The sequence below is a fragment of the Canis lupus genome, chromosome 26 (genome assembly GCF_011100685.1).
Source record: "Canis lupus familiaris isolate Mischka breed German Shepherd chromosome 26, alternate assembly UU_Cfam_GSD_1.0, whole genome shotgun sequence".
Lineage (NCBI taxonomy): Eukaryota > Metazoa > Chordata > Mammalia > Carnivora > Canidae > Canis > Canis lupus.
In genome coordinates, this window is record NC_049247.1 from 17,386,476 (window position 1) to 17,458,564 (window position 72,089).

A 72,089-nucleotide genomic window follows, 5' to 3' on the forward strand; every position below is an offset into this window, starting at 1 on the left:
ATTAAAATCTTGAAAAAAATTAGTTTCTCAACCTACTCAAGCAATGTGAAACTAGGCACTATGGTACATTATAGAAATATAGTTTATAAGCCTTTGGGATGATCAGGCTCTCTCTCCTAGAAATGTTGACTATCAGCCACCTTCTCCTAATTTATAAAGTGCTAGTAAGGGGGGAATGAATTCAGATAGTGCTTTAGTCACAAAAATATTTCCATGTATCTTAGAAAACCAACAGTGTTTTTTTTTCCTAGTCTGTAGATTAAGGAGACTGAAGACCAGAATAGGTTTTTAAAATAACAAGACCTGATTCAATGATTTTAACATGAAGACCTTCATTGAATCACATCATCATTATAAATTTGTAAATCTAGAAGTTTTTGTATAGTGTTAATGATTTATATTGTACATATGGGAAACATTCAGAAAGTTTTAGTAACCATTTTTAATTTGTTCATTCCTTATTTATTTATTTATGAGAGACAGAGAGGCAGAGGGAGAAGCAGGCTCCATGCAGGGAGCCCGATGTGGGACTCGTTCCCAGGACCCCGGGGATTACACCCTGAGCCAACGGCAGACACTCCACCACTGAGCCACTCCGGTGTCCCGAATTTGTTCCTTCCTATTTCTTTATAGATCTCTAGGAATATATTATCACAAGTTAAATTCTACCATCAGAAAAGAACATGTTGCCTTATCTTTAATTACGGATCCATCAGTATTCCATTTATCATTATGAGGCCAGTTCTGGTAGTTAAGAAGTTACCTGGATTACATTATGTTTTTAAATGACTTGTTTTTATTTCTCATAAGGCTAGTTCAAATTGCAAACCTAAATTGACTGACTTATCAAAGCAATTATACTGTTTATAAACATACCCTTTTTGGGATCCCTGAAGCTGATCTACTCCCTGCCAGTCACCAAAATACTATTTTATCTGGGAGTGTAAGAAAACAAAGGTTTATATCTTGTTTCCTGAATCTATTTAAAGATAGTTTTAAAAAGAGAGGGGGAAAAAAAAGTATCAGTTTTCAGAAAACATAACAGCTGCATTTTAACAAATTATTCAAGACTCTTCTGATTATGGCACTGCTAACAGTAATGTCACATTTGGAACACACACAAGAGAATGAATGAAACAGAAGTGCTAATAGAACTCTACATTTCCCTTCTTTGTAGAAAAAGTGAAATTTCAGTGTTCCAAGAACTGCCAATTCTTAAACTGCAAGGCTCTCCTTATTACAGCTCCACCGAAGATAACGTTCAAATTTCCACCCTACCCTGAAGAATAATCAATACTACATACATAGGTTATTCCTTTCCTACAAAGTTTTAGGTAGCAAATAAATCATTTCATTTTGCCTTTTAGAGCATCGCTGTCCCTTTAAACATGAAGTTTCATAAAGATGTCATTTTTCAAAAAAAGATGTCATTTTTCCAGTCTACTTGTTCATGAGACTAATGCCCAATCTCAACGATGAGTGGAGTAGCTTGCTCAAAGTGCCACATGTTCAAGTGTTGTCAATCATAGTCATGGTAACACATTTCAAAGGTTGAGTTGAAAGACACAGCCCTCGTGGTCCATTTTCCTGCTTGGAAACTAGAAGGGTTATGTTAAGTCAGTGGTAGTAGTGACAAAAGCACACACCACTCTGAATCTCCATGTGCTATCAAGAATGATTAGAATTTAAAACTATGCATCTTGGGGTACCTGGGTGGCTCAGTCAGTTGAACGTCCAACTCTTGATTTCCGCTCAGGTCATGATCATGGGGTTATAAGATGAAGCCGCATATTGGGCTCCAGGCTAAGAGTGGAGCCTGCTTGGGATTCTATCTGATCCCCCCTCACTCTCTGCCCCTCCCAGTTTGTTCATTCTCTCTCTCTCAAAATTTTATATATACATATATATAACTATGCATCTAGGAAGGCATTTCAGAAGTACAGCTTAAAAAGAAAAAATTTACAAATGCTGGTTTTCAACATGTCATCAGGCTTTCTTCTCTTAGTCACAGGTAAAAGAGACGGCTTGCCAGGGAATGGTGTGGTTCTTGGTGAATACTCTGGCCCACAAGGTAAGCCAGTTTGTGGGCATAGTGACAAGGAGCAGGAACTCGAATGACACCCTTCAGCAGAAAGAAGAACAAAGATTTTTTAAAACTTTCTATCTAAATTTAATGTTTCAGAGATATCAATTCAGAGGGCTCAAAAAGTATAGATTTAATGTTGAACAATCTTTGAGATCTAAAGGGAAATCCATATAAAAATACTTACCGGCAAATTATAATACATGTGGCATAGTCTGTAAGTGAGATACTGTATCCTATCTGGGGTGAAGCAAACCGTGTCGTGGATGACATTATAATGAGTGGGAGTGACAGTACCGTCTTTCACAGACTGACTCACGATAAAGAAATCATACCTGGAATCACAGAACACATGAATATAGACTATAGCTTATTTTCAGAAGAAAAAGAACATCGCAAACCTACTATCTGATGTGACACAAATGGACAGAAATCCATTGTACAGAGTTTCCTTTATACTTAGAAGCCTGCTTAACTGTAGGGGGAGGATTTGGGAAAGCAAGTCCATAAAGGGCAATGCAACCACTGACTCATGTAAAAATGCTCATGAGATTTCTATAGAAGCATCTGCGCTGACGCCTTGATGCAGAAACTTGAAACTGACACATTGGATCTGGCCACAGGGAAACTCAACTCAGAGTTCTAGGGATGGATGCTTTATGCCCCTCCCCGAGGATCAACGGAACCCATTCACACCCCCTAATAGAATTGGCAAGATCCACCAGGTTCTTGTAGATACCGGATTTCTTTTTATTTTTATTTTTATTTATTTATGATAGTCACACACAGAGAGAGGCAGAGAGGCAGAGACACAGGCAGAGGGAGAAGCAGGCTCCATGCACCGGGAGCCCGACTGTGGATTCGATCCCGGGTCTCCAGGATCGCGCCCTGGGCCAAAGGCAGGCGCTAAACCACTGTGCCACCCAGGGATCCCTAGATACCAGATTTCTTATGTGTATTACGCTATGCTTTATGTTAATCCTACTTTCCCACCTGCTTTTTCCTTTATCCCTTTCCTGTCTTCTACTAGATTGATCGATGCTTGTCTTTCCTTCCTTGCTCCCTGTCTGCTGGTATGAAGGTCCTGTTTCATTTCCCATCCACGGTTCTACATTAATTCATTTGCACAATCGACAAATCTCTGCTTGACCAGAAGTTCTACCATTGCTCCTAACAACTGAAGAATCTCAGTATGTTTACAATATAGGCTTAAATTCTAAGAGAAGAAAAAGGAAGATAGAAACCTCTAGATTCCCATGTGTATCTGTTCGTGTAATTTTTAAACCGTCTTTAGGTCAATCTATTCTCCACCAAATCACGCAAACCTTTAAAAAAAAGTTTCTATTTCTATTTGAATAAGAGAGAATCTCTAAATAAATAAAGTGCGGGGGCTTACCATTGCCTCTTGGTCACCTCCACATCAATAACTGTTCCTGGAAGTGGGTTTTGAAGTCTTCCTTGAGACTCCACAAAAAATCTGGTGTTTATTCGTTTCTTCACCACAATGAAAGTTAGTTTGACCCTTAAAAGTAATGACAGGTGTCACCAGATGTACTGTTGTACAGAGGCTTTCAGAGTATTGAAGCACCACACACACACACAGGATTCCTTAAGAAGAATCTGCGGGAGGTATAGTCCTCCCACACACCAACTTTACTGTCCTAGCTCCATGAGCCTGACTTAAGCAGTAAGAGAGGTTTCTATTCACAGCCACTCACATCTTAGGGGGAGGAACTTCCTCACAAGGTTGGGGCTGCTCCTATCTGTGGTGGGAACCAGGCCCCAGTGACAAGCAGAAGAGAGGCATTCCCCAGCCCTAGGACCTACAAAACTCCAGAATAAAGAAGTTGCCTAAACACAAACCATCACCAGGCTGTGTTTATGGATTTTAATAAGTACCTGACCTTAACAAGCCCTCCTACATCAAGGCTTGCAGGGAGATTAGAAAAAAGGAACAGGTTCTTAGGGGTTCCCTGGGGAGGACACAATCAGGGACGTTCTAGTTCTGCTCTGTCCTCTGACTTGGGTGTGGACCAGAAAGTCAAAGAATAAATTCCCCATCCAGCAACTGATGCCCTCTGTGCCATGCTCTCTCTTAATTCACAGATCATAACTGTGATATTCCTTTCAGAGACTGAAATGTAGAGTTTACACAATCTGCACTTTACAATTTATATACCCAGAGTCTTTAGGGTACACAGATCTTAAGGAGGACTCAATCTGTGGGACTTCATGATCCATCAGTGCTTGAAGCTGACCATCCCCAACTCCATCCCGATACACAATGATAGCTTGTGGTAGAAACTGATTATGTTTACACCAGAGCTTCAGGGCAGCTGGAAGGAAACCAGAAACACGGGTGAATAAGCCGTAACTCAGAACCAACTGGCCAATGCTATTTGTAACAACTTCTAGGTTCATGTTCTTTCAATCCTGTAGCCTCCAGGACACATTCACTGCTTTTTGGTCTTCACGTGAGCTCAGCATTTCTCAACAGCACCACTACAGAAATTCTGAGCCAGATAATTCTTTGTGGGGGCAGAATGGGTGTTGCTGTCTTCTGTAGCATGCCTGGTCTCTACCCGCTAGTTGGAGGCCAGTAGCACCTCCATCCCAGCTGTTATAATGGAGCGCATCTCTAGGCATTGCCAGACGTCTCTGGGGGCACAGTGTGTCCACTGGCAGACAACTACCCAGATGGAGTCAGGCACACCAATCTTGATGGGACACTAACCTTCCAAGCAGGTTTTAAGCCCGTTCACAAGCTCTTGACCCGACTCCTGGAAAATGCACTGAGAGAACCACCTGTTTGGAGAAAAATAAGCTGTCAGTTTGAGATATGAGTCTTAAAATTCCATTATTTTTCATCCTGAGTTAATCTAGGACCTCTGGTGGGGGGTGGGGAGTCACTATGGGTAGCTGAAGATCCAATCAGGAATCCATTCTTTGATGCCTCTGCAGAGATCGAAGCATTGGTCTCTTCTAGTACCCTAGGCATTTATTAAAATTGTGAATGCACACAAATAGGAATATGGAAGCATTCACTAACATTGGTACAAATTACACACACTTTCAATGTGCAGGACTACTGCTGTCTCATGGTGGACACCCAAAATAAATCGCCAGTGTTCCTGGAGATTGCCGCTTTCAGGCTGAGGTCTTAAAAAATGGTTCATCCATAATCATGCTTTATGGGAACCATCTGCTTTGGAGCAGTAATTTTTACTTGACCACTTCCCAACAGATCAAGCAATATCAGTCTCAAGTTTCTATCCCCTGTTCTTTTAATTGCTTTCTTAATTGTATTACAATGACCTGATATAATACGTTTGTCTGCTTCTTTTCCAGAATTTACAGTCTACAAGATGAAATCATGGTATGTTCAAATGCTGAGAACAGAGCAGTGGAAATGTTGTGCCAAAAAGCAAGGGTTCACCCTTTCATGAAGATGGCACCGAAGGCGAAGAAGGAAGCCCCTGCCCCTCCTAAAGCTGAAGCCAAAGCAAAGGCTTTGAAAGCTAAGAAAGCGGTGCTGAAAGGCATGCAGTCACAAAAAAAAAAAAAAAAAAAAAAAAAAAGATCCACACGTCACCTACATTCCGATGACCCAAGACCCCGTGTCTCCGAAGGCAGCCCCAATATCCTCGAAAGAGAGCCCCCAGGAGAAACAAGCTTGATCACTATGCCATCAAGTTCCCCTTAACTACTAAGGCAGCCATGAAGAAAATAGAAGACAACAATACACTTGTGCTCATTGTGGATGTCAAGGCCAATAAGCACCAGATAAAACAGGCTCTGAAGAAGCTCTATGACATTGATGTGGCGAAGGTCAACACCTTGATCAGCCCTGATGGAGAGAAGAAAGCATATATATGTTCAACAGGCTCCTGATTATGAGCTTTGGATGTTGCCAACAAAATTGGGATCATCTAAACTGAGTCCAGCCGACTATAAATCTAAATATAAATTTTTTCACCATAAAAAAAAGCAAAGGTTCAAAATTATTTATGAACTGAATGAAATCATTTGGGGAATATAAAAGTTAATGAAGGGAATAAAGGAAAAGGAGAGAAAATGAGTGAAAATCTCAGTGAGGGTGACGAAACATGAGAGACACCTAACTCTGGGAAACAGGGGGTAGTGGAAAGGGAGGTGGGTGGGGGTTGGGGTGACTGGGTGATGGGCACTGAGGGGACACTTGGCGGGATGAGCACTGGGTGTTATATGTTGGCAATTGAACTCCAATTTAAAAGAATTAAAAATTTAAAAATGAACTGAATGAGAGCTTAATTTCTTCCCATGATTGAAACATTATTTTCCACATGCCCTCCCACCAAAAAAGCAAACCAATATTATATTAAACTAGAATATGGCTGGAAAAGTTGAAGCCATTCATGAAAATAAAAATGGACCCCCTTAAAGAATACTCTGTAATTATACCTAGGGGGCCACAATTCTCAGGAAGCATAAAAATGACTGGTGATGGTTATACACGTGCTAATGCTCAAGAAACTAAACTGAAGAATGTGCAAACTCTTTTGAAGGTAGGTTCTACTCTAAGCACAGAAAACAAAAGTATCCCTGGAGCAAGGGAGAAACATGAGATATGAAAGCATATCTTCTTCGGCAGATCCATTACATATAGATCTGTGAAGAGCAGATCCTGTACCTATAGGATTCTGATTGTATTCCTAGGTCTGTCTTCCCCATGTGGGGCCTGAGTCCTTCCCCATGTGTTAATGGGGAGACTCACTGATCATCAGAGCCCTCAGTGAGCAGAAATCTAACGCTTGGAATCTGTGACTATTGTATCGCCCCTGTGATTATGCCCTATGTCACAGTTGGCTTTAGGGGAGATTTTCCAGATGGACCTTATCTAATTTCATAACCCCCTGAAAAAGCAAGATAGCAGAAGGGGGAAGAGAGATTTGAAGCAGAACAAGGAGTGTGTGCTCTGGGGGAGCAGGGCATTTGAGAAGGAATATGGATGAAGTCCCAGGAGCTGAGACAGGCCTATAGCTGGCAGCCAGCAAGGAAATGAGGACCTCTGTCCTTCATCTACCAAAAACAAAAACAAAACAAAAAAGGTTCTGCCACAAGTATGTGCACTTGCAATAGGACCTCAAGCCTCCAGAGAGAATGTGGCTTGGCCAACATGGCCAACCTGATGGCTGCCTGACACACCTACACGCAGACACAGGAGTGTCCTCTTAAGCTGCCATGTTTGTCATCATCTGTTAAGCAGCAACAGAAAAGTGATATAGATCCTTCCACATCAAATGTATTTGGAGCATAACTTTGCCAGAAGAGGGAGAGAATACCCTGCCCATGGCCCTTGTCAACAAACGTTAGTTAGGCCCACCTCTCCTCTTTGGCCTACAGCTAGTTACCATCTACACAATGTCTGCCTACGCCCACTCACTGCGTCAATTCTTGATTGATGCTGGACACGAAGCCTGCAATTGACTTCCGCCGATTTACAATATCATGGAAACAGTCGATACCAATGAACATCGCATTCTGTAACTGAAATTTTTAAAAAAAGGTAAGACATTGAGTTAGAACACAATAGAAGCACAATTAAGCAATTGCGTTTAAGATGGTTGAGTCTTAAATTCCACTGAACACAAGTGAAATAAAGAGAAGGCAATGAAATCCAACGTACTCCTGTCTCCACCTTCCAGAGGGCTCCTCCCATCTTGCAGTTCATCTGCTGGGCAATCTTTGTCGCAATGGTCATCAGCGTCTGGGGTTTGTCTAAGGTCCGTGCCACGACACACTGGCTTGGGGTCGGACAATTGACACACAGGTATTGTTTTATGCCATCATACAGGTCTTTCTTTTCACTGGACAGCACGCAAAGGACCTTGAAAGAAAGCAGCAACAAGACTACCTAGGACATGAAACCACAGTAATGGGAGAAGTGGATGTCACGTCAAGCAAACTACCTAGGTGGAGGAACAGAGTCTGTTCATTCAATCCACAGCTGGCCCAGGAGGGTAAAGGGTCTGGGATCCCATTCCATTCAATAATGGCGAAGGTGAGCATATGGAAGAAGAAAGAGCCTAGGAGCCAGGCACGGGCAATATGCATGAATCACTTGCACTTGCAAAGTCTTTACGTCCTGGCTATTCTGTTTCTAGGAGTTCATCATGAAGTTGACACAGAGGGTTAACAAGCACAGACTGAAACGTACCATCATCAGGAACGTCACCACTTACATGATAGGTGCTGTGAGAGCACTTGCCAAGCATTGTACTTGACTCAGTTAATTCTTCAATAACCTACTGAGATCAAGACTAGTATCCCCATTTTACTAGTGGGGATAAGCAAATAAGCTCAGGAGTTATGGAAACTGTCTGATGTACAGGCAGCAGGGCAAGACTTCTAACACGTGCTCAGACCTCCAACAGGACATGGGATCATAAGAAAGAGCAATTACTGTTTGGTTGCTTTCTAACTATAATGGAAGATCCTCAATGTATTATTTCTAACATGATGATGCTTCTAGGAAGATTTTTTGGGGATAATCCTCAATCAGACTAGGGAAATTCCTTTCTCATTTTACAATTTTCTTTTCACGTGAATGAATGTGGAATTCTATCAAATGCATTTTGTACTTTTTTTTTTTTTACATTTCATCTGCAATTATTTTTCCTATAATTCACCACACTAACTGTTTCTTTTTCTGAAGATTGCATTTCAGGCTTACTGTTACCCTAGGCCCATGGTATTCTACTTTTTCTTTTAAGATTTTTAATTTACTTATCTGATAGAGAGTGAGAATGAGAGCTATCACAGGAGAAGAGAAAGAGGCAGGTTCCCCACTGAGCAGGGAGCCTGAAGTGGAACTCGATCCCAGGACCTGAGGATCATGACCTGAACTGAAGGCAGACACTTAATTGACTGAGCGAGCCATCCAGGTGCCCCATCTCCTAATATTTCTTTAACCTCTAGCAAATCTGTTAATCATGAACTCTCCTTGTTCTTAATGTTGCCAAGCCTCCCTCAGACTGTTTTCTTCAATCTTGACAACACCAAGTTTTAACACTTCTTGCTTTCGATCTGTCATTCTGTTTAGTTTCTGCTTTTTGTTTATTTCATTCTACTTTGTTTTGGTTCACTGCGCTTAGTGCATTAAGGTTCAGATATGCTTTTCTTAAAGCACCTAATCTTTTGCGTACAGATAACACACACACACACACACACACACCCCTCCATTTATTTATATATATACACATATATAAATATACATATATATTTATGTATATAAATTTATGTATATACATATACACATATATGTATATTTCAATAGCTCAATAAGTCAAGCTTTTAAGTACAAGTGCAAAATCTAGATTCTAATTTTTTCTGTGATGATTTCTGAGTAGTATTCAGAGAGTGATCAGCTAACAAATCCTACAATTTCAGCTTCTGGAATAGCATAGGCCAGTCTCCTCCTAAGAAGAGCTGTTCAAACTGATGAAAACACAGGGACTGTGCCTGTTTGGGGCTCAGCCAGTCTAACAAGGTCATAAAGAGTTATTAGGTTAAGACAGGAAAGAAGTAGGGACCCAGAGAGGTGATCTCAGCAATTGAGGCCACTTTCTCCCAAAGTGTCTGCCCACTCTCCAGTGAACATGGTTGAAAGGTCAGAGACCATGAACAGGCTGACAGCCTCAGAGACAGGAAAGGACAGAAATTGAAGACAAGTCCCTGCCAAAGAAAGGGCACTTGAGATAGATTTTGAGCGTCTACCACTCAAAATTAAACAGATGAGATTTATAACACTACAAAGTAAGACAGCAAGCTGCTGTCAATGGGATGCCGGGGTGGCTCAGCGGTTTAGTGCCAGCCTTTGGCCCAGGGTGTGATCCTGGAGTCCCACATTAGGCTCCCTGCATGGAGCCTGCTTCTGTCTCTCCTGTCTCTCCTGTCTTCCCGTCACTTTCATGAATAAATAAAATCTTTTTTTGTTGTTGTTTTTAAAGGAAGTGCTATCAAATAGACACTTACCATCTGTGTTTTGGAGGAAACATGATTTTCTAAGACAGTTGTATAGGACTGGACTGTATCACTTACTTCAAGCCTAGAAAATAAGTATATATCATCTGTATTCAAAAGGCAAATATGTAACAAATGTTTTATGCAGCCCAATGGAGCACCACATAAAAACAAGGTACAATGTTAAAAAAAAAACTACTTTTAACTAATGGTCGTGAAAGATTTACTTATTTGAGGGAGAGCTTGTGCACGTACACACATAAGGGGAGGGGCAGAGTGAACCTTAAGCATACTCTCCACTGAGCACCCAGCACGATCTGAACCAAAACCAAGAGTCAGATGCTTAACTGAGCCACCCAGGTGCCCTGATAGTTTGTTCTTAAAACAAAAACAAGTTCAATTTTTGGCTTCCTCAGCATGTATCCCAATAGCCAAAACTATATATCCCCAAAGCCTATTTTACAGTTAATTGGAATAGATTAGACTTTGTTTACAAACCTCCATGGTTTTAATACAGTGACCAATTCCTATAATTTAATATCGTCTGACTCCACTTTACCTCCGATTTGAAGATCGGTTGTTATAGATCTTAATTTCAGCTCTACTTACATTTTTGCCTCTCTCATAGCTATGCCCATGGTGGGTGTGACTTTCCGTAGACTCTGTACTAAGGACGAGGCCGCTCCATAATTTCTCGTAGGATAGAGTATTAGCCAATGATCTAGTGACTTCACATTGAGTAAGGGTCCACTTCTGGTCTCTCTCGACCAATCTGCAAACTGTGGATGGGAGTCAAACTGGAAGACACAGTATAAGACTTCAGTTTTTAAAGAAATACCATCAAAGAGCCTTTCTATTGCAAATCCTTGCTACTTCCTACCGAAACATTACAATTTTAAACTTTGGTCATAACTGAATTACATATTCTTTCCTTAAGATAGTGGTAAGTAATACTGGGATTCTATCATGGGTTACTCTGGATTGTTTGGATTCTAGCTATTTGACTCTTAAGGATACACTTAGCATATTGTTATGCCATGATAAATGTCCAAAAACTAACCAAGATAAACTATAGAGTTTACTATATGCCAAGGATGTTACATGCATTCTAATTGAACACCTGCTTGCTCTCCCCTAGAGAAAGGACAAACAGCCCAAGAAGAGAGAGCAGAGAGTTACTGACCTGACTTTAGGTCCTCTGCATTATTATTCATTTGGCCCCAAATGACTACATGAGTAACTAGAACATGACCATTTTGAAGCTGTCTTACCGCTCTTCTTCCTTGAAAAATTCTTACTTCTTTCAAGATCCTTCCCGAGAAGGACATGAAGTTGGTATCAAATTTCAAATCCCAGAGTTGAAGTTCCCGTTGTACCTCCCTATTTCTGAAAGTTAAAATATTTCCACAGAATAGAACCAAAGGAAACAAGCAAAAGTGATGATCCATTTGCAAAATTCTCCTTTAACCTAAGATGCCTTGTTGTTTGTCTTCTGTATTGACATGTTGCAGAGAGTGGGTCTCTAGTACTTTGAAATCATGTCCTTACTCTCACATTTGTGCTTAGGGTCTTTCTATTTTGTTCTTCCCCTCCAGACCTCCTCTAACTTTGCATCGATGGAACAAATAGAGTTGTTCCCACAAGAGGTCGTTTTCTTCCAACCTGTTGTTTTTTAGTTGGAGAATCTGAGATATCAAGAGTTCTGCACGGGTCTCAACTTCAGGACATACACACAAACACACAGAAGAATAGGACTTACGTTTGTATAGTATTCATCAGTTTCCGTAATTCGTGCTGCCTTTTTTCTGGATCCAACCTCATATGAAGAGCCAAGTCTCTCATCACCCTGTAGTCTTTTCGCATTTTATCTGATAGACCTTTAAAAAGTAAAGAAGATATAGCTAAACAAGCAAGAATAAACATGTATGTGAAGAAGCCTTGATGGTTTTATCTGGAAGAGGAAGAGCCAACGGAGAGAACACAGCTCTGGGTCATTATGGAGTACTGTGAGAAGCCTGTACTTCTACATCGTAACATCTGGGGCTTGAAAGGGGTGGTCTTCTAATGAGGACTGCATAAATCTGAAGTACCTGTCAGGTAGCATAGCTCAGGAACCAGCATTATAGGCTTATGGGGTGTGTCCTGTTGGCTCTTTTTCCATTTGCCTTTGCTGATCAACAGTGGCTGAGTTAGGTCGGTAACCTCTGTATTATACTGCTGCTCAAAAGAGGTGAGAAAGAACACTGGTGTGACTGTCAGCAAAGGCTAGTCAAGTCACCTAAATAGGTACAAAAAAGTCTGGATCACCAACAGAGGCCCAGGGGTGTGCTAGGAAGACTATTTCCCCAAGTTTAAGAACACGTTAAAGATACTCTTAATAGTCTCTTAATTTAGATGTCCCAGGGATGACCTCTTTTTTCCCTGTAAGCACACATGGCCCAGGAGAACAAGACTCTCATAAACATTGTGTTGGGGTCACTGCACCAGCCTTCTTTAACTTGCTATAGGTAAATGTGGGACCAAGCCTTGAATTATGTATTTCTTCACTATAGTACTGCCTTAAAAAATTAAGGATGTAATTAAGAACTTTGAAGAGGATTCCCACATTAATGGGGGACGACAAACCTGGTCACTCCTTGCAGCTGCAATACTACAGCTATTCCAAACATGCCCTCCTGCATCATCGAAACTTTTCCGGCAGGAAAAGGCATTTGCCAAGACATCTATCCAGAAGCTCCTATCCCTAGGCTGCAATTCCTGTACAATAAAGTGCCTTTCCTCTCCCACATAAAGTGATGGTCTGTCATAGATCCTTCCACGCTGATCAGTGAGATCCTCATCAGTCACCAGTTAGCCACATGAATTCTGGTAGGATTGGTTAAGTATCTTGAGAATGTCAAAGGAGTTCCAGAGACAAGAAGACTTCAAATCCAGTGATATCCCAGACGGATCTCTTACAACACCAACTTCTGCATCTCCACAGGAATTTCCTTGTCCCACTTTGCATTACTATGAACGCTTTTCTGCAAGCCAGGATTGTGCTTTTAAGGGCTCATCTATGGATTTCAGGATTTTTATAGATCTCATGACAACACAACTAGATTGCCATCTGTTATTATACTGAGTTCCCACCAGGACATCCCAAGACTACCCAAGTCATTTCAAAGGTCGTCTCAACCAATGACCTTTGAAGTAAAATCTGGAGAATGAGCAAGCAAATATCAGCCTGATATCCCTGTCTGCAACTCCATCAGAGGCTATGTCATCCCAACAATCCCCAAGCCAGCTCCTCACACACAATCTCCCATTGCAATAAGTGATGCCAGCCTCCACTCACTTCCTCAGATAAAGCCAGAGGCTCCTCTTACCATTACTCACTACATTTGAGCCATCAAAAGTCCTCCCGTCTGCCCCGTCCATTCCCTTTCTAATCCAGGTCACCATTGATCACTGATCTAAATAGACTTAAGCACCTCCCCACTGGTGTCCCTGCCTCCCTTTTTACCCACATACAGTGCATTCCCTGTACATTAGACGCACATCTATAATATAAAGTACCCCATTTCATCTATCTGTATAGTGTCACTTAACGGTAAAATCCAATGCGTGTAGGTGGACAGAACTTTATACAATGTGGCTCCCACGTCCTCCTCTGACGTCATATCCTGCAACCCTGTACACGTCCCACCCGCAACTGGGTTTATTTCTTGACAGGACACTCTAGCCTTGTTTGGGATCTGGATACATCATGCCCATCCTGAAAGTGGTGTCTCTTCTCACCAATCTGCACACAGCTTGCTCCTTTCTGACAGTCACATACCAGCTACTCAGAACTTTCTATGACCAGCAGTCTAAGCCACCAGACATTCTCCATAACACCTCTTGATTATTTGCATAGATTTTCCCCAATACATGCTTTCTTCTTGTCTGCCATCTCTCTTCCTGCTACAAGGATGCAAGTTCCTTAAGAACAGAGGACTCAGTAGTCTTACCAATGTATACCCAAGTTGTATAATGAGCACTCATTACATGCTTTCAGGTTAAACAAGTACTAAGCGTGGAGCACAAGTGGGGATGATGCCATAATAGCACCATACCCTTGAATGGCTGTGTACCCTCAGTGCTTCCAAGTAGCTAGGTTTTGGATTCCTAATATAATTTAGGGGGAAAAAAAACCCAGTTTATACTTTTCTAAGTTCTTTCCATTTGCTATAAATATCTCTAATTCCTTGAATTCTCTTTTATCTGCCAAAGCTAGAAAACCAACCTCACCACCTAGTGCATCTTTGTTCATGAAGTTTACTTGTTTCTTTGTGAACAAAGATTGAGGAATTCATGAGTTATGAGATTTAGCACATAAGTGACATCATTTCTGATAGTAATTGTTCATGTTTTCTTTTTGAACCAAGTCCTAGAGAGCTGAAACTTCTACGTAGGTGAAGTCCTCATATCTGAAATCTTGCCATATTTTCTTTTCAACCCAACAATCCATCAACATGTTTAAAACTATCATAGCCACGTCCAAGACTCATGAAAGAGGTCATATTGGAGCCATTCTAGTTATGTAACATATACACAAGTACCCAAATACATGGACAAATTCATGTAAGTTATAATACCCTCCAAGAGAAACCCTGTAATATATAGATTATGACTTATGATCTAACATATGTGACTATCAGTTATACATAGGAGACATATTTGATTAAATAAGAAAAAAATATTTAGATATACTGAAATAAAAGATTGCATACCTCCCTGTAGTAGTCTACAAAGGTGATCTCAGCACCACCTGATTTCTTAAATTTGGTTCTGGGATTATCCTCCCAATTAATAGCATCCACCCTATAGGTTTTGTTGTTATACCTGTGGAATATTACAATATATGGTATTATTCCTAATGTATTCATAGCATGGGGTCAGGCAAGAATTAATAGGCTTTAAATACTACTGGTAATTGCAGGATAGATCAGCTTTATTATATTTAATATATTCACCGAGTTGTACACCCTTCAACACAACCCAAAGAAACACCACAACCATGAGCAGTCACTCCTCATGTCCACTCAACTTCCCCAGTCCTTAGATAACGGCTAGTTTAAAGTCCATCCTATACGTTTGCCTACCTGTCCTGTTTCATAGGAATTGAGTCATATGATATGTGACCCTTCCTGACTGCCTTCTGCCACTCAGCATAATGTCTTTTGAGATTCTTTCCTGCTATAGCATATACTTGTACTTAATTCCTACTTATTGCCAAATAAAAACATAGCATATCTATAATGGGATATATTATCTGTTTCAGCGGATGAACATTCACATTGTTTACACTCTTAAGCTATTATGAATAATGTCAGGTCTACAAAATTGGTACATGAATGGCCATAAGTTTTCATTTTTCTTGGGTACATAACCAGGAATAGAACTGCTGGATCATATGGCCACACTATATTTAGCATGTTGAGGAAGTGCCATACTGTTTTCCAAGGAGATCATACCATTTCACATTTATACCAGCAACGTTTGAGGGTTGGTTCCGATTTTTCACATCCTTGCTAACATTTAGTATCTGCCTTTTTAATTTTAGCCATCCTAGTGCATTTCCTTCATGGCTAATAACATTGAGTATCTTTTCATGTGATTATGGATCATTTTTATATTTTCTTCAGAGAAATGTCGATTCAGATCCTTTACCCATTTTTTAAAAGTTATCTTTTGACTTGTACCTGTTCTTTACTTAAATAGATACAAGTAATGAGATTGAGAGAAAACATTTGCAAGTCACCTTTCTATCTACTGTTTTTCACTTTTGACTTTGAAGAACAAACGTGTTTAATTTGATGAAGTACAATTTATACTTTTCTTTTGTCATCCCTTCTCTGTTGGTGTCCTATAAGGGTTTTGCTCACCTAAAGATTTACTCCTATAGTTTCTTCAAAGACTTTTATACTTTTAACACTTACACTGAGGTCTATTTTGAGTTTATCTTGGAATGAAATTGGAGTTAATTTTGTATATTGTGTCAGGAAGGGCCAGGTGGATACCCAGTGGTCACAGCAATATCTGTTGAAAGAGTATTCCTTCTCTAATTAAACAGTCTTGACACTCTTGTTGGAAAAAAATAAACTGACTATAAACTGACTTGGGACTCAATTCTATTCCAATCTTTTCATCTGTCCTTTTGCCACTGTCTTGATTACTAGCTTTATATGTTTTGAAATTAGGGAGCAAAAGTCCTCAATTTTACTCTTAAGATGATGTTGCTAAACAACTTTCAATCCACACTCAAAGTGTCTTGTCTAAAGGGAGACGAAAAAACTAACTTCAAGTGGAAATTTGCCCATAGGTTCTATATAATTAAGCCCTGATTTTTTAAAACTAGTTAGACACAAAGCAAAAAATTTGGAAGGAATATATTCTGTTATGTGCAGTACAGGGTTCCACAAGATGACTGGATCAGCATTAGGAATTAAGAACGGCGAAGTCTACAAATGACACGTATCCCTCTCTCATGCAATAGACCTAGATGAGAAAAGCATGGACTGACTCTGGCCATTGCCAGGTCAGGTCAGCTTCTGAACTTTACTGAGTGGTTTGAAAACTATGGGAACATCTTCTCGGGGTGGGGGTGGTGACCAAAGTAATGGGATAGGTTTGTTGTTTTTTTAAAGCAGACTTACAGTGTAAAAACAATTGACCCGATTAATTCTTTAGAAACTTGCTCAACATCTTCCTTTTTGGTTTGTGGATCACGAAGACCTGTTATTAAATCATAAGCTGTTTGCATTCGGAGCAGTTTATGGTTCACATCAGCACAGAGGGTAATGCTGGTTTCATACTCAAGAATAGAAGTAACGTATCCAGGCCAGATGACCAGCCTGCAAATAGAACACGTTAGATAGGATTATCAAACTCCAAGCTCTGAGTATAGAGCAAGTGTCACAGGGCCCTAAAATTGGCACTTAGGAGTCCAGCCGTTTCATCTCTTATTTTTAGTAAGAAAGGGTCTTTTGAAGGACCTTTCCAATAGAGATTTACCTGCTGTGCTAGTTATACCTAATTTTTGTTAAACCACTTTTATTATCAACCACAGGCTTACACATATATACCTACATATGTATGCATGTGAGAATCTATGGGATTTAGATGTATACATTACAAACATTACATGAAACTATTTTATACCAACTTGTGATCGAAGAACTCAGTGGCCTCTTGCTTGTTATAATAGTTGCGACCAACTTGCTTCAAATTCATCTGCTTCAAAATTCTAAAAATTGAAAAATAAGTTTTGTTGAAAATGTATGAATATTAAGCATTCGGTAATACACATGAGGATACATTAGGGGGAAAAATCTGCCAGCAACTTTGTATTACACATAATAAACAGATGTACCTGGTACAAGTAAATTATATTGTGAGGTAGATATTAAGGTCCATTTATCCTCTGTTTTCCCCTCCTTTCCCTTGTATACAACAAACTGTCATGGAAAGACCATTAGGATGTCCTCCATTCCCAGAAATGAACCAAAACATCTTTTGCAGATTATGTGCCTCCAATTTGGGATATTTGTCCACCACTGTTACTACAAAATAAAAAACCAGTGCATTTGCTCTAAGGAGAAATATGCATAGGCATGCATACTCGATGTATGCTCCTCCTTCCAGGCAGGTCCAGGCACAGGATATGGGGGTAGGCAGGGAGAATACTTAGGATAGGCCACAGAACTTAAACATGTCTAGGTGAGGGGTCAAGTCCCATTTCATCCCCAAGATCCTTTGCCCTCTCAGGATGAGGAGGTGTCAAGAACAGGAAATTCTAGGAGCAAATGTCTATGTTCAATGCCACTGACACATGAACACAGTCATATCTCAAGGAAACTAAAGCTTATAAACACACCTTCTAAAGAGAATGTTGTAATAGCGTAAGCAGTCCGGTGAGTTGGGTGAGAGTTCGCTGATGAATTCAATGGTCAGCTTCACAACCTGGTTTTTCAGTAGGCTGACCAATTCCGTTTTCTGAGATAAAGAAAAAACAGGAGGGTCTAGCAGTCCTTCCAAAGACAATAAGCTCATTATTGAGCCACAAATCAATAGGTCACCTGGGTATGAAACACACCAGTGTGACACATGCAGGGACAATACAAGATTTATGAGGCTAAAGTGAGGAGTCAGAATTAAACATTTACAACTACTTTTTTTTAACTTAAACGAGCCCCTGTAGATGATTCATTTGGTAAATAGATGTTTATTGAGAAAATATTAAGTCCTTCTAATGTTTCTGCTGAAAGATGAGAACAAGAGAAAAACTATTCAATACTTCATCAGCACTTGACCCATATTTGCCATTGAAAATGTAAAAACAGGTATATATTTTGCTCAGATTCATTTTAAGCACTGACATGAGGCAGGAGGGAACATCAGTGACAAGCACACATGGCATGTGGGTTTTGTTACAAATCCCATGGGCAAGAGATCTTCAGGTCTCCTCAAATCATTGTACAAAATTGTATTTGCTTTAAAACAGTGAAGATGTGAGAGGAAGAGAACAAAGGTCAAGAAAATGTCTAGGGTACCTGGGTGGCTCAATTGGTTAAGCATCTGCCTTTGGCTCAGGTAGTGATCTCAGGTCCTGGGATTGAGCCCCAAGTTGTGCTCCCTGCTCAGTGGGGAGACTGCTTGTCCCTCTCCCTCTGCCCTCTTGCTGGTTCTCTCTTGCTCTCTCAAATAAATAAAATTTAAAAAGAAAACATCCAATAACAGTACTTAACCGGCAACAGTAGCTTGTGAGGTAATAATAAAGAGCTCCCATCAAATATATGGCACTCTCCGATAAATGCTTTATGCTGCAAAAGCAATTCTGAACGAACTTTTCCATCCTCGATGTCTGGCAGGTAGTCAATGTTGTACTTATATGTGACCTGCTGGGGGCGGGACGTCACTCGGAAATGGTTTGTGAATAGCTTTACAGGTCTACCCAGCGTGCCTGCAAAAATGAATCCACGTGTCAATAATGAAACAAGCAGACCGACTGTACCTAAATAATGTGGATATCCCAATACTGAAAGCCAAAGTTAGGCCAAACAAGGATATTAACCACCAAACACAAACATTTACATACAGCTGATGTCCAGAGTATGTATCATCCATTTAGAGGAGTCCTCACTCAAGCAGACATTTAGAGAGTTAAAATAGAAGATTAAAATATTTAACAAGAGATCAGAAGAAAGATCTCTAACACAAGGCTTCCAACAGGGGGAGTGGGTGGGGAGCCAGAATAATGTTAATGTTGTAATTATGTTCAGGTTTCTTTTTTCTAAAGTCTCAGTGCTTTCAAAGAGCTGGGTCATTCTGTCTTAGTGGCTATAAAAGGAAGAGAAAAATGGAGAGTCCATCTAGGACGCTCTAATTGTCTCTGTTTCTGCAAAATTGGGTGCCATTACAACAACGTAAGCAGATTAGGAGCTTACCTCCACTCACAGTGATGGGATGAAGCTTTACACACACTCTTAAACACAAACATGCACAGGTTTCACGTGAAAAATTCCCTCATGCTGGGTCGTTAACGGCCAGCATACCTGTTGTGGACTCTCTAACATGTTCCAAGTACTGTCGGGTATCCACCACATGGTCTCGAAAAATGCCCCCAAAACGCTTTCTCTCCTTCAGTGAGGTTGCCTGCAGTCTAGTCGCCAGCTGAAGTTCCTCTACATGGAAACGGATGTGAAAGCCATGAGTGTTATACAATAAAAAAAAAAAAAAAAGGGAGGAAACATAAAACCACAAAGGACAATATTAAACACCAGCTATTGAGTAAAACTAAATTGAGGTCGCTGGAGTTAGGAAAGAGGACTGTCCAGCAATCTAACGGGTATTTCAGTCATTGGTCACCAGAAAGGGGGAATGGGACCTGGAAACCCCTCTGAACAAGACCCCACCCCACATCAGTGGCCGGCCTGGCCAGCCCCACATCCATCCCCATGGAATTTACTTTTGCGCCAGACACTTGTTCGGAGTGCAAGCTTCAAAGCAGAAACTTTGTCCTTAGCCAGCGGCTTTATAGGCCAATCACTTGGCACCTCACTGCCCTCTCAAGAGCACTGGAAAATGCTGACTGAATAAGCAGTTTATTTTTAAGAAGTGCATGAAATTGCCTTTGATACAAAATAACTGAGACGTTCTTTTTATTAACAGCTACTGGAAAAGGCTCTATTTTTTAATTACGTTGAAATATGTATACAGATTTTACGAGGCACCATTTGGAGGACAAGACAAAGCAGTCTTTCAAACACCCTGGAAGAGGGGATTTATGAAGATGATGGAGGAGTAGGGTCCTCACCTCACCAGGTCCTCCCGACTTACCTACAGAACTTCCAAATCATCCTGAACACCTACGAATGTGACCTGAAGTTTAAAGAGAGAACAGCCGGAACTCTACAGAGAGAAAAGTTTTGGCTTCTAACAAGACAAGACAGGAAGAGGGAAGGGTGGAAAAAGAAGGGGGGAAAGGGAAAGGAAAGGAAGGAAGAAGCCTGGGGGCAGGTGGGGGGTGGGGAGCTACGGGCCAGAGGAGGTGGCTCCAGCCTGGCGGGAAAGCCTGGGCGCCCCTAGAGCCCAGCCCCGGAGAGGAGGGCGTCGGGCTGAACCCCAGGAGGGGCGGCGGAGCCCCCAGGCTCCCGGGGTCACGAGCAGACGAGGCGCGCCCGGGGCAGAGCGCCCCACAGCCCGCGGGCCGAGCTCGGGACAGCGCTGGAGCCGCAGCCGGCGGGGCCTCGGGGAGAAGCTGGGGGCGCGGGGGGCGCGGGGGCAGGCGGGGGCTCCGGGCGGGCGGGCGCTGCGCCTGCTGCCTTCGGGCACCCGCCGCGGCCCCGGGAGCGCGATGCCGGCAGCACAGGCCCCGGAGCCCAGGGCGGGGGACACGGCCGCGGTCCTGCCTCCCCCCGGGGCGGGCGGAGGCGGCAGGGCCCAGGACAGCGAGGACTCCCCGGCGGCCGGCCCCGAGCTGTGCAGGTCCGCGCCCCCACCCCAGAGCACCCAGGCCCGCAGGGACTGGGGACGGAGGGAGTTACGGGGGAGCAGACTCCAGGACTGGAGAGCTGGCCGCCGCCACTGCTGTGTTCCTCCCTGTGTCACCTTGTGCCTGGGACAGGCGGCGCCGCCAGGGGACAGAGGCGTCACAGGACAAGCAACTCCCCCTAAGCCCGGCACCTGGCGGGGGAGGGAGGGCAGGTCCCCAGGTGCACACACCGGAGAGTCAGCACAGCAGCCCCTCCCCCGAAGACCAGCTGGAAGGACGGGGAAGAGCAAGTTCTGGACCAAGCAGTGCTGGAAAGCCCCAGGGGAAGAAGAGGGACTTAGAGTTAGTAGAACTAGAGATTCCCCTCCTTCCCCGCCCCGCTTTTTCCAGTACAACTCGTTTTTATATCAGACTAAAAATTTCCATTTTTTTCCCCTTTTCCCATCTTAACTACAATATTTTACCACTTCATTTTTAACGTTCTTCCTTTTGACTTTCTTATTTCTACCATTACAGGTCCTAGATATAATTTCTACTTCTAGATTCCACATACTCAGTTTAATAGTGGGAAATTTATGAGCTATGTTTTTTTGTCATTTTTGTTTGTTTGTTTTCTTGGACTCCTTTTGTTCCCCAATGGTGGAAGTTCATACCTTCTAAAACATGACCAGCATGCACCCAGAACCAAGTACTATACCGTGCTGGTTCATTCTATGAGATTATATTCTCTCTTCTTTCCCATTCTGCTCCCCTCTTTTACCTTATGTTTTGGTGGTCAACGTTGGGGCTTTCTACAAGTATTGCTGGTTTATATAAATTTGGGACCGAACATCTTCTAACATACAGAACTTAATACACTCAGAACCAAGAGGATCAGACTCTAGGACCCCTCAAGTAGACTATATTTTCCTTCCACTACAACTTCATCGCCACCATCTCCTATTCCCCTCCTTCCATTTTTTTCTTTTTTTTTTTCCCTTTTCCTCTTCACTTTTGCTTTTTTCTCTTCTCTTTTGCTTTTTCGTTTTTATACTTCTTTGGGATTCTTGGCCTTTTATTTTTTACCACTTTCTTTTAAAGTTTGTTTTTCACTTCAGTGGTCCTTTGGTTTTATTATGTTCTGATTTGGTTTTCATTTTCTAGTCTCTGACCTCGTCAGAGTCATCTAGGGTGAAATTTACTTAGGTCGTGTTTCATATTCTTGCCTTAGCTTGCTAACACCCCCACTCTGCATGGAGCAAAACGACTAGAAGGAAGAACTCACAACAAAAAAGAATCAGAAATAGTACACTCTGCCACAGGACTACAGAATATGGATTACAATTCAATGTCAGGAAGTCAATTCAGAAGCACAATTACAAAGCTACTGGTGGCTCTAGATAAAAGCATAAAAGATTCAAGAGACTTCATGACTGCAGAATTTAGATCACAATGCCAGATTTCAGGTTGTACTACAAAGCCGTGGCCATCAAGACAGTGTGGTACTGGCACAAAAACAGACCCATAGATCAATGGAACAGAAGAGAGTATCCAGAAGTGGACCTTCAACTTTACAGTCCACTAATATGAGACAAAGCAGGAAAGACTACGCACTGGAGAAAAGACAGTCTCTTCAATAAATGGTGCTGGGGAAATTGGACATCCACATGAAGAAGGAAACCAGACCATTCTCTGACACCACACACAAAGATAAACTCAAAAAGGATGAAAGATCTAAATGTGAGACAAGAATCCATCCAATAAATAAAAATTAAAAAAAAAAAAAAGAATCCATCCAAATCCTAGAGGCAAACAGAGGCAACACCCTTTTTGAACTTGGCCACAGCAACTTCTTGCAAGATACACCCATGAAGGCAAGGGAAACAGAAGCAAAAATGAATTATTGGGACTTCATCAAGATAAGAAGCTTCTGCACCACAAAAGAAACAGTCAACAAAGGTTCCTCAAAGAGTTAAAAATAGATCTGCTGGGGATTTACCGCAAAGATACAGATGCAGTGAAACACCAGGACACCTGCACCCCGATGTTTATGGCAGCAATGTCCACAATAGCCAAACTGTGGAAGGAGCCTCGGGGTCCATTGGAAGATGAACGGATAAAGAAGATGTGGTTTATGTATACAATGGAATATTACTCAGTCATTAGAAATTACAAATACCCACCATTTGCTTCAACGTGGATGGAACTGGAGGGTATCATGCTGAGTGAAATAAGTCAGAGAAGGACAGACACTATATGGTCTCATTCATTTGGGGAATATAAAAAATAGTGAAAGGGAATAAAGGGGAAAGGAGAAAAAATGAATGGGAAATATCAGAAAGGGAGACAGAACATGAGAGACTCATAACTCTGGGAAACGAAAAGGGTGGTGGAAAGGGAGGTGGGCGGGGATGGGAGTGACTGGGTGATGGGCACTGAGGTGGGCACTTGATGGGATGAGCACTGGGTATTATGGTATATGTTAGCAAATTGAACTCCAATAAAAAAATAAATAAAAATAAGTAAGAGGATTATACTCTTAAAAAAAAAAAAAGGAACGGAAAATTCAACTTTGCTTTTCCAGTGCTCATATATTGTTGCAGTGTGAAACCACGAGGTTGGTCATAAAAGTCAAATAAAAGGCAATGATGAAAAAAAATAAAAAATAAAAGGCAATGATGATCATAAAAAAAAAAGAAAAAGAAACAGTCCACCTACAGAATGGGAGAAGATATTTGCAAATGACCTATCAGATATACAATGGAATATTACTCAGTCATTAGAAACGACAAATACCCACCATTTGCTTCGACATGGATGGAACTGGAGGGTATTATGCTGAGTGAAGTAAGTCAATTGAAGGACAATTACCATATGGTTTCACTTATACCAAGAATACAAAAAATAGTGAAAGGAATCATAGGGGAAAGGAGAGAAAAATAGTGGGGAAAAATCAGAGAGGGTGACAAATCCTTAGAGACTGCTAGCTTTGGGAAATGAACAAGGGGTAGTGCAAAGGGAGGTGGGCAGGGGGATGAGGTGACTGGGTGATGGGCACCAAGGACGGCACTTGCTGGGATGAACACCGGGTGTTACACTTCATGTTGACAAATCGAACTCCAATAAAAGAATATACAAAAAATATCGTTAAAATAACCTACATTATTCATAAACCTTGCACCCCTGAATGACTAAGATAGTCCATGCCCTGGGCTACAGAAACTGGTTCTTTCAAAAGGTTCCTTCTGGAAGATATTATTCCTAGTTAATGATGATCCTATAAAATACCAGAGTCTGAATTTGTACAATAGAAGAGCTTTCATTTTACATACAAGTTTTTTAAATGCTTTTTATCAAATTCACAACCACTCCGGACACAGCCAGCAGTCAAACTTACCACACTCAAATTTCAGGGAGAGAAAACAGCTGGCATCATTCATTAGTACTTGCTACATACAATATGCTTTATTGAAGTATTAAACATAACTCTTCAGACATGATATAGATGAAAAAACGGGTATTTCACTATTGTGTATTCAGATAAATTCATTTCATGGAGTTCATATTATGTATCGTGTTTTATAAAAACATCTATAACATCAGACACCAAAAGCAGAGACAATAGAAGCAAAAATAGACAAGTAGGAATTCTTCAAGCTAAAATGTTTCTGAACAAATTAATGTATCAACAGAATGAAAGCCACTTATGGAGTGGGAGAAAATATTTGCAAACCATGTATCTTATAAGGGGTTAGTTTCCAAAATATATAAAGAACTCCTGAAACTGAAGAGTGGCGGGGTGGGGGGCGACATAATAACCCCCACCTTTTTTTTAAAGATTTATTTATTTATTCATTCATTCATGATAGAGAGAGAGAGAGAGAGGCAGAGACACAGGAGGAGGGAGAAGCAGGCTCCATGCCGGGAGCCCAACGTGGGACTCGATCCTGGGACTCGATCCTGGGACTCGATCCTGGGACTCCAGGATCGCGCCCTGGGCCAAAGGCAGGCGCTAAACTGCTGAGCCACCCAGGGATCTCAATAACCCCCTTTTTAATGGAGAAAAGACCTGAATGGACAAACATATAGTTGGCCAACAGGTACATGAAAAGATGCTCAAAGTCACCAGGAAATGCAGTTCAAAGCACAATGAGCTGTCACTTCCCATCTGTAAGCATGGCAGTGTGTGTGTGTGTGTGTGTGTGTGTGTGTGTGTGTGTGTGTATGAGAGAGAGAGAAAGAGATAGAGATCATTTTTTTTAAAAGACCACAAGTGCTGGTGAAGATGTGGAGAAATTTCAACCCCTTGATAATGCAAAAATGGTACAGCTGCTATGGAAAACAGTATAGAGATTACTCCAAACACTTAGAAGTAGAACCACCATATAGTCCAGCAGTCCTACTTCTGGGAGATTCTTTCAGAGAAATTGAAATCAGAATCTCAAAGATATATTAGCACTCCCATGTTCACTGCAGCAGTATTAAAAATAGTAGCCAAGCCCTGGAAACAACCCAAATACTAACAAATGAATGGGTAAGTTAACATGGTATATCCATACCACAGACTATTATTCAGCCTTTAAAAAAGGAAAAAAGGGGGGATCCCTGGGTGGCTCAGCGGTTTGGCGCCCGCCTTCAGTCCAGGGCCCGATCCTGGAGCCCCGGGACCGAGTCCCGCGTCAGGCTCCCAGCATGGACGCTGCTTCTCCCTCTGCCTGTGTCTCTGCCTCTCACTCTCACTCTCATAAATGAATAAAAATAAAATCTTTAAAAAAGGAAAAAAGGGAAACCCTGCAATATGCAACAACATGACCTTGAGGACACTATGCTAAGTGAAATAAGTCAGTCCTAGAAAGAGACTACTACAGAATTCCACTGATAGGAAACATCTAAAATAGTCACACTCCTAGAAGCAGAGAGTAGAATGGTGGCATTCAGGGGTTGGAGGTGGAAGGGGGAATGGGGAGTTGCTAATCAACAAGTGTAAAATCTCCATCACCCAAGTTCTAGAGATCTACTATTCAACATCATGCCTGTAGTTAACAGTACTGTATCGTACACTTTAACATAGTTTTAAGGACAGATCTCATGTTAACTATTCTCACCATAATTAATAATAATTTAAAACTTAACTGACTGAGCCACCCAGGTGCCCCACTCTTGATTTTGGCTCAGGTCATGATCTCAGGGTCCTGAGATCAAGCCCTGCATCGAGCTGCACATTCAGCATGGAGCCTGTTTAAGATTCACTCTGTACCTCTGCCCCTCCCAATGCTCTTTTAAAACACTTTAAAAATAGGAGCAAGTTAGAGAATCAGACCTGAGGTTTAATAGTTTTAGCCAAACCCTTGGCTAATATACAAGTCTGAGTGCTCACTTGCATAAGGATACCCTTCCACCTAGGCGGAGAATACAATGCAGGCAAGGCTGAGGGGCTCAAGCAGCTGCTCAACCTTCTAGTGCATTGATTTCAAACCCACTCATGTTTCTAGAATTCCTAGTTAACTTGGAGTTATATATGAATGCATTGTCTAAACCTGAAAAGACATTATAATTGAACAATTGGCTAGACTGACTGTTATCCATCTCCACTTTTCCATAAAGCTTTAAAATATAAGGGGAAGAAAACACTGAGCAATTAATTCATTGCAGAAAAGAAAAATAGTTGAGGGCTATACACTCTTTCTATCCTGTCAAACTCTATGGGGATCCTGAGGCTCTTGGCTGGGCTGGTAACACTATGGTGCACCCTCAGATATTAAATCTCCCTGCCCCTCACCATAACCCTCTCTTTCCCCATTGTCACCTGGAGGCCGAGATGCTCTTCTCGGTCTTCTTCGTTGTGCAGGCTTAACCACTTGGCTTTCCGGTTGCAGTGGCCACGGGCTAGGTGGAATTCGGCTGGTTTGCTGGGTCTGCATATTTGAGGGGATAGACATAAAGAGTGCTGTTAATGAAATTTGTCCCTCATCCAAAAATTATTTGCCTGCTATGTGTCCAAGTGCTATCAGGGCATGGAGCATATTCCCTTGTAATGGCTCACACGCCAGTAACAGAAAATCATAATGTATATAACATTAGTATGTTAATGGCCAGGGAAATGAAGTAAAAGAGAACAAAGTACAGAAAATTCGTGTTATGGGGAAGGTAGGTTTGTGAAGGGGGGCTGGGTGAGTTCATGGGGTATGAAACAGAGCCTCAGGAGGAGGTTGGGACTCAACCAAAGCTTTGGAGGAGAGTTACAAGGTTATGGGAGCCACAGGTAAAGAGCAAATTTTCTAAGGACAGCAATGTCCAAGGAAGCATGAGCTGAACAAGGGGAGAGAAGCAGGAGAAGTCACAGGGGTGGTGGGAGGAAGGCCATCTGGAACAATGTGTTCGGACTAAGAAGACAGGAACGTGCACAGGGCATTGGGCAGAGGAGCTGCATGGACTGACTTACTGGTTCTGTGCTGAGTAACCGAAAAAATGACGAGGGCAAATGCAGGAAGACCAGTTAGGAGGCCACTTGTGGTGTTCAGCAAAGGATGCTGGGGGTTGGGGCCAGAGGGGGGAAACAGAGGTGGTAAGACATTGTCAGATGCTAGGATTTTTTTTTAATTGGAAGAGGACAGTATTTTCTGGTTATTTACATGAAGGGTTTTAGAGGAGTCTAGGATGGATCTAGAAGGCCCCAGCAACGGGCAGAATGGGGCTTCTTTAGATGAAAGGAGTGGGGCATGTCGGGGAGACACCTGTGGGGTGTCAGCTGCCTGTTTTGAATTCATCCTCAAAGAGGAGTCCTTGGCTGGAGCCAAGATATTCAGACACCTTTCCATACTCTCAGGATGAAAGTAAAGCCCTTTGCGAGAGTGAAGGCACGTGAGAAGGAAGCAGCTGAGGAAGATCCAGCATCTTCTGCATAGAGGAGACTGAACAGGACTGTGCTCACTGGCGGCGCTGCGGCTCCAGGTGGCGCTGCGGCTCCAGGTGGCGCTGCGGCTCCAGGTGGCGCTGCGGCTCCAGGTGGCGCGGGTTGGGAGGGGAACCGACCACGGGCTCTGCCTCGAGCTCGAGTCCTGGCTCGGCCGGACATTGCGGTCCTGAGGGTGAGGACCCCGGAGGGGACAGGCCCTGGAAGAGCATGGTTCTAGGAGACATCTCTGTGTAGTTGCCTGGAACTTTCTACAGACGAGGACTTTAAAGAAAGGGTCAGGTGCTAACGAGGCAGGGTTTCCCACCACACCCACAAGACGGCGAACTCCAAAGTTGTCAGAGAAGGGTCCTGTAGTGATCCTTTTCCCCATACAAAGTGGCGGGACCCCATGGGTTCCGGCGCTTACCTGTAGGAGTCAGGTGTGCACACAGTTCTCGCCTATAACATCCCCATCGCACAGGGAGGAACCAGGTGTCTCCTGGACGCTCACCCACCACACACACAGGCACACACACTCCAGAGCTCCTGCAGTCGGAATCCTCCGTTGACACAACTCACCTTTCTTCCTTCCTTCCTCAAGAATGAGGCTGCTCTGGGGTGGTTCACCTACACCCTGCAGCCTAGAGTTCCTCTCCTCCAACCTCACAAAGTCTGATGCTCACATCCATGGGTTCAAAGAGGCTAAAGCTTCTCTCCGAAAGGCCCTGTACCCTACCACGGTCACCAAGTGGATGTAGGACTAGCCTGGCCGCTGAATGGGATGATCTGGCTATCAGCAAGACTGGGGCCCACTGGCACCCACCCTCATTTCAATTTCAATTTCAACCCTGCTGGCCCAGCCCCTTCCGGCCCTGCCTCCATCTGGCCCAAATGAGGCCAACCTGGCAGGTTCATAGGGGCTCTGAGTTTCAGTTGGATGGGAGTGGGTGTTTCTAACTGCTATCTTGTCCCACCCGACCTCCCCATCAACCAATCTCCAGATTAACCCACCAGGTGACTTTAGCAAATGACGTGCCCTTGGAGCTCTGGAAACTTAGGCTCTTACCCTTCAATAGTTTAACCAATTCCCTGCTCTTGCCAATACAACTAAATTGTAATTAATGTGATTATCCTTAGATCCAAACCTAGGCTCCTCCCATCATTGTCTCCTGGGTCTACGTCCCTACAAGTGGGTTGCAGTGATGTGTAAGCTTCTAGTTGGGAGTAATTTTTTTTAATGATATTTATTGTGTCAGTCTTTTTTCTTGATTGCTTCAAAGTTTCTGTCATTCTTTGACATTTTTTAAAATCACCAATTCTTTAGTTTTTATAATTGCATTGTTTTGCATTTAAATCCTTCATGTACACACTGGATACCCATTTCATTTTTAAATTTTTTTAATTTTAATTCCAGTTAGTTAGCATACAGTGTTATAGTAGGTTCCACTGGACACTCATTTTAATTAAGAAACTTTTTCTTGAATAATCCTAACCTTGCCTGCTGCTTTGAAGTCCTATCATAATTCTACAGATACCTGTATGCTCCCTTAGCCATAATCCCAAACTCAATTATTCATTGTCTAGGGTGCCAATAATGCAATGTTTTGTTTGCTCTATCTTTTTTTTTTTTTTAAATTTTTTATTTATTTATGATAGTCACAGAGAGAGAGAGAGGCGCAGAGACACAGGCAGAGGGAGAAGCAGGCTCCATGCACCGGGAGCCCGACGTGGGATTCGATCCCGGGTCTCCAGGATCGCCCCCTGGGCCAAAGGCAGGCGCTAAACCGCTGCGCCACCCAGGGATCCCTTGTTTGCTCTATCTTGAAACTATTCTAAAGACTAGAGAAGCCAAATGACTAAGCACTTGAAAATCCCTGGCTATTTTTTCAAGTGAATTTTACAGTCATTGCATTAAGCTCCAGAATATAATAGATTCTATTGACCTGTTACTTTGAGGTTGGATTGAATTTAGATAATGATTTACTTCTTCTGAGTTGCAGAGCCCTCACTAAGAGTTTCCTGGAAAATCCTTGTGCTCATAAGTGATTCCAAGGAAGATGTTTATGGGTGTCCAGGTTGCTGTGTAGATAGCACCATAGAAACTAGCCAAGGTGCTTGCTGGATAGTGGCCATAACTAGTGTGTATTCTGGTTTGCTAAGATTTTGGTCTGTCAGGACGCCTGGGTGGCTCAGATATTGAGCACCTGCCTTCGGCCCGGGGCATGATCCTGGAGTCCTGGGATCAAGTCCCACATCGGGCTCCCTGTGTGGAGCCAGCTTCTCTCTCTGCCTGTATTTCTGCCTCTCTGTGTGTCTCTCATGGATAGATAGATAAAATCTTTAAAAATAAAAATATATATTTTAGTTTGTCTGGTGGAAGGCAACCCAGATGAAAGGGTGTAGAGAGAAGAGAAGGAGATCAGAGGAGAAAACTCTGGAATACAGAATTGGATGAGACACTCCCAGACATCACTGTGCACTTGTTGCATGTCCTGTCCTGAGTCTAGCCCAGTCTTCGGATATAGCAGGCTCTTCTTAAAGATTTCCTGAATCTGCATTAAGCACACCTGGGATGCATCTTTTGGTAAGTACCTACCCCTTCATGGCACTTCGGACTCTTTCTGGTAGGTCTTTCATGCCATGCAAAAAAAAAGTCGTACCACTTCTTGCCCACTGGTGTTACAGGTCACACACTGGATTTGTTCCTGAGTGTCATAGAGTCTACATCACTGCTTATGGTTGGTCTTTGGCCAGCAGAATGTAAGGGCCTCGAGGGAAGGGACTTGGGTCTGTTCTTTCCCTGCTCCTTCTCCAGTAGATATAATAGTGCCAGGCCAAAACTATGTGCTCAATTCACATGTCAAAAGAGAATAGATGGATGCATGAATGGTTCAATTTGATGATGAATTATAAATCTGATTTATAACTCTCATAAACAACCCAAAATGCCAGAGTGGATCTGATTATCATGAGGTTCCTGATGACTTGCAGGAATCTGCCAGTGTTCTTTCTGGGCAAAAAAAAAAAAAAAAAGGGAGGGGAGAGGCACCTACGTGGGTCAGTTGGTCTAACATCTGACTCTTGGTTTCAGGTCATGGGACTGAGCCCCGCGTCAGGCTCCACACCCTCCGCATGGAGTTGGTTTGAGATTCCCTCTCCCTCTCTCTTTTCCTTTGCCCTCCCCACTGCGCTTGCTCTCTCTGTCTTTAAAATAAATAAATATATATATATATATAGGGATCCCTGGGTGGCGCAGCGGTTTAGCGCCTGCCTTTGGCCCAGGGTGCGATCCTGGAGACCCGAGATCTAATCCCACATCGGGCTCCTGGTGCATGGAGCCTGCTTCTCCCTCTGCCTGTGTCTCTGCCTCTCTCTCTCTCTCTCTCTCTCAATGTGTGACTATCATAAATAAATAAAAATTTAAAAAAAAAAAATAAATATATATATTTTTTTTTCCAAAAGGAGGGGAGGACATGGGAGAGAAGGTGGTAATTTTATTTTTTTATTTTTAAAAAGATTTTATTTATTTATTCATGAAAGAGAACAGAGAGAGAGAGGCAGAGACACAGGCAGAGGGAGAAGCAGGCTCTATGCAGGGAGCCTGATGCGGGACTCGATCCTGGGTCTCCAGGATCACGCCCTGGGTGGAAGGCAGGTGCTAAACTGCTGAGACACCTGGGCTGCCAGAGAAGGTGGTAATTTTAAGCTGGAAAATTGGGGATACACAGACAAAAAGCTGGAGATAATTAAGTGCAAGTTCGAAAAACATTTTGTAAATATCTTGGATCTAGACATCCATTTATGTAGGTATTTATGTATGTATGTATTTACATTTTCACAATCATACACCAAAATAAGCCTAATGAAAGCCAGCTGATGGAAGAGATCAATGAATCTAGAGGTAAAAATATAGACTAAATAAAGACGTGGTTCTTTAAGAAACCAAGGTAGTTGTTTTCTTGCCAAACCACCTGCAGCCTAATTAAGACAAAAAGAAAATGCTGAGAATCTTTGAAAAGAGAATGAAGAAACGACCAGAGAGGGATTGGGGATGATAAAATAATTAGCATGCCTCTGTACATTAATAGAGAAACCTGGGTAAAGGAATGGTATTCGATTTTTTTTCATTTTTTTTTGTATATATTTTTATTGGAGTTCGATTTGCCAACATACAGTATAACACCCAGTGCTCATCCCGTCCGGTGCCTCCCTCAGTGCCTGTCACCCAGTCACCCCATCCCCTCACCAACCTCCCCCTCCACTACCCCTTGTTCTATTCCCAGAGTTAGAAGTCTCTCATGTTTTGTCACCCTCTCTGATTTTCTTATGTACAACTTGTATTATCTGTTTGCGTGCTTGTCCACCTCTCTATTCTAATCCCCTTTTGAAACTACAGAGATGTTGCTTTGACATGGATGGAACTGGAGGGCACTATGCCGAGTGAAATAAGTCAATCGGAGGACAACCATCACATGGTCTCACTCATACGTGAAATACAAGAAATAGTGGAAGAGATCATAAGAGAAAGGAGGGGAACTGAGTGGGAAAAGCCAGAGAAGGGGACAAACCATGAGAGACTCCCAACCCTGGGAAACAAAGGGTTGTGGAAGGGAAGGTAGGAGGTGGGATGGGGTGACTGGGTGACAGGCAATGAAGAGGGCACCGGATGGGATGAGCACTGGATGCTATACTATCTGCCGGCAAATTGAATTTAAATTTAAAAAATGTCAAAAAAATAAATAAACTACAGAGATGAGTCTGAAAATTGTTGGCAGCACGTATGCCTTATAGATACTGTTTCTCATGGCATGTCCCTGGCCCAACTGCCACTTTTGTATTGCTTTCAGATTGAGAAACCAGACCTGGGATCAACTAAGGGATCAACTTCCCAGTGGGACATTTTTGAAGAAGATTCATTCTAGGGAACAACCATAGAAAGACTAACAGGAAACAGTACCTGGGACTCTGTTACATGAAATTTGGGGATGTGAGGACCACTTACAGAGACATTCAGGACAAGGAGTCATACTGAAAAAGAACAATTTCAGGGAGATCACTACCTATAAATGCAGTGCTTTTGACGGATGCTTCAGTCTATAGTCAGTTCTTGTTTGACAATAGGGAATTCCTACAGGAGAAAAATATCTCCCTATATGTTGTACACATGTAGGGAGCCTGACACCAAATTTCAACCTGATTATTCAGCAGGCTTCTGTGCAGAAAAGAAACTGTAGCAATGTAGTGAATGGGGAAAGTCCTTCTGTGACCATCCCACCTTCATTGGGCATCAGGGCATTCATACTGGAGAAAAACTATGTATTTGTAAGGAATATGGAAAAGCCTTCATTCAGAGCTCATCTCTTACAAAGCATCAAAGGTATCACGTAGGAGACAAACCCTGTAAATGTAGTGAATGTGACAAAGCTTTCAGCCAGAGCTCATCATTGACCACCAGAGAATTCGAGAGGAAGGGGGCAAAATGGCAGAGGAATAGGATCCCCAAGTCACCTGTCCCTACCAACTTACCTAGATAAGTTTCAAACCATCCTGAACACCTACGAATGCGACCTGAGATTTAAAAAGAGAACAGCCAGAACTCTACAGAGAGAAAAGTTTTGGCTTTTAACAAGACAGGAAGGCGGAAAGAAATAAACAAGAAAAGGAAAGAAAGAAAGAAAAAAAGAAGAAAGAAAGAAAGAAAGAAAGAAAGAAAGAAAGAAAGAAAGAAAGAAAGAGAAAGAAAAAAGAAAGAAGAAAGAAAAGAAAGAAAAGAAAAGAAAAGAAAAGAAAAGAAAACAAAAGAAAGAAAAAAGAGAAAAGAAAAGAAAAGAAAAAAAAGAAAAGAAGCCTGGGGGCAGGTGGGGGGTGGGGAGCTGCGGGCCAGAGGAGGTGGCTCCAGCCTGGCGGGAAAGCCTGGGCGCCCCTAGAGCCCAGCCCCGGAGAGGAGGGCGTCGGGCTGAACCCCAGGAGGGGCGGCGGAGCCCCCAGGCTCCCGGGGTCACGAGCAGACGAGGCGCGCCCGGGGCAGAGCGCCCCACAGCCCGCGGGCCGAGCTCGGGACAGCGCTGGAGCCGCAGCCGGCGGGGCCTCGGGGAGAAGCGGGGGGCGCGGGGGGCGCGGGGGGCGCGGGGGGCAGGCGGGGGCTCCGGGCGGGCGGGCGCTGCGCCTGCTGCCTTCGGGCGCCCGCCGCGGCCCCGGGAGCGCGATGCCGGCAGCACAGGCCCCGGAGCCCAGGGCGGGGGACACGGCCGCGGTCCTGCCTCCCCCCGGGGCGGGCGGAGGCGGCAGGGCCCAGGACAGCGAGGACTCCCCGGCGGCCGGCCCCGAGCTGTGCAGGTCCGCGCCCCCACCCCAGAGCACCCAGGCCCGCAGGGACTGGGGACGGCGGGAGTTACGGGGGAGCCTAGAGGCGAACAGAGGCAACCCCCTTTTTCAACTTGGCCACAGCAACGTCTCGCAAGATACATCCGCGAGGGCAACGGAAACAAAAGCAACAAGGAATTACTGGGACTTCACCCAGATCGAAAGCTTCTGCACAGCAAAAGAAACAGTCCACAAAAGTAAAAGACAACCTACAGAACGGGAGAAGATCCTTGCAAACGACCGCTCAGACAAAGGGCTAGTGTCCAAGATCTATAAAGAACATATTCAACTCAAGAGCAAAGGAACAAACAATCCGATCGTGAAACAGGCAAAAGACCCGAACAGAAATCTCACAGGGGAAGACAGAGACACGGCCAAAAGCACAATAGAACATCCCCGCATCGCTGGACATCAGGGATCTACAGATCCAAACCCCCATGAGATACCACCTCACACCAGTGGGAATGGAGAAAAGTCACAAGACAGGAAACCACAAATGTTGGAGAGGATGCGGACAAGGGGGGACCCTCTTGCACTGTAGGTGGGAATGTGAACTGGTGCAGCCACTCTGGAAACCTGTGTGGGGGTTCCTCAAAGAGTTAAAAACAGATCTTCCCTACGCCCAGCCATTGCACTGCTGGGGATTTACCCCAAAGGTGCAGATGCGGTGAAATGCGGGGACACCTGCACCCCGATGTTTATGGCAGCAACGTCCACAATAGCCAAACTCTGGAGGGAGCCTCGGGGTCCATCGAGAGATGAAGGGATAAAGAAGATGTGGTCCACGGCTACAACGGAATTATTACTCAGCCATGAGAGACGACAAATACCCACCATTTGCTTCCACGTGGATGGAACTGGAGGGTATTATGCAGAGTGAAATAAGTCTATTGGAGAAGGACAAACATTATATGGTCTCATTCATTTGGGGAATATAAAAAATAATGAAAGGGAATAAAGGGGAAAGGAGAAAGAATGAGTGGGAAATATCAGAAAGGGAGACAGAACATGAGAGACTCCTTACTCTGGGAAACGAACAAGGGGTGGTGGAAAGGGAGGTGGGCAGGGGGTGGGAGTGACTGGGTGACAGGCACTGAGGGGGGCACTTGATGGGATGAGCACTGGGTGTTATGCTATATGTTGGCAAATTGAACTCCAATAAAATTTTTTTTTAAAAAAAGAAGTCTTACACAAAGAAGTAAAAAAAAATAAAAAAATAAAAAATAAATAAAGTGCATTGTGTTTTGGGTCAGGGTGGGATTTGGGAAACTGAGTTAGGATATGCACTTTTCTCTTGGCTCAAGCACCTCCTCCAAGATATGGAATATCTCCCCCAGTGTACTTAATGCAGGAGGATTTGAGAAAGAAACCAAGGGAACTCCAGGGCCAGGGTTGTAGAACGTGATCTATGGTGCCTAAGGGAAGTCTCAGGTGTTATGAGATGCTTCTTCCCATGGTACCAACTCCATTCCTGTTCTGGACCCACCACTAATCATTTTCATAACTCTTGGTAAGGGACCAACATCATGCTCTCAATGACTATGTTGTTCTGTCTTTCTCTGTTGTCTCATCTCATAGAAGAATTTGCACACACACTGTCTGCTAAGGTTTCTCCTCTTCTTTGCCTTTGACACTCAACCTTTTGAACTAATCTCTCACTGATTTTCAAGCATATACTATAGTGCTGTTAATCGGAGGCTGATTAACAGTTGCAAGGTAGCTTTCCACAAGGTAGCACCCTATCACCAACATGTCCCCATTTTGTCCCTCCTCCCAACCCCAATTATACTCTCTGCTTCTATGTCTTTGACTGTTTTGTTCCACATATAAGTGACCTCATGCATTATTTGTATTCCTATGCCTGGCTTATTTCTATTAACCTTATGGCTCCCAGGGCCATCTGTGTTGTCACAAATTTTGAGATTTCCTTCCTTTTAAGAAGGGTAATATCACATGGTAGGATAGGCTCCATTTTCTTCATCCATTTGCTCACCAGTAGACATGACTTTATTTCTGTATTCTTGGCTTCTGTGAAGAGTGCTGCAAAACATGTGCACATATCTCTCTGAAGGTCAGATTTCAAATCTTTGGGACTTATTTGACAAAATCAAATGATATGGACTACATTTTTCAAATTTTTTGAGGGACTTCCGTATTGTTTGTCATAGTGACTGCATCAGTTGGCATTCTCTGTTGTGTATTTTAAGTATGTAGCAACTTTAAGACATTTCTAAATCCACTCTGACTCAATTAGTTCTTCTAGCTAAATGCTGAAGAACTTAAGGATCAAAAGTTTGAAGACTGTGGAAGGAGCCTCGGTGTCCATCGAAAGATGAATGGATAAAGAAGATGTGGTCTGTATATATAATGGAGTATTACTCGGGTATTAGAAATGACAAATACCCACCATTTGCTTCAGTGTGGATGGAACTGGAGGGTATTATGCTGAGTGAAGTAAGTCAGTCAGAGAAGGACAAACATTATATGGTTTCATCCGTTTAGAGAATATAAAAAATAGTGAAAGCGATTAAAGGGGAAAGAAGAGAAAATGAGTGGAAAAAATCAGAGAGGGTGACAGGACATGAAAGACTCCTAACTCTGGGAAATAAACAAGGGGTAGTGGAATGGTAGGTAGGTGGGGGGATGGGGTGACTGGGTGATGGGCACTGAATGGGGCACTTGATGGGATGAACACTGAGTGTTATACTATATGCTGGCAAATCAAACTCCAATAAAAAATATACGAAAAATAGAACATAGATATCTAAGTCTGGATGTCAAGACTTTGGGATATATTTCCCAAAATTGGAATTACTGGATCAAATGTAGTGCTTCTTACAGTCTTTTGAGGATTCCCTATTGTTTTTCATACTAAAGTCAGCAGTTACATTGTTGCGTAGGTTTTTTTTAATAAGTTTATTTTTTATTGGTGTTCAATTTACCAACATACAGAATAACACCCAGTGCTCATCCCATCAAGTGCCCCCCTCAGTGCCCGTCACCCATTCACCCCCACCTCCCGCCCTCCTCCCCTTCCACCACCCCTAGTTCATTTCCCAGAGTTAGCAGTCTTTACGTTCTGTCTCCCTTTCTGATATTTCCCACACATTTCTTCTCCCTTCCCTTATATTCCCTTTCACTATTATTTATATTCCCCAAATGAATGAGAACATATAATGTTTGTCCTTCTCCGACTGACTTACTTCACTCAGCATAATACCCTCCTGTTCCATCCACGACGAAGCAAATGGTGGGTATTTGTCGTTTCTAATGGCTGAGGAATATTCCATTGTATACATAGACCACATCTTCTTTATCCATTCATCTTTCGATGGACACCGAGGCTCCTTCCACAGTTTTTTGGGTAGTTTAAATGTGTGTCAACTCCAAGACCTTTCTAATTCACACTCTCCCACAGGTGGCTCTACAAGGTAAATTATGAGTAATGGGATCAAATATTTGAACTTTGAAAAGATTATAACTCATTTTTGTATGGTTTGACAGCAAACTGTCAACAGTTCATTGTATTGTTATGCATTTCCCAGGATCCTATTCAAGTACATGGGACAACAACGTTCCTAACAGTTCAAATCGATCTGCTATCTTCTTGAGGATGTGGGCCAGCAAAACCCGTATCTTGGAGATAACAAAGGACATAGGATACAAATGATTCAATCGAAGATACCATGGAAATTCATTCACTGAGTTGATTCAAGATTAATTATTCTTGAGGCAGCTGGGTGGCTTTGTCAGTTAAGTCTCTAACTCTTTTTACTCAGGTCATGATCTCTGGGTCCTGAAATTGAGCCCGATGTTGGGCTCCATGTTGGTTATGTAGCCTGCTTACATTTTCTCTTTTTCCCTCTGCCCCTCCTCTCTTCATGCTCTTTCTGTCTTAAAAAATAATAAAATGAAACATTATTCTAGTTCACTCAGTGTGGCGTACTTAAGACAAAATACTAAGGCGTGTTATTTTTGTTTCATGTGTGTACATTTTAATTTTCTGGTGAATCAATAGTTTACAATGACAGTAGAAAAATTTAATTTCCAACTCAAATGTGATCTCATTCCATGGTAGATATTTTGCAGCCAGTGTTTGTTGTTAAACATTAGCAAAATTTGATCTCAGTACTTTTTAATGAATAGACTTTATTATTTAGAATAAGTTGGAATAACAATATAAATGATTTCCTATATCCCTGTTCCCTGGCATAGAATTTCCATAATTATTAAAACTTGCATCACTGTGGGACATTTCTCATGAAGAAGAAACCAATGGAGTGATATTGTTATTTGGTGAAGTCTACCATCTCTATGAAGGTCAGCTCTATGCTGTGCCATAGTGTGGGTTTTGACAAATGCATTATATCATGCATGCACGGGATCCCTGGGTGGCGCAGCGGTTTGGCGCCTGCCTTTGGCCCAGGGCGTGATCCTGGAGACCTAGGATCGAATCCCACGTTGGGCTCCCGGTGCATGGAGCCTGCTTCTCCCTCTGCCTGTGTTTCTGCCTCTCTCTCTCTCTCGATCTCTGTGTGTGACTATCATGAATAAAAAAAAAAAAAAAAAAAAAAAAAAAAAAAATCATGCATGCACTGTGTACACTGTAGGTTTACTGCCTTTAATTCCCATGATTCAACTATTAATACTTTTGCACTTTCTATAGAAATCTTAGTAATCATTGAGCTTTTGTCATCTGTATAGCTTTCCTTTTTCTCACATTTGGAGCCATAATATATGTCGCTGTTTCGGACTTCCTTACTTTTTTCACTCTTAACTGTTCAGGTAACATATATCCATGACTTTTTGTGGCTTGATAGATCAATTATTTTTATTATTAATATTTTTTAGAGATAGTGCAAGTGTAGGGGGGAGGGGAGAGGAAGAGGGAGAGAGAATCTTAAGCAGATTCCAGGCTCAGCACATGGCTGTCATGTGGCTTCATGTCAAGATCTGTGGCAAAATCAAGAGTCAGAAGCTTAAACGACTGAGACATATAGGCTCCCCAAAAGCCCAATCACTTTTTATTAGAATAGTATTTCCTTGTATGGATTGAAGTTTGTTTTGCATTCTTTTAAAGAGGGACAGCTTAGTTGTCTGTAGTTGGGGTGATCCTAAATAAAGCTTACTTTACTTGGAAAACAAACTTGAATTTCTTGGGGGAAAGACAGTTTTCATGGACTAACCTCCTGAATCAGTTTGGATTAGGCCTGTTAAAAAGCATATTTCAGATGGATAGAAGATGGTGGAGTAGAGGTCCTCATGTCAGCTGGTCCCCTAAATTTATCTACATAACTATCAAGCCATCCTGAACACCAGTGAAATCAAGCTGAGATATAAGCAAGAATGGCTGACTCTACAAATAGAAAAGTGAAAAATTTTTGCACAGTGGAGTGTGGAGAAGTAAAACAGAAGGGATATATCAGAGGATAATGGGCGGGGTGGAGGTGGGAGCTTGTGTAAGCCAGCTGCAGGAAAGTGAAGAGCCCTGAAGTTAAAATCTGGACCCTTAGAAATCTGTTCCTCAAGAGACTTCCCTGCCCAAAAGGGCCTAATTGGTGAAAAGGTTCAGAACCACAGGTGAGTGGGGTCTCAATATTCCTGGAGGCCAGAGAGTGCCCAGGTGCCTGAGCCAGCAGAGTTCCCAAGTATTGGTTCAGGGAAATGGGTTCTTGTTGGATCCACCTGTGGCCTTAGCTATCCTTTCTGCTCTGCCCCCAAACAACCAGCAGGGCTGGGCTTCTGGAGAGACCAACTAGGGGTCTCCTAGGCCTGATGAGGCACTTGGGAGGAGTGGGGGAGAGCAATAGTTTTAGGCCTTTACTCCAGGCCTTGTTTTCTCATTAAATCCTAAGAACTCCAAGGGAGTGCTATTGTCCCCATTTAACACCTGAGGACCATGGGCTCAGAAAGGTGACTGTCACTTACCAAAGTGTACAGTGGAGAAGGGAAGTTCATATCCCCAGCCCCAGGAGGCCCTTGACCACAGCCCCAAGTCTGTTTTTTGGAAGAATGTAGTGAGAGGGCACAATACAGGGACATACAGTGAGTCCTGTGACTTCAGGAGATTGATGGGCCTTCCTCAATCTGGAGATCACAAGAGGCCAAAATGCCAGCATCTCTCAGCCTGGGGAGTCCTTACAAGATTCAGAGCTCCAAAGGGGCAAGCCTCATGCCACCCACCCAACCAAACCACCTCTGGTTGACAGAGCCTTCCATGCATTCCTTCAAGAGGAGCACATTGGCTTTAGGAGTTCCAGGGGCAGGTTGTACCTGCACAGCCTTTCTTCCTCCCTCTCCACAGGGCAGCACATAGAGGCTCCACCAGGGGCTACCAGGTCGGCTCCACCATCCACACAGGGACCTAGAGCCTTAGCAGCCCATGTGGTCTTGGAGTAGTTTGAGTGCTCAGGGCAGTAATGACATTGGAGTGTCCTTGGGAAAGCAAAGTGGAGAACTTGTGGAAATAAGAACTCAGGGTGCACCCTGCTGCTCTCAGGATTATGTCCCCGATCTTAGGATGATTCTGTCCTCAGCATTTTAGTTGACAGGTAAATGCAGCTGCCCTGAGTGATGGGACCACTGGGGCCACTGTAGCATGATAGCAGTGTGTGGGACCTCTCTATACATTTATGTTTCCAGTCAGGTACACAGATGCTGGAACTCCCTTGCTCTATGGCTAATGATCCAATGGCTGAGTGATAAGTGCAGGTCAGTGGCCCAGAGCAACAGCATCAAAACCCACACTGTGAGTTCACATTTTGGCTTTTACAACTTAGGTGGTCAAGAGTTTGGGCCATCCCTCTCTGTACCATCTCCACAAGGAAAGAGAAGAGCCAACAAACCCTCAGGTCCAGCTATGGTGAGGGAGCAATGCAGTGCTATATGTAAAGTGTGCAGTGGTGATGACATTTGGGGGGGAAATTTGACCCTCGAATTGTGCTGAGTACATGGGAAATACCTCCTGAAGGAACACACACACTCACATTCCCAATCATACCACATAGACTCACACATACACACAACACTCACACACACAATCCCACACCACCTAAGTGACACAGTTGCTTGCAGAACCCACAGAACATGGCCATAGCTCTATGCTGAGCATTGACGGCACCCCTGTCCCTCCTCCCCAGCAGGAACCCAGAGTCAGGGTAGTCCTGCAGGCCAAAGCAAACAGGAAAGCCCCACCTTCATCAGCACTGAGATCCTTCCTCAACAAGTGATTCCAGAATATGTACAATTTTCATTTATTCTTGTATCCACCTATGATTAAAGAAAACAGTATGAAGATCACATCATCTTGTATGCTGTTTACACATATCTTTGTTCTCCTGATTTTACCAAATCAGGTGGGACACAGTGCTTGTGTCAATAGCCTCAAAAGAAAAGGCTTGGGGTTTCCATGGCAGATCTCTCAAGTCCATTTCGATCAGTGAATACAAACTTCTTTTTCAAGGAGGAGAATTTTCTGCTGAGGAAACTGCTCACCACCATACACTTTGAAACTTCTTAAATGCCCTTTTGAATCAGGTGTCAGTTGATAATGGGCTCAACATTCCACCCAAACAAGGAAATTGTGGATAGCATGTATAATGCACTTTGTCATATTTTCTTTTGAAGAAAGAAACAAGGGAAAGTTTCAATCTCAAAGACAGGTCAGCTTACCTTGGGGGTAGATGGGGCCCCTTCCTCTGTTAGGACTCTGGGAAGCTCCTCCGATGGGCCCTTGGAAGGCACTAGGAGGACATAGAGAAGCTGTGAGGACACTGGAGGTGCTACTCAGGAATTACTTGGAGAGCTTTGCTTACTATGGACACAGGGAGAGAATGTATGCATGTCATTGGTTATCCGGCAAGGACTGAGCAGCTGCTGGACTCCCCTCCTCAGTGGCTGAAGGCAGGCATCGAGGAGGAGCAGGATGGAAATGAGAAATGAGGCCTTTGGTTTTCTACCTAAGGGGAACTTAATCCACGTGAAATGGTCAATCTAAAGAAAGGCAAACACTAAAATGTATGTTGTTTCAATGATGGAGTCCTGTGTCTCCTGCCCATTTTAAAGCCTAGCAAAATTCCCACTTCTTCAAATATTACAAGATCATTTTGGCTTCCATGCTTCTTTTTTTTTAATTTTTTTTAAATTTTTATTTATTTATGATAGTCACAGAGAGAGAGAGAGAGAGAGAGAGAGGCAGAGACACAGGCAGAGGGAGAAGCAGGCTCCATGCACCGGGAGCCCGACATGGGATTCGATCCCGGTCTACAGGATCACGCCCTGGGCCAAAGGCAGGCGCTAAACCACTGCGCCACCCAGGGATCCCCTTCCATGCTTCTTATATGCAGTTACTGTATTCATCACCTATTCCACTAGATTTTTAACTTTTTTTATTTTTAACTTTTTTATCATGATGATACATTTATCCCTTTTAATCATTCATCAGTATACAATTCAGGGCATTAATTACCTTCACACACTGTACACTCATCACTACTAACTACACTCAAAACTTTTTCATCCTGTCCAACATAACCTCCATACCCAGGAAGAAATGACACCACCTCCCCCACTTCTTCCAGCCCTTGCTAAGCTCTGTCTCTAACAGTTTGCCTATCCTAAGAACCTCCCATAAGTGGAATCATACAATATCTGTCTTTCTGTGCTTGCTTTACCTCACAGAGCATAATATTTTTTCAAGGTCCATCCATGTTGTGGCATGTTTCATACTATATGTTGGCAAATTGAATTTAAATTTTAAAATGTTAAAAAAATAAAAAGATTCTGATGAAAGTACATGTGAAAAGCAGACTTCTTTTTTGGTAGAGGAGAGAGTTTAGGTTTAGATGAACCCAAAAGAGCTGGTTAGTAGAACATTTGTGTACCTCATGCCTTGAACCCCAAAATGACAGTTGGTCACCTCTGAACACAGACCCAGTGACCTGTACTCCCCAGATGATAGAAAACCGAAAATACTCTCCAGACACAAAATTGTGATAGCAGGGGATCCTCAACTTGTTCTCCCAGTTGATTGGTAACTTTCAGCAAAGTTCCTCAGAGTGGATGTCAGTCCAGCGAGGTCACCAAACTCATTGGCATGTGAGGCTGGCTCAGACAAAATTCACAAGGGCCAATTCGTGGTTCTATGCTCTGATTCTTCTTATGACAAAAAACAGTTTTACACAGCACAACGCAAAATTGTAACAAAAAAGACAGCAGAAGGGGAACAAGAAGGAATGGGCTGACTCCACCAAGGAGGCCAAAACAAATGGGAACCAAAAACAAGATCCAGGTGTCATACCGAGTTTGGTAGCATAGGGACTCACTCAGAGAACAACTTTCAGATCCAGTGCTCATTCACCATGTCATCATGGACCAAACAACCTGCAAGCAGCAAGGCCCAGGGGGCTTCTGTGAGCACTACTTGCTTGAAGGCTAGGGTCTTAAAGCAACAGGGAAATTAGATGGGGTCTCAGTGGGATCTCTGTGATTACCTGTGCAGAAAGCAAAAGTAACCAAGTGAGAACAAGCAGAGAATATTTACTCAGAGCTCCCTACAGCAAGGGAGTCAGCCACCATCATTTGTGTTGGGCAGAGACTCAACATCAGACAGAAGAGTGGGAACTCATTCTGGGGAGGACGGGGGAAGAAAGGCTTCAGCTACTCCCTGTTGGGAGGCTTTTGGTATGGAGAGGATGTAGTGAGCGGTCCAGAAGCAAGGCATCCTATGTGATTGTTGGGAGTGTATTTTGGTTTTGTTTCTGGTTGATCAGTCAGTCCTAGGTTGCAAAGATGGATAAGAAAGACACTCTCAAATATAAATATGGTCATTTGGGGCCAATTGTTATGAAGGTTAAGGTATAGAATCCTAAGCCAGTTGCTAGATACAGCAGCCAAACTTCCTGCAAGCCTGACTTATATATAGTAGTCCTGCTTCTTCAGCTGACAACAAGATGATGGGTTGGTTCCTGGATTGTTTGTGGATCAGAAACCTATCTTTATGTATGGTCTGGCTATGGCCCATTTGTACATTCAATTTTTTATGCAGACTGGGGGCCAGAAACCGGGAAAATTCTAAGGAAATAGTTGATCGGGGCTGAAGAGAAAGATTATAAATTTGAAAATCCAAGGACATCAAGTGACTAGATGAGACCAGGTCAGGATGAGAATCATAAAAAGCAGGAAAGAGGAAATTAGCCAAAACTACAAAAAGGAGTTTATCAACAAGAGAGAGAATAGGGGCTCTTGGTGGCTCAGTCACATAATCATCCAATGTGGGATTTTGGCTCAGGTCATGATCTTAGGATCCTGAGATACAGCCCAGTGTCAGGCTCTGCACTCAGCAGGGAGTGTGCTTGAGGTTCACTCCCTCCCTTTGCCCCTCCCCCTGCTTAAATGCTCTATCTCAAAATGATTTTTTTAAGATTATTTATTTATTTATTCATGAGAGACACACACAGAGAGGGGCAGAGACACAGGCAGAGGGAGAAGCAGGCTCCATGCAGGGAGCCCAATGTGGGACTCAATCCTAGGACTTCAGGATCATGCTCTGAGCCGAAGGCAGACACTCAACCGCTGAGCCACTCAGGTGTCCCTCCAAATGATTTTTTTTAATAAGAAAGTATAAAGAGATGAAAGAGGAAACAAATTACATACAGATTGTTGATCTATGGGTCTAAATCTTCATAATCTGTGAAATTGTCTTCCTTGTGTACAACCACAGGAACGGGGATGGGGTGGCCTGGGGAAAGGAAAGGGGACAGTCAAGGTGAGAGGAAGATATGGGCCACTGCTCCTGAGATTTATATCCTCAACCCCAGAACTCAATTCTGCCCTCATTCTGTAGTCCCCCCACCTGCCCACCCCTGAGACCTTGATCCCTTCACCCTTGTAATAAGGATAGGGCCCAGGGTCTCTGGGCCCTTCTCAGGTCTCAGATTCCATTCCTGGGACCAGAAAGCAAAGCTTGTCATCCCATTGTTCCAAGAGGCAGCCACAGTGCCCATGACTTTGTCCCCATGTTTTCCTACCTCCTTCTACTCCCTCCTCCTTCACTTCCACTTCTTTCTCTTAATCATTAATTTCTCATTTCCCTTCTCTTGTCACCTCCAACATCCAGTTTGTTATCTGATGTGGGGACAATAGAAGAATGATTATAGGTTTACTGCCACCGTCTCTAATCAATCAGTTGATCAAAGAGCCAATCCAGCCAACACTAGGGCAGCTACCATGGGCCTGGAAGCCTGGGGTTGCATGTGGCCATGACACCCCACTGGGCATATAAACTGACTGCCTTGTACCTGGCATGATCTTATATACTTGAGACACACTTAACCCTTATAGAAGCCTATAAGTGTCCTAGCCCACAGAGGAAATGGTGACAGTAGATGTAAAGTAACTTGCCTGATTTCCTTTAGTCTAAAAGTGGGATGATGGACTTTCTAAAACGGATGTGGCCACATAAACTCAGGTTGTCTGCCAGCATTTGCCCTGAGCCCTGGAAGGACCAGGCAGGGGAGCCTTGGGCAGGCCTGAGGGAAGTTCCCAGGTGGGGCCAGGACCCTGGTGTGGGGAGCAGGCCCAGCACTGTGTGGCTGGAATAGCAGGTACTGACAGAAGCAGGGACTCTGGCTCTGGTGCTCAAAGCCTCTGTCTTGGGCCTAGTCAGTCCCAGGAGACCAGATCTGCAGGACTTTGAGAGGGACTGAATGTGGCCAGCCCAGCAGCTTTCACAGAGGCCTCTACGATTCCTGCCAGCCAGGGACAGTCTCCAGGAGGCTGCGCATGGGCCTCTCTCACATGGAGACAGGTGCAGATTCTATTCATGTGCCAGACTGGAGGTCTGGGGTAAGAGAGGATAGAAATGTGCTCCAGGACGCCACCCACCTCACTTCTGCAGCAGGACCCGGGAGCAGGTGCAGGAGGCTGAGAGGGAATGTTCTCTGAGTTGCCCACCCCGGGAGCACCTTTCACCCAAGGGCAGGCCTGACGGTAGACCCTGCAGGTGCTGCTTCATTCATCAGTGTACAATTCATCTCCCTCTGAAGCTGCAGAGGGAGAGGGTGCATAGCTTCCCCCAGCACCTGGCTCAGACGGAAGCCTCTGTCTCCAGGGTCAGATGTGTATGGGAGAGCTGTGTTTCCAGAGATTGCCTCCATCAGAGGTAAGTGCAAAAAACCCAAACACAAACCTCTCCTGCTCTATTCCCAAAAGATGCTAATCAAACATAACCAAGGGCTTTCATGCTTGGCAGTGACAAAGGGAGCCAGAACTGGTCTTCTGGGAAAGATAATCTTAAATACCAAATAAAAAAAATATGATTACAGAGCACACTCAAAGCCCAGAAACAGAATACCTCTTACTATTATACCAAAAGAACCAAACATGGGCACCTGGGTAGCTCAGTCCATTAAGCTTCTGTCTTTGGCTTGGGTCATGATCCCAGTGTCCTGGAATCAGGCCTGTGCATAATCTCTGCTTAGCGTGGGGTCGACTTCTCCCTCTCCTTCTGCCCCTCCCACCCATTCGTATACTTGCTCACTCTTTCTCTTTAAAATAAATAAAATCTTTAAAAAGGGGGGAAAAAGAACAAAACCATTCTATACTTTTACTTCCTTTGCCTATCTGATTTCATACCTCCCACTGTCAGTCTACAAAGCAGCAAATGTATCCCGACTGCTCCCAGGAACCATCTCCCATTGATTCCCACCTGACTGGGTTCCCTATCTGAAGAGTCTTCATCCTTAGTACTGGAGGGATATATACTCTCCACCACCCAATCTTTAGAGACACAAGCATGGGCATCAGGTTATTAGAGAGCATTTCCCCTGTTGCTGCTACTCTAGCTGAGGCCAGGCTGGCTTACCTGGCAACACCTGCTCTTCCTCCAAGTCCTCAGACCTTCCTGGGCTCCGTGGACTAGAGCCCTTCAACAGGACAGTGACCACAGTTGCAAACCTTCAGTGACAGAAAGGATCCCCCTTCACCTGGCACTTCCCCATCTCCACAGGATCATGACAGCTCTCACCTGCACACGGATCCACCTGAGATCCCAGCTCTGATGGACACACGCTGGGTTAGGTGGGGTCCAGGTGCAGTCCCTATGCAGGCCCGGAGCAGCTGCCCAGGAGAGCCGTCTGTGGTCACGGAAATGGTCTGGGCTGTAAACATGCTCTACTGGGCACCTGACATGTGGCTGGTATGACGGGGGATGGAATGTGTAACTTCATTGACTTTAATTAATTTAAGCAAGAGCAGCAAGTCTGGCTAGCTGCTGCCCACCCACCCCCACCTCCCCTGGATAGGCCAGGTCTAGGATCCAAAGATGAGGAAGATGTGACCACCCCCCCACACCTTGGTGGTTCCTGCAGAGGAGTCTGCTGTCCCAATCTGACCATTCATTTATAAGTTGTCCCTAGGCTCCTGCCCACATGCCAGCTCTGTTAAGTTCCTAGGGACACTCGCAGGAATGTCCACACCCAGGTCCCAGAGGAATTCCAGCAGGGGCCACTTGTAAGCAGAGGTGAACAACATGACCCTGGACACATGTACTGGAGGTAATCAGATCAAAGGGGAAGAGAGGGGATACTTCACTGTTCTGAGGAGCCCACCCTTCCCTTCCTGGTCCTGACTAGAGTCTGGGCAGGAACCTAGCTTAGTGTGGGGCCCCACACCCCAGACAAGCAAGGGCTCCTGTCCCCATGAGTTTGGGTCTGAGAATTCTAAGGCCATTTCAGAAAACTCTCAAACTGATGTCCTCTGGGCCATGAAAGCAAGCAGCAAGGAGCACCTTGACTCTGGGATCAGCCCCCATGTGCTAAGGTCATCAAGCACTGGAGTCTGCGCCCCTCTCATCTCCCACAACTAGAATGTTCTACATCCACTGTGGCCACATGGCATGAGATCTCTTCAGTGTAAATGTGTTTGCAAGCCAGAAAACTCTTGACCAACAACATGTAGACAAGGACTGGTTGTCAGGTGACTCCCAGAAGGAGGAAAGTAAAAATTGATCCCTCCTGGCCCTGGGTGGATCAGGCCCTGGGTGGAACCTCCTTATGTCTACATGGCCCTGCTTCCATCCCTCTGATATGACTTGGGTGGGAGAACAGGAGACCTGACTCCATTTTCTGCCTGTTTTGTCACTCATATAAGTGAAGAGGACGGAATAGGAAGGAAGCCCCTCTTTTTATTTTATTTTATTTATTTTATTTTATAAATTTATTTTTTATTGGTGTTCAATTTGCCAGCATATAGAATAACACCCAGTGCTCATCCCGTCAAGTGCCCCCTCAGTGCCCGCCACCCAGTCACCTCCACCCCCTATCCACCTTCCCTTTCCACCACCCTTTGTTCATTTCCCAGAGTTAGGAGTCTTTCATGTTCTGTCTCCCTTTCTGATATTTCCCACTTATTTTTTCTCCTTTCCCCTTTATTCCCTTTCACTATTTTTTATATTCTCCAAATGAATGAGACCATTTAATGTTTGTCCTTCTCTGATTGATTTATTTCACTCAGCATAATACCCTCCAGTTCCATCCACGTCGAAGCAAATGGTGGGTATTTGTTGTTTCTAATGGCTGAGTAATATTCCATCATATACATAGACCACGTCTTCTTTATTTTCGATGGACCCCGAGGCTCCTTCCACAGTTTGAATCCCCTCTTTCCACACTTTTAGGAAGATGTCCGTACAGCGCTCATATCAGCCACCTGTGCAACCTGCCTCATCCCTGCTCAGAAGGAGCCCAAATGTCATGGTTAGTGTGGGCAAGTCTGGGCCCAGGTGGTCGTTCAGAGTGCAGTGAATATTTTCCCAGATTTTTTTAGATGAAACAAGGTATAGTTCACATTCAATACACAACATACAGATTTAAATCATACAATTCAATAAGCTATGACATACATACACACCAATGAGGCAAGATGAGGGGATTTTCTTTTTTTCTAAATGGCAAAGCTATCACCAGCAACTGTGCTGTTTAGGGAGACATAAATCTAGAGAAATATACACAGATAAAGACACACACACACAAGCACACACACACTCAGAATCATACCCTGTCAATTCACACATAGACACACCCCATTGCCATGCACACAAACTCACTAGTTGCATGTTACATAGCCGCTTGTAAAAACATGACCATGGGTCTCCACCTGGAAGACTCATTTTTTCACTAAACCTCTGATCCTCATTCCAATGAGAACCCAGAATCAGAATGGTGCTCCTGACTAAAGACAGCAAGAGACGGATTCCAAAATACGTACCGCTTTCACTAGTTTGTGATGCCACCTGCAGGTAGAGAAAAGAACACATCATGAGGCTTAGGTCCTGCTGTACATTGTCTGAACTGATCTTTACTTCTCTCAGTGACTTTAGGAACCCAGGTGGAACACAGTGGTTGAGTCAAAAGCACCCAAAGGAATTGAACAGGATGGCTATAGGAAGTTGTGTTTCCTTGGGGATGTGTCTCTCCAGTCCATTCAGGATGGTGACTACAAAATTCTTCATCTCAGCAGGAGAAACTGTTGCTAAGGGAAAGGATCCTACCACAACACTTGTAACCAGTTTGGTGTCACCAATGGTAAATATCCTCTCAAATCCAGTAATGGTGGGAAAGAGAAACCACTCAGCACTCTCCCACCAGGGCAATTTTATATATATATGTGAAATTATAAAACCATATTATATATACATATACATAATTATATATATATATATATACACACACACACACATCATCTTGAATGTACACTGTCAGATTCTCCTTAAAGTTGATTGTAAAAAAAATAAAAAATAAAAAAAAGTTGATTGTAAAGAAAGCAACACTTGTTCCTTGGGCAAAGACAGTCAAGCTCACCTTGGCAATAGGCATGCCTTGCTCCTCTGCTCTGTTCCTAAGAAGCCATGCCCAATGCACTTTATCCTCAGGGGCATCTAGAAGGACACAGAGTACCTGTCAGCACATTGGTGGCGATGCTCAAGAATAACATGAACAGGGGCTAGGGCATATGGAGGCATTTGGTTACCAAGCGTGGGCTGAACTGCCTCATTGGGCCACACAGGGCAACATGGCTATAATGTGTGCAGTGTGGTGAGATTTTTTTTTTTTTTGAGAATGTTGACACTGGCCATTTTGCAATGTCAGTAGACTCTATCTCCCGAGGAAACACACAACCTCTCTCTCGCTCTGTCTCTCCATCTCCCATTATGTGTGTCTGTCTGTCTGTCTGTCTCTGCCTTTCAGTCTCTCTTTCTCTCCTCTCTCTCTGTCTCTCACACACATACACACACATGCATACACACACACAATCACACTGCATGGAATCACACCAGACATCCCCAAGCTACATGCACATCCCCCACACCACACACAGGGAATATATTGGCTTCTTAGTATTGTAGAAACATGGGCATAGTTTCTCACCTGGGAAATCTACCTTTGCCACACACAAACAAGCCTCAGTCTACCAGGAACATGGAATCAGGATGGCTATCCAGACTGAGGACAAGATGCCCCACCTGCCTTAACATCTAGAGATTTTTCTCACCAAGAGACTGGTTCCAGAATACATACCATTTTCCCTTGTTTCTGAGGCTACCTGCAGGTACAGAAAAAAGGGGACACCATGAGGCTCAGGTCATGCTGTACATTTTCTGTCTTCACTGATCTTTAGCTCTCTCGGTGACTTTAGAAAACCAGATGGAACACAGTGGTTGAGTCAAAGGCACCCAAAGGAAGTAAAGAGGATGCCTGTAGGAAGTTGCTTTTCCTTGGGGATCTCTCCAGTCCATTCAGGATGGTGACTACAAAATTCTTTATCTCAGCAGGAAAAACTGTTGCTAAGGGAAAGGAACCTACCACAACACTTGTAACCAGTTTGGTGTCACCAATGGTAAATATCCTCTCAAATCCAGTAATTATTGACAAGAAACAACCACTCAGCACTCTCCCCACCAGGGAAATTATATATATCATTTCAAAAATACACTCAGGTTTTTATCTGAATTTAATTGTAAAGAAACCAAGAAAGCAAAGACAGTCAAGCTCACCTTGGCAATAGACAGGTCTTCTTCATAAACTCTGTCTTGAGGAAGTGTTTCTAGTAGAACCTCAAAGAAATCTAGGACACAGGATAGTTGTTAGCATATTGGTGGTCCTGCTCAAGAATAACTCAGGGAGTGTAGCTAGGTATAGACATGAGGCTAGAGCATATGGAGCCAGTTGGTTAACAAGTGTGGACTGACTGCCTCTTTTGGGCCACACACAGAAAAAAGGACTGTAAAGTGTGCAGTGTAATGAGACTTTTTTCTTTTCTTTTTTTTTATTGGAGTTCAATTTGCCAACATATAGCATAACACCCAGTGCTCACCCCATCAAGTGTCCCCCTCAGTGCCCATCACCCAGTCACCCCCACCCCCCGCCCACCTCCCTTTCCACCACCCCTTGTTTGTTTCCCAGAGTTAGGAGTCTCTCATGTTCTGAAGAGACTTTTTTCTGAGAAGGTTGACATCATGCACTTATCTGTCAGATATATATCCAGGAGAAACTTATCTCTCTCTCTCTCTCTCTGTCTCTCTCTCTGTCTCTCTCTCTCTGTCTCTCACACACACACACACACACACACATACGCACACACACCCTCAAAATCACACTACATACAGTCACACAAACACCCCACCCCACACATACCCACACTACACACATACCCACACTACACACAGTTAATATATTGGCTTCCTAGTATTGTAGAAACATGAACATAGTTTCTCACCTGGAAAATCTGCCTTTCCCCTCACCAAGCCTCAGTTCTACCAGGAACCTGGAATCAGGGTGGCTCTTCAGACTGAGGACAACAATGATGCCCCACCTGCCTTACTATCTAGAATTTTTCCCAACAAGAGACCGATTCCAGAATACGTACCACTTTCACTGGTTTCTGAGATCACCTGAAGTTACAGAAAAGAAGACACCATGAGGGTCAGGTCATGTGTGTACTCTGTCATTGGTTCTCTTGGTGACTATTGAAAAACAAACAAAAAAACAGTAGTAAAGTCAAAGGCCCTCAAAGCAAGCATAGTGTAAACCATGGAAACCACATGAGCTTTTCCTGAGGGGGTTGGTGGTAGATCTATCAAGTTCACTGACACAGCAATTACAAAATTCTTAATTTAAGGAGGAAAACTGCTTCTGAAAAAAAGTCCCCTACCACACAGTTTACAACTTCCCCTTCCAGGCAGCTCGGGTGGCTCAGCGGTTTAGCACCGTCTTCAGCCCAGAGCATGATCCTGGAGACCAAGGACCGAGTTCCACGTCGGGCTCCCTGCATGGAGCCTACTTCTCCCTCTGCCTGTGCCTCTGCCTCTCTCTGTGTGTGTCTCTCATGAATAAATAAATCTTTTTAAAAAACAACTTCCCCTTCCAACACCCCAAGAAAATATTATCTAACATCTAAAAAGTAAACTGTCATGTTGTCATATCTAAACTCACTTCAAAAAGAGGAAAACCAAGAAATGAAAATTTCTAAATCAGGCAAAGATAGACAAGCTTACCAGAGTAGTAGGTGGAGGCTCTTCCTCTGATGTGTCATCGCAAAGTTCCTGCACCACATGCTTGGCTAGATCTAAGAGAACACAGAGTAACTATCAGTCCATTGGTGGTCCTGCTCAGGAATTATGAAGGATCACCGTTTATATGGATACAGCGCAACACTGTATGGTACTGACTGGTTAATAAACATATACTGAGCTGCTGCTGGGCCATCCTCCTTGGTGGAAAAGGAAAAGCAAACAGAGGAATAGGAAATGAAGGATAAACAGAGCCTTTGACTCCTAGCTTAAGGCAACCTAATTGATGCAAGTCAGTTGCTCTGCGAATGAGTAGACTGAATGTAAACTGTGATGTACTGGGGGAGCCCCACCCCTCCCTCTGCCCGTTGTGAAGTCTTTTTTTTTTTTTTTTCATTTGTCCTGCCAGAAGGAAGCTCCTCCAACTGGCCATCCAAACAGGTGACAAACTAGAAGGACACAGAGTAACTTCCAGGCTTTCCTTAGTGGCATATATCATGAATTACTCAGAGAGCTCTGCTTGACTTAAATGAGAGAAGAGTGTAGATAGATGTGGTTGGCTTAAAAATATGCAGTTACAGAGGGTATTATGCTGAGTGAAATAAGTCAGTCGGAGAAGGACAAACATTATATGGTCTCATTCATTTGGGGAATATAAAAAATAGTGAAAGGGAATAAAGGGGAGAGGAGAAAAAATGAGAGGGAAATATCAGAAAAGGAGACAGAACATGAGAGACTCCTAACTCTGGGAAACAAACAAGGGGTGGTAGAAAGGGAGGTGGGTGGGGGTGAGGGTGACTGGGTGACAGGCACTGAGGGGGGCACTTGGCGGGATGAGCACTGGGTATTATGCTCTATGTTGGCAAACTGAACACCAATAAAAAATTTTAAAAAAAAACATAAAAAAAAAGAAAAAAGTTTTAAAAATAAAATAAACAAAATAAAATAATGAAATAAAATAATAATTAAAGACTCCCTCAAACCAGAAGATAAGTAAAAAAAAAGTTTAAAAACACAAATATAAATAAAATAACTGTAATTAATCCTATGGTATTTTTCCATCCAGTAGCATCTCATCTGTGTATTTATTGAGATAGGCAGCTCTTTTTTTTTTAAAGATTTATTTATTCATGAGAGACACAGAGAGAGAGGCAGAGACATAGGCAGAGGGAGACACAATCTTCCCGCAGGAGTCTGATGTGGGACTCAATCCTAGAACTCCAGGATCATGCCCTGAGCAGAAGGGAGATGCTCAACCTGCTGAGCCACCCAGGCATCCCAAAATGGGCAGCTCTTGATGCTAACAGTAGACAACCACTAATGGAATGGCTCTTTACAATGAGAGGCCTGGGTTCCTCCCCGCATTATCTAACCCAGATCTGTAAGAGAATTGCAAGAAATATAATGGACCCTGGGTTAATAGCCAAATGCTACTTTGAGTTCTTATTTATCCTTGTTGCTAGGATGTGTAGTTTCCAGCATTTGAGCCTTTCTAGGGCTCAGGGTGATCATGCCATCAATGAGCACTAAAATATTTCTTGATTTCTGTGACCCACCACTGAGAGAGATTTACCAGGTTTTTCAATGTAGTGTCTCCCAATCTCAACATCTGTGAGTGGACCAGACAGTTTGGACATTCTATGTGCGTTTCACACTAATGGCTATGCCAAAGTTGACCGTCCATGTGACCACTCAGGCCACCTATACTGATAGACAGTGTTGGGGATCTCTGTAGACTCATGCAGTTCCAGAAATATACACAGGCCTTGAGAAGATCTTGTATGATTTCTATTGATCCCATTCCTCAAAGCTACCCTTGTCAGGGTAAGTGTAATTCAATATCTCAGAGTATCAGCATGGGGCCAAACATCTGGGTTCCCATTTTGGCATTTCCAGTTAAGAGCTTGTGTACTTGGGCACGTTCACTTCCATGCCTCAGTTTCTCCATCTGAAGAGTGCCATTAGCAAGCAAACCACCACATTGGTGATGAGGGTTGAATGATTAATGTACACAGAGCTGCTATGAAAATGCTCGAGAAGGTCACTTAAAGGTGAAATGTTTTGTCTGAGATCCCACAACTTAACAAAACTCAGAGGTGCATTCAGACCCTGGGGTCCAAGCACCCAGGTCAGTGCTTTTTCCATGACATACAACTGCTTTGTCTAAAAATGACCACTTTATCTCAAGCAAACCTGGTTTTAAGGAGTCCTATAAAGGTCTCAAAAATACTATTGGTGACTGCCTAAGTACACACAAAGTGGCCATTTTCCAAATTAATGTGCATGATGCTTCCAGAATGCATGGAAGACTCATTATCAACTGATTATCTGTTCAAACGTGATGAACAACAGAGGGGAGAGAGGGATTATCTACATAATATATTGGTGTTCTAAAATGTGTGAAACAGTATCATCTTGTAAAATTTATTCCTCCTAAGTGTGAGTACCTCAAGCTAAGACCTGTTGCCAACCCATGCAAACAACCATAGCTTAGCCTTTGAAAAAAAGCTCTGGATGAAGACTCAGGGGACTTGAGTTGCACATTACATCAAAAAACAATAGAAACTTGTTCTTTTTTAAAGCCGGAACTCTATATGCGAAAGTATGTAATTATCTATATATACAATTTTTTATTTCTCTTTTCATCTCAACACATTATCTTCTAGGGTTTTTTTTTTCTATGTTACAAACTCCCTGTGTACTTGGTTATCTATCAATCTCTGTCAAGGATTTTTTCGTCTATCATTTTGTGTGAAAGGCTGGATATATGTAAAAATACATATATTCTCTCTTTTTTTTTAGATTTGATCTTTTAAAAAATATTTTAGTTAAATTCAATTTGCCAACATATAGAATAAATATATTCTCTATTTTCACCAGGACTTTCCTCTAGGGAGGATAACAGTTTGAGTGAAAGCATATTGCTGATATTTACATAAAAGTATAATATGGGATATCAGCCAACACGTAAAAGAAAATGTGTGTTTTGGTAAATAAACTTATATTAGATATATTCTTCTCAGCTGTTTTGGAAAACTAGTTCTACAAATAGAAGCAGCGTGTGCCCAAATATGCTATACTCAAGACACATTTCAGAAGAGGAGAGTGAAGACATGTGGAAACAAAAGTAGAAGATTCCACATTCAGGGAGCATAGAAATCATCTCTCCATCCCAACAGCAAGAAAAAGCCCCAACAGACTGAAAAATCAAACACTCTTCTGGGCTTCATAATAGAGGAGAGGACACAGGGCAATGCATGGCCCCCAGGAGACAGAAAAGGGAATTCAGGGAAGCAAGTTTTACTGGAGCTAAGATTCTCTAGCAGAATACAATTTTTTTCTCAAGCTCCTATAGAACATTCACCAAAAAAAAAAAAAAAAAACAAAAAAAAAAAACCAACATGCAGGGCCATAGGACGCAGCTCAACAAATGTAAAAGAGTAGAAATAATACAAGAACTGCTCTCAGACCTCTGTGAAATTAAATTAGAAATCAACAACAGGAAGAAATATTGGAAAATCCCAAAATATCTGGAGATTTTAAAATATGCTTCTGGGGGTGCCTGGGTGGCTCAGTAGGTTAAGCGTCTGCCTTCGGCTCAGGTCATGATCCTGGAGTCCTGGGATCAAGCTCCACATCAGGCTCCCTGCTCAGTGAGGAGTCTGCTTCTCCCTCTCCCTGTGTGATCTGCTCCTGCTGCTTGTGCTCTCTATGAAAGAAAGAGAAAGAAGAAAGAAAGAAGAAAGAAAGAAAGAAAGAAAGAAAGAAAGAAAGAAAGAAAGAAAGAAAAGAAAGAAAGAAAATCTTTTTTAAAAGAAATATATTTTTGCATAACACAATGGTCTAAGAAGAAATCTCCAGAGAAACTTAAAAATATTTTGAACTAAATGAAATGAAAATATAATTTGACAAAAATTTGTGGTATGGCAGTGCTTGGGGGAATTTATTTTTATTTATTTATTTTTAAGATTTTTTATTTATTCATGAGAGACAGAGAGAGAGAGAGAGAGAGAGAGGCAGAGACAGAGGCAGAGGGAGAAGCAGGCTCCATGCAGAGAGCCCGACGTGGGACTTGATCCCAGGTCTCCAGGATCACGCCCTGGGCTGAAGGCGGCGCTAAACCGCTGAGCTACCCGGGCTGCCCGGGAATTTATAGTACTAAATGCCACATGTTGGAAAAAAAGAAAGACTTAAAGTGAATAGGTCTCTGCCTTAGGAAACAAGACAAAGAAAAGTATGTAATATAAAGCAAGCAAAAGAAAAAATAACTTTATTGCAGATATCGATGAAGTTGAAAACAGAAAAGTCTCACATAAAGTCAACAAAACCAAGACAAAAGCTGGTTCTTCTTAAATATCAGTAAAATGGATAAACAGTCTTGTAGAATAATCCAGCCTTCTCACTCCTGGGTCTGTCCACACACACACAAAAAAAACTGCCCAAGTGTGTTTATATCAGCTTTTTTATACAAGAGTAGGAACATTAGACTGGCAGCAGACCTATCAACAAAGACCTGGCAGGCCAGAAAGGGCTAGCATGATATATTCAGGGTACTAAATGAGAAAAACATGCAGCCAATAATACTTTATCCATCAAGGCTACCATTCAGATTGGAAGGGGTGATAAAAAGCTTCCAGGACACACAAAAAACTAAAAGTATTTGTGATCACTAAACAAGCCCTGCAAGAAATATTAAAAAGGGCTGCACGGCCCCGGGAGCATCTCGGCGGCAGCAGAGGCAGAAGCTCACACGGAGGGGGCTGCGCGGCCGGGAGCACGAATCCAGCAGCGCAGGCCTGGGAGCCCAGGGTGCGGAGGCTCAGCCCAGGATCCGGCCTCCCCCAGGGACAGGCAGAAGCCGGGAGGGCACAGGACAGCAGGGACACTCCTGCCCCAAGCTGAGCAGATCAGCGGCCCCGCCCCCGGAGCATCCAGGCCCCTGCAGACTGAGAGCTCTGTAGTTACTGTGGGAGCTGACTCCAGGGCTGGAGAGCTGGCCGCAGCCACTGGGGTTGTTCCTCCTGGGGCCTCACAGGGTAAACAACCCCCACTGAGCCTCACAGTGGCCTCACTGGATAAACAGCTTAAACATCTTTCACTGAGCCCTGCACCAGGCAGGGGGCTGAACAGCTCCCCCAGGTGCTAACACCTGAAAATCAGCACAGCAGGCCCCTCCCCCAGAAGACCAGCTAGATGGACAGGGGAAAAACAAATTATTAACCAAGCAGCACTGGAAAGTTCCAGGAGAAGTCGAGGGATTTACAGTATACAGAATCAGAGGATACTCCCCCTTGTTTTTTTGTTTGTTTGTTTGTTTGTTTTTATTTCTGTTTGCTTCCCCTCACCTTTTTTTTTTCTTTTTTCTTTTCTTCTTTTTCTTTCCTTCTTTCTCTTCTCTCTTTTTCTCCTTTTCCCAATACAACTTGTTTTTGGCCACTCTGCACCGAGCAAAATGACTAGAAGGAAAACCTCACCTCAAAAGAAAGAATCAGAAATAGTCCTCTTTCCCACAGAGTTACAAAATTTGGATTACAATTCAATGTCACAAGGCCAAGCACTATTATAAAGCTACTGGTGGCTCTAGAAAAAAGCATAAAGGACTCAAGAGACATCATGACTGCAGAATTTAGATCTAATCAGGCAGAAATTAAAAATTAATTAAATGAGATGCAATCCAAACTAGAAGTCCTAAGGGCGAGGGTTAACGAGGTGGAAGAACGAGTGAGTGACATAGAAGACAAATTGATGGCAAAGAGGGAAACTGAGGAAAAAAGAGACAAACAATTAAAAGAAAATGAGGGTAGATTAAGGGAAATAAGCGACAGCCTTCCTCAGGCTGAAGAAAAATCTATGTTTAATTGGGGTTCCCGAGGGCGCCGAAAGGGACAGAGGTCCAGAATATGTATTTGAACAAATCATAGCTGAAAATGTTCCTAATCTGGGAAGGGAAACAGGCATTCAGATCCAGGAAATAGAGAGATCCCCCCCTAAAATCAATAAAAACTGTTCAACATCTCGACATTTAATAGTGAAGCTTGCAAATTCCAAAGATAAAGAGAAGATCCTTAAAGCAGCAAGAGACAAGAGATCCCTAACTTATATAGGGAGAAGTATCAGATTAACAGCACAGAGACCTGGCAGACCAGAAAGGGCTGGAAGGATATATTCAGGGTCCTAAAGGAGAAAAACATGCAGCCAAGAATACTTTATCCAGCAAGGCTCTCATTCAGAATAGGAGAGATAAAGAGCTTCCAAGACAGGCAGGAACTGAAAGAATATGTGACCACCAAACCAGCTCTGCAAGAAATTTTAAGGGGGACTCTTAAAATTCCCCTTTAAGAAGAAATCCAATGGAACAATCCACAAAAACTGAATAGATATCATGATGACACTAAACTCATATCTTTCAATAGTAACTCTGAACGTGAACGGGCTTAATGACCCCATCAAAAGGCGCAGGGTGTCAGACTGGATAAAAAAGCAGGACCCATCTATTTGCTGTCTACAAGAGACTCATTTTAGACAGAAGGACACCTACAACCTGAAAATAAAAGGTTGGAGAACCATTTACCATTCAAATGGTCCTCAAAAGAAAGCAGGGGTAGCCATCCTTATATCAGATAAACTAAAATTTATCCCGAAGACTGTAGTGAGAGATGAAGAGGGACACTATATCATACTTAAAGGATCTATCCAAAAAAAAAAAAAAAAGATCTATCCAACAAGAGGACTTAACAATCATCAATATATATGCCCCGAATGTGGGAGCTGCCAAATATATCAATCAATTAATAACCAAAGTTAAGACATATTTAGATAATAATACACTTACACTTGGTGACTTCAATCTAGCTCTTTCTACCCTCGATAGGTCTTCTAAGCACAACATCTCCAAAGAAACAAGAGCTTTAAATGATACACTGGACCAGATGGATTTCACAGATATCTACAGAACTTTACGTCCAAACGCAACTGAATACACATTCTTCTCAAGTGCACATAGAACTTTCTCCAGAATAGACACATACTGGGTCACAAATCAGGTCTGAACCGATACCGAAAGATTGGGATCGTCCCCTGCATATTCTCAGACCATAATGCCTTGAAATTAGAACTAAATCACAACAAGAAGTTTAGAAGGACTTCAAACTCATGAAGGTTAAGGACCATCCTGCTAAAAGATGAAAGGATCAACCAAAAAATTAAGGAAGAATTAAAAAGATTCATGGAAACTAATGAGAATGAAGATACAACCGTTCAAAGTCTTTGGGATACAACAAAAGCAGTCCTGAGGGGGAAATACATCGCAATACAAGCATCCATTCAAAAACTGGAAAGAACTCAAATACAAAAGCTAACCTTACACCTAAATGAGCTAGAGAAAAAACAGCAAATAGATCCTACACACAGCAGAAGAAGAGAGTTAATAAAGACTCGAGCAGAACTCAATGAAATCGAGACCAGAAGAACTGTGGAACAGATCAACAAAACCAGGAGTTGGTTCTTTGAAAGAATTAATAAGATAGATAAACCATTAGCCAGCCTTATTAAAAAGAAGAGAGAGAAGACTCAAATTAATAAAATCATGAATGAGAAAGGAGAGATCACTACCAACACCAAGGAAATACAAACGATTTTAAAAACATATTATGAACAGCTACGCCAATAAATTAGGCAATCTAGAAGAAATGGATGCATTTCTGGAAAACCACAAACTACCAAAACTGGAACTGGAAGAAATAGAAAGCCTGAACAGGCCAATAACCAGGGAGGAAATTGAAGCAGTCATCAAAAACCTCCCAAGACATAAAAGTCCAGGGTCAGATGGCTTCCCTGGGGGATTCTATCAAACGTTTAAAGAAGAAACCATACCTATTCTACTAAAGCTGTTTGGAAAGATAGAAAGAGATGGAGTACTTCCAAACTCGTTCTATGAGGCCAGCATCACCTTAATTCCAAAACCAGACAAAGACCCCACCAAAAAGGAGAATTATAGACCAATATCTCTGATGAACATGGATGCAAAAATTCTCAACAAGATACTAGCTAATAGGATACAACAGTACAGTAAGAAGATTATTCACCATGACCAAGTAGGATTTATCCCCAGGATGCAAGGCTGGTTCAACTCTCGTAAAACAATCAATGTGATTCATCATATCAGCAAGAGAAAAAGCAAGAACCATATGATCCTCTCATTAGATGCAGAGAAAGCATTTGACAAAATACAGCATCTATTCCTGATCAAAACTCTTCAGAGTGTAGGGATAGAGGGAAAATTCTTCAACATCTTAAAAGCCATCTATGAAAAACCCACAGCAAATATCACTCTCAATGGGGAAGCACTGGGAGCCTTTCCCCTAAGATCAGGAACAAGACAGGGATGTCCACTCTCACCACTGCTATTCAACATAGTACTGGAAGTCCTAGCCTCAGCAATCAGACAACAAAAAGACATTAAAGGCATTCAAATTGGCAAAGAAGAAGACAAACTCTCCCTCTTTGCCGATGACATGATACTCTACGTAGAAAACCCAAAAGACTCCACCCCAAGATTGCTAGAACTCATACAGCAATTTGGCAGTGTGGCAGGATACAAAAATCAATGCCCAGAAATCAATGGCATTTCTATACACTAACAATGAGACTGAAGAAAGAGAAATTAAGGAGTCAATCCCATTTACAATTGCATCCAAAAGCATAAGCTACCTAGGAATAACCTAACCAAAGAGGTAAAGGATCTATACCCTAAAAACTATAGAACACTTCTGAAAGAAATTGAGGAAGACACAAAGAGATGGAAAAATATTCCATGCTCATGGATTGGAAGAATTACTATTGTGAAAATGTCCATGCTACCCAGGGCAATTTACACATTTCATGCAATCCCTAACAAGATACCATGGACTTTCTTCAGAGAGTTGGAACAAACCATCTTAAGATTTGTGTGGAACCGGAAAAGACCCCGAATAGCCAGGGGACTATTCAAAACGAAGACCACAGCTGGGGACATCACAATGCCAGATTTCAGGTTGTACTGCAAAGCCGTGGCCATCAAGACAGTGGTACTGGCACAAAAACAGACCCATAGATCAATGGAACTGAATAGCGAATCCAGAAGTGGACCCTCAACTTTATGGTCAACTAATATTCGACAAAGGAGGAAAGACTATCCACTGGAAAAAAGACAGTCTCTTCAATAAATGGTGCTGGGAACATTGGACATCCACATGCAGAAGAATGAAAGTAGACTACTCTCTTGCACCATACACAAAGATAAACTCAAAATGGATGAAAGATCTAAATGTGAGACAAGATTCCATCAAAATCCTAGAGGAGAACACAGGCAACACCCTTTTTGAACTTGGCCACAGTAACTTCTTGCAAGATACATCCATGAAGGCAAAAGAAACAAAAGCAAAAATGAACTATTGGGACTTCATCAAGATAAGAAGCTTTTGCACAGCAAAGGATACAGTCAACAAAACTAAAAGACAACCTACAGAATGGGAGAAGATATTTGCAAATGACATATCAGATAAAGGGCTAGTTTCCAAGATCTATAAAGAACTTATTAAACTCAACAGCAAAGAAACAAACAATCCAATCATGAAATGGGCAAAAGACATGAACAGAAATCTCACAGAGGAAGACATAGACATGGCCAACACGCACATGAGAAAATGCTCTGCATCACTTGCCATCAGGGAAATACAAATCAAAACCACAATGAGATACCACCTCACACCAGTGAGAATGGGGAAAATTAACAAGACAGGAAACCACAAATGTTGGAGAGAATGTGGAGAAAAGGGAACCCTCTTTCACTGTTGGTGGGAATGTGAACTGGTGCAGCCACTCTGGAAAACTGTGTGGAGGTTCCTCAAAGAGTTAAAAATAGATCTTCCCTACAATTGCACTGCTGGGGATTTACCCCAAAGATACAGATGCAATGAAACGCCGGGAGACCTGCACCCGGATGTTTATAGCAGCAATGTCCACAATAGCCAAACTGTGGAAGGAGCCTCGGTGTCCATCGAAAGATGAATGGATAAAGAAGATGTGGTTTATGTATACAATGGAATATTACTCAGCCATTAGAAATGACAAATACCCACCATTTGCTTCGACTTGGATGGAACTGGAGGGTATTATGCAGAGTGAAATACGTCAATCGGAGAAGGGCAAACATTATATGGTCTCATTCATTTGGGGAATATAAAAAAATAGTGAAAGGGAATAAAGGGGAAAGGAGAAAAAATAAGTGGGAAATATCAGAAAGGGAGACAGAACATAAAGACTCCTAACTCTGGGAAATGAACTAGGGGTGGTGGAAGGGGATGTGGGTGGGGGGTGGGGGTGACTGGGTGGCGGGCACTGAGGTGGGCACTTGACGGGATAAGCACTGGGTGTTATTCTGTATGTTGACAAATTGAACACCAATAAAAAATAAATTTATTAAAAAATTTAAAAAGAAAAAAAGAAAAATAAATTTAAAAAAAGAAAAAAGTTTTGGTACTTCACATTCTTGGGGGCAGTCCCTGATTAAAAAAAAAAAGAGGGCTGCTCTGGTGGCGCAGCGGTTTAGCGCCGCCTGCAGCCCAGGGGGTGATCCTGGAGACCTGGGATCGAGTCCCACATCAGGCTTGTTGCATGGAGCCTGCTTCTCCCTCTGCCTGTGTCTCTGCCTCTCTCTCTCTATGAATAAATAAATAAAATCTTTAAAAAAAAAGAAATATTAAAGAGGATCCTGTAAGCAAAGAGAGAGCCCAAAAGGAACATAGACCAGAAAGAAACAGAGACAATCTACAAAAACACGGACTTTACAGGTAATACAATGACACTACATTTATATCTTTCGATAGGTACTCTGAATGTAAATGGTCTAAATGTTCCATTCAAAAGAAACAGAGTATCAAATCAGAAAAAAAAGCAAGACCCATCCATATGCAGTCTACCAAAGACCCATTTTAGACCCAAAGACTCCTCTAAATTTGAAGTGGGGGAGTGAAGAACCATTTATCATGCTACTAGACCTCAAAAGAAAGCTGCAGTAGCAATCCTCATATCAGACTAATTCGATTTTAAACCAATGACTGTAGTAAGGGATGAAGAGGGACACAGTATGATATTTAAAGGATCTATCCAACAAGAAGCTCTAACAAAAAAAAAAAAAAAAAAAAGGAAGCTCTAACAATTATAAATATTTATGCTCCTAACTTGGGATTCGCCAAGTATATAAGCCAATTAATAACCAAATTAAAGAAACACATTGAGAATAATACAATAATAGTAGGGGACTGCAACACCCCACTCACACCAATGGACAGATCAGCTAAGCAGATCAACAAGGAAACAAGAGCTTTGAATGACACATTGGACCAGAAGGACTTCACAGATATACACAAAGCATTCCATCCTAAGGCAACAGAATACACATCCTTCTTGAGTGCACATGTAACAGTCTCCAGAATAGATCACAAACTGGGTCACAAATTAGGTCTCGACTGATACCAAAAGATTGGGATTACTCCGATCTCTTTCACACAACTGTGCTTTGAAATTTGACCTCAGTCACAAGAGGAATTTGGAAGGAACTCAAAAATGTGTATGTTAAAGAGCATCCTATGAAAGAATGAATGGGTCAGTCAGGAATTAAAGGAGAATTTTAAAATTCATGAAACAAATGAAAATGAAACCACAACTGCTCAAAACATTTGGGATGCATCAAAGGCAGTCCTAAGAGAGAAGTACATAGCAATACAAGTCTTTCTCAAGAATTAGAGAAGTCTCAAAAACACAACTAACTGCACATCTAAAGGACCTGGAGAAAGAAGAGCAAATAAAGCCTAAACTAAGCAGAAAAAGAGAAATAAAGAATAGAGCAGAAATCAATGAAATAGAAGCCAAAAGGACAGTAGAACAGATGAATGACACTAGAAGCTGGTTCTTTGAAAGAATTAGTAAGATAAACCTCTAGCCAGACTTATCAAAAAGGAAAAAAAGAGAAATTTTATTAATTTTCAAATTAATAAAATCATGAATAAAAGAGGAGTGATCAAGACCAACACCAAGGAAATACAAATAATTTTAAGAACATTATTATCAACTATATGCCAACAAATTAGGTAATCTGGAAAAGATGGCACATTCCTGGAAATTACAAATTACCAAAACTGAAACAGGAAGAAATAGAAAACCTGAACAGGCCCATAATCAGCAAGATAATTGAGGCAGTAATCAAAAAACTCTCCCAATAAAGAAGAGTCCAGAGCTGAATGGCTTCTTAGGGGGGTTCTATCAAACATTTAAAGAAGAACTAATATCTATGTTTCTGAAACTGTTTCAAAAAATAGAAATGGAAGGAAAACTCATCTTATGAGGCCAGCATTACCTTGATCCCAAAACCAAAGACCCCATCAAAAATGAGAATTACAGGGACACCTGGGTGGCTCAGTTGTTGAGTGTCTGCCTTTGGCTCAGGGCATGATCCTGGAGTCCTGGGATCAAGTCCCACATCATGCTCCCTGCGAGGAGCCTGCCTCTTCCTCTGTCTAAGTCTCTGCCTCTCTGTGTGTCTCTCTCATGAATAAATAAATAAAATCGTTTAAAAAAAGGAGAATTACAGACCAGTATCCCTGATGAACATAGGTGCCACAATTCTCACGAAGATGCTAGCCAATAGGATCCAACAGTACATTAAAAGGATTATTCACCATGACCAAGTGGGATTTATTCCTGGGCAGCAAAGGTGGTTCAACATTTGCAAATCAATCAATGTGATAGATCACATTAATCAAGGAAATGACAAGAACCATATGATCCTCTCAATTGATGCAGAAAAAGCATTGGACAAAATATAGCATCATTTCTTGATTAGAACTCTCCACAGTGTAGGGATAGAGGGAACATTCCCCAATATCATAAAAGCCATCTCTGAAAAGCCCATAGCAAATACATTCTCAATGGGAAAAACTGAGCACTATTCCCCTAGGGTCAGGAACATGACAGGGATGCCCACTCTCACCATTTTTGTTCAACATAGTACTAGAAGGCCTTGCCTCAGCAATCAGACAACAAAAAGAAATAAAAGGCATTCCAATAGGCAAAAAGGAAGTCAAACTCTCACTCTTCCCAGATGACATGATGCTTTATGTGGAAAACACAAAAGACCCCACCCCCAAATTGCTAGAACTCATACTGGAATTCAACAACATGGCAGGATTAAAAATCAATGCACAGAAATCAGTTGTATTTCTATACACTAACAATAAGACAGAAGAAATAGAAAGTAAGGAATCAATCTCACTTACAATTGCACCAACACCTTAAGATACCTAGGAAAAACCTATCCAAAGAGGTAAAGAATCTGTACTCTAAAAACTACAGAACACTTATGAGAGTAATTGAGGAAGACACAAAGAGATGGAAAAAGTTCCATGCTCATGGTTTGGAAAATAAATACTGCTAAAACGTCTATACCACCCAGAGCAATCTACACATTCAATGCAATCCCTGTCAAACATCAGCAGCTTTCACAGATTGGAACAAAGAGTCCTAAAATTTGTATGGAAATGACCTCAAAATAACCCCAAATAAAACATTAGAAAGGGAGACAAACCATGAGACACTCCTAACTCTGGGAAACAAAGGGTTGCAGAAGGGGAGGTGGGTGGGAGGATGGGGTAGCTAGGTGACAGGCAATGAGGAGGGCACTTGATGGAATGAGCACTGGATGTTATACTATATGTTGGCAAATTGAATTTAAATTTAAAAATGTAAAAAAGACACAACAAATAGCCAGAGGAATGTTGAAAATGAAAACCAAAGTGGGGGGTCACATTTCTAGACTTCAAGCTATATTACAAAGCTGTAATCATCAATACAGTGTGGTACTGGCATTAAAACAGACACATAGATCAATGGAACAGAATAGAGAACCCAGAAATGGACCCTCGACTCTATGGTCAACTAATTTTCCACAAAGTAGGAAAGAGTATCCAATGGAAAAATGACAGTCTCTTCCATAAATGGTGCTAGGAAAATTGGACAGCCACACGTAGAAGAGTGAAACGGGATCATTCTCTACACCATATGCAAAGATAAACTCAAAATGGATGAAAGGCCTAAATGTGAGACAGGAATCCATCAAAATCCTAGAGGAGAACACAAGCAGCAACCTCCTCCACCTTGGTGCAGCAACTTCTTTCCAGACAAAGGACACGGGATTTCCTCATCTCCAAAGACAAAGGAAACACAGGCAAAAATGAACTACTGGGACTTCATTAAGGTAAAAAACTTCTTCACAGCAAAACAAGAAAAAAAAAACAGTCAGCAAAACTAAAAGGCAACCTACAGAATAGAAAAAGATATTTGCAAATATCAGAAAAAGTACAGGCACCCTGGAAAATGATATGGAAGTTCCTCTAGAAGTTAGAAATAGAGCTACAATATGATCCAGCAATTGCACTACTAGGTATTTAACCCAAATACAAATGTAGTGATCCGAAGGGGTACCTGCACCCCAATGTTCATAGCAGCAATGTCCACAATAGCTGAACTGTGGATAGAGCTGAGATGTCCATCTACAGATGAATGGATAAAAAAGATGTGGTATATATATATATATATATATATATATATATATATATATATATATATATAATGGAATATTCCTCAGCCATCAGAAAGGATGATTAATTACCATTTACATCAACGTGGGTGGAACTGGGGGATATTATGCTGAGTGAAATGTCAATCAGAGAAAATTATGGTTTTACTCATGTGGAATATAAGAAATCAGAGAGAATCATAGGGGAAGGGAGGGAAAACTGAATGGGAAGTCATCGGAGAGGAAGAAAACCATAAGAAACTCTTTTTTTTTGTATTTTTAAAGATTTTATTTATTTATTTGACAGAGAGTACAAGTAGGCAGAGTGGCATGCAGAGGGAGAGGGAGAAGCAGGCTCCTCACTGCTTTGCATCAGCCTCACTGATGCGGGACTGGATCCCAGAACCCTGAGATCATGACGTGAGCCGAAGGCAGATCCTTAACTGACTGAGGCACCCAGATGACCCTCATGAGAGACTCTTAACTATAGGAAACAAACTGAAGGTTGCTGGAGGGGAGGTGGGTAGGGGGATAGGGTAATTGGGTGATGGGCATTAAAGAGAGCACAGAATGTGACGAACAATGGGTTTTATATGCAACTGATGAATTATTGAACTCTAAATCTGAAAATTATGATGTAATATATGTTGGCCATTGGATTTAAATTAAGGGAGAGAAAAGGAGCAAAGGCTCCACTTGATCACGGACACTCCCTGACCCATCTGGAAAAGAATGTCAAAACAAGAATGATGGACACCATACTGGTCATGAGTGTTTGAGTTCTTACTGGTTACTATCCCTAAATTAAGTAGTTGATGACATTCAATCATTTCTTAGGGCTGATGGTGATAGTGTTATTAATATACTACAATATGCCCCTGATTCTTTTTTTTTTTAAGTAGGCTCCATGCCAAACATGGGGCCTGAAATTATGACCCTGACATCAAGAGTCAAATGCTCCCCTGACTGAAACAGCCAGGAACCCTCCACTATGCTTCCAATTCTTATTATATTAGAGTCATGTCCTGAAAAGTGACTATGCCATGACACTGACCATCTCTCTATCTCAGCTGTACAGGAATAGCAATGAGGATAGTGAATACCAAGCTAACCATAAACTGATACTCTGAGTCTTACTTTTCAGTGCCCCAATGGTAGACTCACAGGATTTCAGTATTATGAGGGCTCACTCATACTGGCAATGCCATCAAATGAAAGAAATTCCCCAATTCTGACCAGATTGAGGTCAGATGCTGAGGAGTAGCCCAAAACTAACAAGAGTTTGACCAGGGTGTCCTAAATGGTGCCTCCAAACTCTCAGAATCTTTGAACTGACCAGAACCCTGGCTTTGAACTGACCGTGCTTTGGATTTCCTTTTCATATTAATTACCATGTCAAGATCTGTATTTTTATGGCTCAAGAGCTTCCCTGGCAATCTGACCACTGAGACTACCCCGTAATGGTAGACAGTGTTGGGATTCCCCTTGGATCACATAATTCCTGACATACAGATGCTAAAGCTCCTTTGCACAGTAACCAATGATCCCATGGTTGAGCAATCACTACAGTTCAGCTCAGTAATTAGAGCATGAGCATTGGGACTACCAGCTGGGTTCATATCCTGGCTCCTTAATTCAGAGTTCATGAACCTCATCTCTGTGCCTCTGTTTCTTCACTCGAGGAGAAGGGAGAGTCAACAAACCATCCCATATGTGTGTGATGAGCATTGAATGAATTGATGTATGTATGGAAAGTACGCAGTATATAGAAAGTGGTCAGGAAGGTTAATTAGAGGGTATATATCTTGTCTGATATCTCACAATTTCACAAGTTCCAGAGCTGGATTCAAACCTGGGAGTCTGAGTTCCCAGACCATTGCCTTGTAACACACAGCTGCTTTGCCTAAATATAAGCATTTTGCCTCAACATAATTTAGTTTTGACAGAATCAGAAGCATAAAAAAAATATATGAATGACTTCCTGAATCCATTCTCTGGGGTCCTTGACCAAAAATACACATGATTCTTCTCTAAAATGATCCAGTTGCCTGATTCATGGTCAGCATATCAAATGAGATGAATACCAGCGTACAGGAAGGAAGGATCACTATCATAAAGCCTTGCGTTTTAAAACATGTCAAACAATGTCATCATGAATTATTTATTCCTCACACAAATATAAGTGCCTCAAAACAAAATAGTAGTTCCTGAGACCCTTGGCAAGTCAGAAAAAAACATAGTTTCACTTTTGGAAAGAGATCTGGAAGAAAGGTCAGAACTAAGAAACAAATTACATCAAAACCACTTTAATGAAGACTCATTCTGTTTTCAAATGACAATCCTATATACAAATGTATGCAATATCTACATATATAAAATGACATTTCTCTACTCATATGTACATCACCTATTTTTCTTTGTGCATTACTAACAATCTATGTACTTGGTTATCTATCAGCCATTAAGTCAATTCATTAACCAATTACCTGTCTTTCACCGAATGTTGAAAGACTGGCTATTCATTGGGTTAACTGAGAGAAAAATATTGTATTTTCACCTTCACACCTCATGGATGCCGAATGGGAAGAGTGGTAGTATATAACTGATATCTCTGTAAAATGTAATTTCAGATAACACTCAAGGTATAAAAGTGAATGTGTGTTTGGGGGTCACAAATTGACACATAGACTCTCATATTCTCAGAGTCTCTTTTGGACAACTATTTATATGAATGAAGCAATATGTCCCCCCAAATACTGAACTCAATACCCATTTTGGCATAAAGAGTATATATATAGGGAAGGCATATTTTTAAAAAGGACAAATACCTGAGGAATATTACTCAGCCATTAGAAATGACAAATCCCCACCATTTGCTTCAATGTGGATGGAACTGGAGGGTATTATGCTGAGTGAAGTAAGTCAATCGGAGAAGGACAAACATTATATGGTCTCATTCATTTGGGGAATATAAAAAATAGTGAAAGGGATTAAGGGGAAAGGAGAGAAAATGAGTGGGAAATATCAGAGAAGGTGACAAAACATGAGAGACTCCTAACTCTGGGAAACGAACAAGGGGTGGTGGCAAGGGAGGTGGGTGGGGTGATGGGATGACTGGGTGACAGGCACTGAGGGGGGGCACTGGATGGGATGAGCACTGGGTGTTATACTATATGTTGGCAAATCGAACTCCAATTTAAAAAATATACATAGAATAAAAATTAAAAAAATAAAAATGACAACCCTCCATATCAACCATTCTGGATTCACAATAAATGTCTGGAATGAATAATTTGAAAATATGATTTTGGAGGTTTAAAAAAACTTAAAATAGACATTGTCACATTTTCTACCTATGACGACATAGTGGTGACAAGTGAGGGGTGCAGGATATAATAGGAAGTAATATATTTTTCTAGAGACAAAAAATTAGGTTAGCTAGCTCGGTAGAACAACCAAAATTAGAAATCATGGAATAAAACAAAACTATGAAACATATTTATAACTCTGGATGACAAATTAGAGAGAGGAAATTTTAAACGATGAGAAAATTAGTTGGAGAAAGAGTTAACTATCTAGCTGGTAGCAAACAGCATTCAGAAGATCTTTAGGAACCTACCACTACAGCAGCAACAATTCAGATTACCCATCTTCAAAGATGCTAGGTGGAAAACTGAGAACTCACTCACAGATTTGAATTGCTCAGCTTAGAGTGACAGTTGGAAAGGAAGGCAGAGGTGCACTTCTCATCACCATGGTGATGTGTCATCATAGACCTTTCAGAGTGAATGCAGCTGCACACTGGCCAACTGTCTAGACCAGTGGCTAGTGTGTGTCTAGTCAGGGGTGTGTCTACACAGACATGGGTGGCATTTGAGAGCTAATGCTTTGTTTCAATATAACCCAGGTCTCACAATTCTCATTTCTGTTTTTGAAAATAAATGGCACAAGGGGAGATGACCTGTCCCCCAAATATAGTGACTAGTCAACATTTCATGGAAAAGAGGGAGAAAACATTTTGAGAATAAATAGAGACCCCATTCTTGATTTATTATTTTAAGATTATATTTCTCTATTCATGAGGCACAGAGAGAGGCAGAGATGTAGGCATAGGGAGAAGCAGGCTTCTCGCAGGGAGCCTGATGTGAAACTCGATCCCCGGACCCAGGATCACACCCTGAGCAGAAGGCAGATGCTTAACCACTAAACCATCCCATGGTCCCTCCATTCTTTTTTTTTTTTTTAAGATTTTATCCATTTATTCATGAGAGACACAGAGAGAGAGTCAGAGACATAGGCAGAGGGAGAAGCAGCCTCCCTGTGGGAAACCTGACGCAGGGACTCGATCCCAGGACCCCGGAATCACAACCTGAGTCACCTAGGGGTCCCTCGTCACTCCATTCTTGATTTAAAACAGTATCCCTACCCATTTCTACCATCCTGAGTCACCAAACATTTCTAGAACAAAGTTTAAAATTGTCCCAGATTAAATAAAAAGCAGCATTAACAGAAATTCAATTTTTAAAGCCATATTTCTCTAAGAATAGACTAACGCAATTATATCACTCTCTCATT

General features: G+C 42.4%; 1 protein-coding gene and 1 long non-coding RNA gene across 2 annotated transcripts; both read right to left on the bottom strand.

The window, feature by feature from the left end:
* Nucleotides 1–553: 553 nt before the first annotated feature.
* On the bottom strand, nucleotides 554–28,205 carry LOC486307 (piwi-like protein 1). The gene is made up of 21 exons (XM_038576091.1): nucleotides 28,012–28,205; nucleotides 26,860–26,995; nucleotides 26,458–26,479; nucleotides 19,663–19,791; nucleotides 18,856–19,070; nucleotides 17,985–18,103; nucleotides 17,274–17,354; nucleotides 16,765–16,962; nucleotides 14,839–14,950; nucleotides 12,175–12,301; nucleotides 11,844–11,961; nucleotides 11,356–11,470; nucleotides 10,694–10,881; nucleotides 10,097–10,169; nucleotides 7,749–7,949; nucleotides 7,506–7,609; nucleotides 4,818–4,888; nucleotides 4,263–4,419; nucleotides 3,480–3,605; nucleotides 2,271–2,418; nucleotides 554–2,122 (listed from the first exon to the last, which is right to left on the bottom strand). Exons 1-21 carry the CDS (start codon nucleotides 28,203–28,205, stop codon nucleotides 2,006–2,008), a joined length of 2,751 nt encoding a protein of 916 aa, XP_038432019.1. The 3' UTR covers nucleotides 554–2,005.
* Nucleotides 28,206–38,827: 10,622 nt separating this feature from the next.
* LOC111092656 lies at nucleotides 38,828–42,490 on the bottom strand. The gene is made up of 3 exons (XR_005379279.1): nucleotides 42,010–42,490; nucleotides 41,533–41,607; nucleotides 38,828–38,879 (listed from the first exon to the last, which is right to left on the bottom strand). It is a non-coding gene; the product is annotated as an uncharacterized LOC111092656 (long non-coding RNA).
* Between the last annotated feature and the right edge of the window lie 29,599 nt (nucleotides 42,491–72,089).

Bases quoted from the DNA above. Each gene is read 5' to 3' on its own strand.
- LOC486307 (XM_038576091.1), bottom strand. From the start codon at position 28,205: ATGCTCTTCCAGGGCCTGTCCCCTCCGGGGTCCTCACCCTCAGGACCG. The intron at 26,480-26,859 runs GTGAGGGGCAGG...TTCTCCGCCTAG, and splicing joins TGGGGAAAGAGAGGGTTATG to GTGGAAGGGTATCCTTATGC. The intron at 4,420-4,817 runs GTTAGTGTCCCA...GTTTCCTTCCAG, and splicing joins GCTTAAAACCTGCTTGGAAG to CTGCCCTGAAGCTCTGGTGT.